Consider the following 66,182-nt stretch of genomic DNA (forward strand, 5'->3'; position numbering starts at 1 on the left):
GATGATGATGATGATGATGATGACTTGTATAAATATGAAAGGTGTAAATTTATTGTTCCACAATTTTCGTCAGCCAATCAGTGATATTTAAGAAAGTAAATGTTCAATGCATCTTATGATACGTAGGTATACTTATATATTAATATTTCTCAGTTATAATCCAGTGTTTTCGTGCATATTTTTGAATGAGAAAGATACTAGTTTTTTTAGTTTAGGTATCAAGTAGTGGTCGATAGGTACTACCTATCCACCATACTATCCACTATACTTGCATATTATACTTAATATGCAATTTCAACACTAAGCAATTGGTCCCGCCATTTTGACGCTAATCGCGTAAGCCCAAATAAATCTAACGCTGTGGTTATTATAAAACATAAGTACCTAAGTCAAACAAAACAAGTCACAAATATGATTTTACATAAAGACCGAAAAAACATAACAAGTAAAAACTGTGTAAGCCTTTGCTCCCGGCAACAATTGTAAGGTATAAAGCGAACAAAAGAAACTGGTCCTGCCTCTCCTTTTTTCACATTTTACGTTAGGTAGATCCAATGGGATATCGCAGGTTTGTCGTTCTAGATATATACTTAAATCATACCGATTTACCACAACATTTAGTACGAATTTCGAGAATTCCCTCGCTACTACAGAAGTAAAAATGCATCGCAAATAAACACTCAAACAATTTTTACCCCTAACACCAAGGTTGATTGTGTTAGCAATTCACCTCACAACCCACACGATAGAAGAAGAAGAATTTTTAATGGGTTCGCAGGCATAGTAGCGAATCCAATGCAATTGCGTAGTTTCCTAGGTCAAAATTATGAAATTCTGATTACTAAATAAAGACAGATCTAAAGGTGACAAAAAACGTTTTCTTTTTTCTATTTAACCTATTTATGAAATTTGATAAAGAAAAATGTAATAATGAGTGCGACATTTTGTCACGTTTTTCTATGACGTCACACAGGTCACTTTTTTATACAAATTCCATAGTAATTTCGTGTTTTGACGTTTAACCTCTCATCTGCCGGAACGCGGATCTCGACCAGACACAATGTAAAATCTATTGTGTCTGGTATCTCGGCAGATGAGAGGTTAATACTAAGTAACTGATTTGACTATACGAGCATACCTGATTTTCTTATACCATGCATGAAACCATCAGTTTTACGAGGGTTAAAATTTCGTGAGCGTTGTGGGGTACAAAATTGAAGACAACAGGCCTGAGAGTGCCCAATGGGGCGCGGATCTTGGCGCAGGGCGTCCGCGTCGTCTGAGGGGAACTGTCCTCTATTTGAAAAAAAATATCGACTCTAGTCGGCCGATAGCGAAGGAAGAACTATCAGCCGTAACAGAAGAATACTAAGTCTATGAGCGTTACGTCGTTAGCGTACGTTAGAGACATAATCTCATGTTTATATGTTCAAGAATTTATTATGGCGTTGACAGCAACTCCCCGAACGGTAATTCCCGCTACGGCGAGTCTTTACGGCGAATGGCTTGACGTGTCTGTCATTTGCTCGTCCAGTTCAAAACGAAATTTTAGTCTCGCTACATACAATATTGAACCAAAAATGAAATTATTTCAGTGGAAAAAAAATATTCTATGTAGCGTGATTAAAATTGTGTTTTGAACTGTACATGTAAATGACAGACGTAATGTCAAGCAGTCGCCGTTCCGGGAGTCGCTGTCAACGCTACAATTCTTGTAGCAATTTTGCAACAATTTGCCGTAAATAATGAAGTCTCGTTAGCCTCGACAGAGACAAGAACACCTTCATTATCTGGATGTATTTGTAGTCTTTCTGCTTTATTCGTATTTTCTTGTTATCCAAGATGAAGGAGCTGGACGCGTTCTATGTTTTTGATTCACTCACTAGATATAAAACTTATTTCTGAAATCTCAATCTCACTCTCAAGTTTATCCGGTCTGCCGGTCCTCGGGTGTAAACTTTCATAACCACAATATCTTATCCTGCTTTCCTACAATGTAACAAACTTTATGCTTCCTTCAAGGAAGCTTGCAACTTTTGAATTTTGCAGAATTTTATTTGAGCGGTTTAGGTAGGTAGTAAGTTGCTTTATAAATTCGACACTTAACTAAAATGTTGCATTTCAAACTAGTGCGCCTTAAAGCTGCAAATACAAAGAAGTCAGATATTTTTTATGGTACCTACCCTTAAAAATTTCTATGGAACTATCATAAGGGCGCTATAATTGTGATAGAAATGAAATAAGTAATAATAGAAAATAACATAACATACGCTCATGACTGGGGTAGTCAGAGGTACTTCTATCACAAGATGTAAAGTACAAACGCCTCAACGAGCTTTCTGCTAGACCAACGTGATTAGCCATGAGCCGACTGTAATGGTCGAGCTAACATTTTTAGTGAAAACTACACTAAAGATAAATTAATAACGAAACTTATGAAAAATAGTTTATATTTATTGTCTTTTTATTTCCCCCTCAGAATTCGTTACGGTGTCAAAACTCGTATGCCTACCTGTACGTAGTTGTACGTAGTGTAAGTGACATTTTAACGAATTCTTCATTATTCTGGGTTAATATCAAGTTCAATTTGTCATTGCAAAATTTAAAATAAATAATAAAAAAAAAACACAAAAAATTGCATGAATGTTGCGACGGAAAATTCCACTTGATATTAACTTAGAATCGTGAGCTGAATCATATCCCTCAGTATTCGTTACGATGTCACTAGCCTGTGTAATAAAATAAATGTTATTTTGCAGTAGGTATTATAAAGTTTCAGATTTTTAATGTTGATGTTCCAAATTCAAAAGTACGCGTAAGCCGGGTATAGTTTTGTTGTGCAAAATCTAAGAATAGGTTTTGTTGATGAGAAGTAGGTGAATTATATTATTTAGTTTTATTACAAACCCGTGCGACTTATTAAAAATCAAAGAAGCACACTTTGTCTCTTTCTCGCGTGACTTTTCCACGCAACAAACAAACGAGTTAGCATTTAAAGTACTTGGCTCTAAAAGGTTCATTCATTTCCCAAATAAATCGTTTTCAATTTTCTACCTCCCACTACGTTAACCCTAAATATCATTTTACGAACATTCTGTAAAATATCGACGTCATAAAACTCACTACGAGCTTTACTTACGTCATGACGCTATATTTAGATGAAATAGATGAAACGTTTATATGGGTTATAATATAAAAGGTGATATAAACCGTAGGTAACTTTGTAAACCTGAAATATGGGTAAATATAGGTTTATTTATTTATTTTTATGGTTCTCCAACAATGAATACAATAAACATTACAAAAAGAATATAATATATACAAAATACGAGTATATGCTTAAATACAGTTCCCTCATTACTAAGAGGAAAACACTGCATGCACAAAATGTAACATTTTATATAATTATAATTACTTTTAATAATTGAGGGGATGACCGGGTCAGAGGTTCGATTTCGAACCTTCTAATTTATCGACATTTGTTTCATGGCTGATGTTTTTTGCAAAAATATCATACACAATCTAATTTGATACCCTTATCGCGCCCGTGATCTCCACCTTGGTGGGCACAGCGAAAATTCAAACTACATAGTAATAACAAACATATTCTGAGATACCACGAAAAGATAAACTATGGACGCACAACTGGGGGCATGGGAGTGTCCCCGCCAAGACGAGCAAAGCGAAGCTAAACGGCAGGGCAAGCGCCCTTTAAACGGCCAAGCCCCATATTTTGCCTAACGTGTAGAGTTTGTGAACTTTGAGTTTGTATAGTTAGGGCGTGTGGAGTTAGAAGCTTGGCTCTACATGAGGTCTGAAACTTTTTGACATTGCGATCGATATGATATCGTCTTGGCAACATTTTACATGAAAATGTTTTTGTTGGGTTAGATATTAGACCCATAGAATACAAATTATAAAAGTTTTTGACACTTTTCAACTCCAATACTTCCTCATAAACTTGGTATCCATCAATCACAATATACTTCCTTAGACACAATCACGGAGGGATATGGTATAATTATAATATTTACTTAAATAACGAAACCAAAGATAGAAAACGAACGAATGACGGACGAACGGAACGAATGGATGAAACAAATTAAAAGAATAAAGAATTTTGAGTTGTTTTTTTGAGAAATATTATATTCTTCTATGCAATTCGAAAGAGTAGATATATAATAGAGAGCATAATATAATATAAGCTCAATGTTGAAGGGAGTACACAAATAGACATTGTGTACAGAAATATCGGTTATCAAATCATAGAAATATGATCCCAAATTGCTATAATAGGTACCTCTCTTCTAGGTAACCTAAAACTTGTTGAGATATCGAAGTCTACCTTGACCATTAGAAACAATAGGTATCTTGTTCTCAGAACCCAGATAATGACTCCGCCAGCATTGTCAACGAAGAAGCTATCGGCCTCTAGAGACGATTCATTCTTTCAAATATTATCCTCTCAGACGCCCTGAGCCCAGGTTCGCGCACAACTGGACACCCTCAGGTCTGTTGTCTGAGAACCCTCAGCCACACCCCGGACATTTCATACAAACAATCTCGTTTTACACAGACACCACACATTGACATTATCGTACAGGCGCATCTGTGTGTGTGTGACGTCTGACGCCATACGATTTAAGTCTAAACTCTGTCCGAGGGGGTGTGAGGTAAACCTACTCAGAGGCAGTGGGGAGCGGAGAGTTGCCGTTCTATACGTAGTATTATTCCTTATTCTATGCCTCAGCGCTCCCCATTTGGCCAGCTTAGTAGTTAAGTCACGTCAAAATCAAAAAGTTCTGGCCCTGTCTAGGCATAATTCCATTCGGAAGTATTCAAAGTTCAAGGGAAAATCATTTTTTTAGTCACAGGACCAACGGGCACGTTTAGATGATTACTGTTACTGGACATCAGAGGTAATTACCGTTCTGACTTGAATGCATAATACCCTCCTCATTGAGATTCTTTATCCTAACACATTTTTACAATAGGTACTATATCATATTTTATAGGCATAAGTACTTAAGTACATATTTATAGACGAAAGTCTGAAATAAATATGTTTTATTTATTATTAAAAGTACCTACATTTGTCATTCATAGCCCTTTAAGCTGGACTAACGATCGTTGAAACAATCGACGGCAAATGCTGACTCACTCCAAAACCTTTTTTAATAAGTTTTAAAAAATACTTTTGTCCTAACAAATATTTTTAGCACAAACATATCAAAATGGGCTAACAATAATTATGTTTAGCCAGTACTTATAACAATAATATTAATATTTATTCGAATATTGGGTTGAAAAATCGATTTCGAAGACGCTGAACTGTTTTTTTTTTCCAGTAAGAGCAAGTGTAAGTATATAAACATCTTAGTACTACTATCGTGTGGGTTATGAGCTGAAGTGCCAACCTCATCAACCTGGTGTCAGGGTTATTATTGGAGCATCATAGTAATAATAGTAAAACACTTTATTACAAACACATTAATAAAAACATTTACAGGAAAACTTTATACTAAGTTGAGCAAATGCGGCTTAAAGGCAGAGGTCGATGTATTTACTTACTTACATGTATAGACTGCGGTTTAACTAAGCTTTTGCGCAAATAAATAGATAGATCTCAAACTATCTTAATTGAATTATCTCTCTTATTCAAGTCTAGGGTAGATCACGCTTACCTAGCAAATGCACTCTAGCCTTGAAGACTCCCAGATTATATCGAGTTGGTAAAACAGACGACGTCAGACAGTTCCAACAGGGAATCGAATCGGGACCTTCAGATCGTGAGCCTAACGCTCTAACCACTAAACCACCGAGGCTGTGTGAGTTAAATCTCAAACTGTCTTAAGTGAATTTTCATTTATATAACTACCATGTTACCTGCTATGGACTAAAAGTTATACAGATAACGGGACCCTTTAATTCAGACTGTAGATTTATCACCTCAGAAACTTACATCTCATCAACCAATTACGATAATTCATCTGACAAACAGGGGTCTAATGGAGTTGTTCAATCAGATAGTACACGACATGTTACCATTGACGCGTGACTGTATATATGTAGATAATAGAGGGTGTTAGTGACATCGTAACGAGTACTAAGGGGGGTGATTCAGACCATGATGCCGAGTTGATATCAACTGGAATATTCCGTCGCATAATTAATGTTTTTTATTTTATTTATTTTTTTAATATTTTCATTTTTTTTTTTTTGCGGTCGAAAGTTTCGCTTGATATTAACTCAGAATAATGAGCTGAATCAGCCACCTCAGTATTTGTTACGATGTAACTTACACCCCTTACCAGTATAATAATATACAGGTAGCCGTACAAGTAGCTATGAGTGTTAGTGACACCGTAACGAATACTGAGGGGGATGATTCACACCACGACCCTCAGTTGATATTAAGTGGAATTTCATGTCGGAAAATTTACGAAAATTTTTGTGATTTTTTTAAATTATTTTCCATTCCATACTTTTGCGACGGAAAATTCCACTTAATATCAACTCAGAATCATGGTCTGAATCATCCCTCAAAGTTTTCGTTACGATGTCACTAATACCCCGTATATATTATATTATCCAATTACAGGTTAAGTTACATATCCCTGAATGTGGGCTTCCTCACGATGTATTCCTTCACCGCTGAGCGCGAGATAATAATTTATAATCCAAACATGAATGCGAAAACAAATTTCGACAATCATTGATTTATGGCCTGTGATGGATTCCGTTCTACACGCCCTATTTATGGAGTAATGGCTATTACTCCACCGACAAGAGCGCGGCTCTTAAATAAAGAGAGAGATGGATTCGAACCTGCGACCTCAAAGTGAGAGACGTTCTACCAAATGGACTACCACGGCTCCATCATTTACATTTCATAAATCGATTAAGGATTAGTATCCATTCCAACATAATGGGCGATGGGCGGTGGATGGGTTATCACAATTCGTTTAAGTATTTCATGACATAGCTGCAAGTTGCATTCTAAGTTCTTTAGATAAAGTAAGAAGTTGCATAGATTTAAAGTTCAAAACTCAATGTTCGTCTTAGCCTCCAAGTTGCATAGATTGGAAGTTGGGACCGCTTTATCGGCAGCTGTAGCAGTTGTTGACATGAGAACTTGTAATCTGTGCCGAACTATTTCAGTAACACTTGTCAAAACTTCTCGCCACAGATATTAGGGTCAAAGTCGTATTCAATCTTGACGGATCGGATTTAAACTTTGGCTGTCAGCAAACATCTGTTGAATATACCTAAAGGTTTTGTTGTGGTTAGGTTAGGTTAGATAACTTAACAAAGTTGTGTTGGGACATAACGTAGGGTCGTATTTGTATGATATTTATCCCTGAAGGGAGGCAGAGGAATATAGTACAGTCATGAGCAATATCATGTACCCACTTTAGAACCCTGTCGCATTATCAAACTTGACATTTAATGAGACTTACGGTTTCATTTGTCAAAAAAGTTATTGTGACATGGTTTCAAAGTGTTTAGTTTACATATTAGTACTCGTGACCGTACAACCCTTTTTCTTCTATTCAGTGAGTACAGCCATTCCTCGTGAGCTACAGTAAGGGCGAGCTCACATACATACATAAACTGACGCCTATTTCCCACCAGGGTAAGCAGAGACTATGGAATTCCATTTGCTTCGATCCTGACACACTTCTCTTGCTTCCTCCACATTCATCAATTGCTTCATACACGCACGCCGGTTCAGAGTAGATCGTACTAAACCTTTTCTAAGAACATCTCCAATTTAGTCATTGTAAGTCATTCTAGGTCTTCCTCTGCCAGCCCTACCATTAACTTTCGCTTTATATACCGCTTTCGTAATTCTATCATTGGGGACGAGCTTATTGTCATTAAAATAAAAAATACAACACACAAGATCACGACTCTATCCTATTTATAGGGATAGGCAGAGACTCATCAAATTTATTACTTACTATTATTGTTATAAAAGAAATAAATTTAAAAAACAAATAATAAAAATCATAATTTTTTCATAAATTTAAAATAAAAATCACATTTTATTATAACAAAGAATTTTATTTCAATAACAACAATTATAATCTAAAATCGAATATTACTACTTAATTTAATTATTTAAAACTTATGCAATAACATATTATTAGGAATGTTCACTTAATAATTATATTTTATAAAATTTTTGATTAGGTAGGCATATGAGTAGCATCGTATTTAACGGAAATAAATATTGCAAAACAACTAGTTTGAAAGACCGAATAGCCTGATTTATTCATTTATGGCGTTTATTTATATAATTTACCAATGAGATTTTAAGCTAAGTTAAGCTTTTAAAAACAAAATTATAAATTATGTTTTCATTTTAAATAAAGAACACATTTTGCTTAAATTCTACTTGTACTAATTATATTTTTGCGTGCATTTTTATTTTATGCCAGTACTTACCTATTTTCATTTATTTTTTAAGCTAGGAATTTAAAATTAAATACCTAAACTTGTCTACTTAATAAAGAATCTCTTTAGTTTGTACCAGAAACTGTTATGTTCTTTTTGTAGTCAGTTAAGAGGCAGGGTCTCATGCAGCCACTGTCGTTTGCCCTCATTGAACTCTGCAGCAGTGTGGTCTGTACCTTCGAGGATCCATTTGGTGGTAAGCAGACCTTCCACACCCACGGGTCCTGAGAAAATAAGTTCAATTAGTCATAAAAAATACTTGGTTAAACTGAGAGTAAACAAAAAACGCTATTATAATCACTGTGGCCCTGTGGTTCACCGGCCTACTTCTGAAACTGGGAGCGCCGGTTCGAGTCCCGGTGCCAGACTTGCACCAATGAGTTATTAATTTGTCTTAAGTGCAGTTTTCACTAAAACAGTTGGCTCGACCATTATAGACGGCGATACGGCTCTCCATCTATCACGTTGGTCTAACAGAAAGCTCGGTGAGGTGTGGGTTCTTAGTTCACCTTACCATGGAAGTACCTCTGACTTCCCCATTGGAATGTAGTAAGGTGCTTATGTGTGTGTGTGTGTGTGTGTGTGTATACCTCTGGCATGAATCCTTGCGGTAGAGATGCCGACTTCAGCGCCAAGACCGAAGCGGAATCCGTCGGCGAAGCGGGAAGACACGTTGTGGAACACGCATGCGCTGTCCACTGAGGTCAGGAACTTCTTCGCTGCACTTTCTATAATTAAAAAATATATATATACACCTAGTAACTGCCTCTGCGGTACAGTGGTTGAGCGTACGGATCCCGAGTCCCGAGTTTGAATATCGATGAAGACATATCACAAAATTTACTTGTGATCCCTAGTTTGGTTAGGATAGGACATTACAGGCTGATCACCTGATTGTCCGAAAGTAAGATGATCCGCGCTTCGGATGGCAGATTAAACCATTTGTTCCGGTTACGACTTACTGATGTAAAAAACCATAATATATGAGCCAACTTGGCAACTCAATAATTACCCTGACACCAGGGTTGATGGGGTTGGTAATCCACCTCACAACCCACACGTTAGAGAAGACTATTTCTGTATCTTTATTTCAAAAAACGAAAAAGTCATAGAGACGAAAGCATAAAATATTACTATCATTAGAGTAACAACCGACCCCTTCTGCAAATAGAAAAGTATTACTATTCCCAAAACCAATACGAATATGAAGCGAGATATCTTTGTCTACAGGCTGTTTCTGACACCATACCGATTACTGAGCGGGATGCTTCAGCTCATAATTCTTTCAATTCCTAGTTTCAGTTTCAGTTCATAGTTCTTTCAGATATTTTTTTAACGAAAAATTATACTTAATCTGCATCAACTCTTTCATTGCGGTGTCACTAACAGCCTGTAGAAAAAGAACTTTTATACTTAATCTCAGATTTGGAGTCCCCACAGAAAAATGTACGAAATTACTACTATTAGTCAAATCATAAATAATCTGAAATAAGCGAGTAGTGTTATATCGTTATTTGGACCATTCCATCTCTCTTTTAATCATGACTGGTCTAGACTCAAAGTCAATATCCACTTTAATATGTCTATCAAGGCCTTGGAAATTAAAGATAAATGAGAAAATTAAATAGAAACAAGTCATACGATTATGAGCTAACAATCGCAGGCCTAATATCACCCCACGTTTACCTTGAGACTTTATTACCTTATTATCTAAATTATCTTCCTCGTGTTTTCTTAACAATATATTTGTGTACTCACCGTTTTCTGTGACTATTACATCTGTGTGCGAACTCCCAAACTTGTGAATGTGGTCAACGGCTTCTTCAAGGTCTTTCACAACCTCAATACAACATTCCAATGCACCGTACTCGTGGCGCAAAGTTCTTGCCGGTGGAGGACCGAAAGTCAAGTGACTGGACAACCTAGGACCAGCATGAATAATCACGCCTTCCTTCTTCAACATACTGCAGAGTTCAGTAAAGAGAGAGCTAGACAAATGATCCTCGTGAATCAGCAGGGTCTCCATAGCGTTGCAAGCCGCCGGGTAGTCACACTTCGCATCGCGGACAATCTTCAAAGCCTTGTTTGGATCAGCATCTCTGTCCAAATACACGTGGCAAATGCCCTCTGCATGTCCCAAGACAGGAATATGTTGTGACTGCTTCTGAATATTCCTAACAAGGTCCGAAGAGCCTCGGGGAATAATCAGGTCAATATGTTTCTCCATAGAGAGGAGGTCGCTGATTTCTTCCCTAGTTGAAACTAGCGAGATAGCGTCGTCCGCTCCGACAGAACTTAGAGATTCTTTGACTAAATCCATTAGGGCTTTGTTTGAGTGAGCTGCTTCCTTACCACCTTTCAACAGGAGACCGTTAGCTGACGCCATGGCAAGAGCAGCAACTTGAGGCAGCGAATCGGGTCTCGATTCAAATATGACTAAGAGCACACCAATAGGTACTGTCACTTGTCGCAACACAAGGTTTTCGGCTAACTTTGTCCTTCTAAGTACTCTACCAACGTTCTCGTAACTTGAATCAGCAATCTGTTTCAAGCCGACAGCCAAAGTCTTCAACTTCGATGGACTTAAAGACAATCTGCTCAGAAGAGGTTTAGCTAGACCAGTCTTGGTGGCTTCTTCTAAATCCTTGTTGTTTGCTTCTAAAACTTGGTCTTGTTTTTCTACTAGAAGGTTGGCTAAGGAATGAATAGCAGATGCTCTGTCCGCTGGGGAAAGACTTTGAAGAGTTCTACTTCCAGAACGAGCTAAAACAGAAAAAATATATTTAGTAAAAAGTTTATCTCATCAATCCTTGCGATTTAGATAAGTAAGATTGTTAGAAGAATTTTTCAACACACGTTTGAAAGCCTATAAAAATCACGTCTTAAAAATAAGTCACATTTGAAATATTTTCATGTAACTGAAATAATTCAAGGCTGATCAACACGCTTTAGATGTGCTTTTGTGATAGTTTAAATCTTACCATTTTCAGCCAAAACATCGACAGAAGCAGATGTATTGATGACGTGGTCGGTAAAGAAAGTGCCCACTTTTCTTCCAGTGATGATCGTTTTGATTGCGTTCTCTTGCATGCCGTTGCAAATGACCACACTGACACCACGAGCCATTGCCCAGGTAGCTGCATTCACTTTAGAATCCATTCCTCCGGTACCCACCTAAGAAACGTAATCGGAATTGATATCGTCTTCATCATCATCAACATTACCATTATTTTGGTAATTCGGAAGGCACGGTGAGCCATTTCGGTTACTACTTTCTAATGCAAGCATGTAGTCGTTACATGAGCAATGTTAAGGACCTTCGGCGGGTCAATAATAACATTAATAATCCTTACAGCAGTGTTGACGGAATACCATTATTAAGGTTAATCATTGTATAAAGCCATAATCATAAATTTAGCAAATAAAGTGATTCTTCTCTTATTTTTTTATTTAGGTAAGTACATACATTTATCTCTATCGGTCACTTAAATTACGTCATAATAAACAACCTTCAAGTACCTACTAGGTCAATAATTACTTTCATTCGATTATGATTATGGTTACGTTTTCTTACTCGGTTGATGAAATCTCTTTGTTTGAACAGAAAAATGAAAAATCTCTGATTTAAAAAAAAAAGCATTTAAAATATCGAATTCAAACAATGCGTCTCAGATCACAATTAAAATTGTAAAGAGTTTTATTCAAAAGAATAAAAAATGGACCATCAATCGATAAAATCCAAAGGAAATTAAAAGTGGAAGCTAGAGGAAATTTACAACGGGACCACTTTATTTTTAAACTTGATATAAATGGAATTGAGGAACTATGGATATTGAAGAATATCTAATGAGATCGTCATCAGATCTCATATATCTTTTACTGATGATTTATACAGTGTCTAGGAGGAACTTTTTTTTCATGACTATAACCCAAAGCGAGGGCGGTAAGGTCTACCAAATATAACAACGAATTCTTTCATTATAGGAATAAGTCTTAATAATAAAATAATTAGGTATATGTATAAATATTTGCACACCTGCTTGCAGGTTGAATACATGCACTGTTTTACTTAGAATAAGATCTTTAACTTTGTGTTCTTGCAAATAAATGATTGATTGATTGATTGATATAACATAAATATTTTACATACGTCCCACAGCTGAGCACAAAGGCCTCCCTTCAATCAACCAGATGAGGTATGGAGAATATTTAACTCCATTGCGGGTTGGTGGGTTGAGGGAATCTCAAAACCAGGTCTTATCAAGACAACAAAGTACGCGAGTCCTTCAAGAGACCAAATCCCGTGTAAGTTTTATTAAAAAAATGTAAGTAAATAACATTCTGAGCAGATTGTATTATTTAAAACTAGATGACCAGCAGGGCTTACATGCGCAATATGATAAAATTATCGATCGATTCAATAAATTTTGTCGAAGTTAAGTTTGCTTTTTTCCCTAAAAAGCGTGCCACGTGATTTTGTTCGTATTTTGGCAGAACGACATGACTTATTTGGGTCCACATATTAGAACCAATCGACATAACGACATAATTATCGCCAGGATGACCGTGACAAAATTTTATCACGTTGCACATGTTAGCCCTACTGGTGAACTTCAATCAATCAATAATACTTTATTGCACAAGAACATATATAAAGGACATAAACATACGAATAAAACACACTCACTATTATCTTTTTCCATATGTTATTACCATTTCAATCGTCCCTAGACTTCCACGAATATTTGAAGACTAAAATTAACCATAATTAAAGCACATAATGGCCCCGATTCCTGGAGACACCGTCTAATTTTATTTTAAGTTATATCTGTCATTTTCATATCCGTCGAAAAAGAAAGGGACGGATGATTCACAGCTCTTAATTTTAGGAAGAATGAGTAAATGAACGTGTCGGGTTATTGACTGATGTAAAATTTTTAGACGGTTGGTTTAGATTTGTGCTTAAAATTGACGTGTGTTCCATAAATTTTATGCTTGTCGATTACCCGTCCCTTTCCTTTTCGGCGGATAAGAAAATGACAGATATAACTTAAAATAAAATTAGATGGTATTTACAGGAATTAGCACCAATAACGGGTTCTTACCGCGTTTAAATGGGCAACCCATTTAAACGCGGTAAGAACCCGTTATTATGTGCTTTAATTATGAAAATAACCGCGTAAACTTAAAACAATGTATAAAATTAACCAAATCCGTTCAGCCGTTCTCCAGTTTTAGGGAGACTAAGGAACAGCAATTCATTTTTATATACATTATACATTGGAATAGGGAAAGCATTGAGGAAATTCTATCAAAGTGCACAACGTGGGAAAACACTGGATAATGTATTCCCGGTGCGGCTCTTAGATGATTACAAAGCCTTCACGTCGTAATCTTAGCGTGTTGTTGCTCGAAAGGGATTTCCTGTCGTTTAGATTGGGTAGCAACTCGGAATCAACTGCATTAACCTGCTGAATATTCTATTATGGGCTTAAGCTTGCGAATACAGAGCCGAGAAAAAGGGACAAACATACCTATGCAACAAGTTTAAAAGTCGATAAGTAATAGAATATTTGGCACGTAACTGCTACTGCTACGAGTATTGGGCAGTGAACACCTGCTACTACCAAATAGATTATTTTTTTAAATTAATTTATTTATGTAAAGTAACACGGGACGCTGCGTTCAGATTGGCTCACATAAGAGCCTGAAATCCTAAACACGTCGAAAGGTGTAAACTACTTTATTTTCATAGTTTAAGTAAATAATTTTATTATTATGTATTCATTGAAGTTGTATTTGTGGGAGACACGGCTTTCGTACCTCACTTAGCAGGGTACACAGAATACCAGCGTCTTCTTTTATAAAGGACACCACCACCATCGTTGACCAGTTTATATACTCAAGTATTTGTATTTCTCGTGTAAGTTGTTTTTATTATATGTTTTGATTGTAAGTTATGTGTTACTCCGTGTTTTATATTATATATTTGTATTTGTTTTATATTTGTTACTATGGTGTCCCTATATAATAAACGTTTCTTTCTTTCTTTCTTTCTAGAAACCTTTCGAAGTTTTGTTTTTGTCGATGTCTACACTTGACTGCTAGACATTTGAAGGATGTTCAAAATGCACAGGATGTCAGATCATAGAAGGCTTTTGTCGCTATTTCAATAGTTTCGTTGAGGAGTGAATCTGTTTTTGGTAGCGCCCAAATGGGCACCCTATAGCCCGTTGTCTTAAACGTTGTACCGGGTGAGAGCCTTCAGCGCTCCCCATTTGTCCGGCTAAGTAGTTAATGCCATCTGCGGCAAATCTACAATAAGTCACGTCACAAAAAAAGAATCTGTTTTTGGGATTTGTAATAGCTAACTATTTAAACAGTGACAAAAACCTTCTTAATCTATCAAAGGTTAGCTACTACAAATCCAAAAACAGATAAACACCTCAATAGCGACAAAAACCTTCTATAATATGAAGAATGCATTATAAATCTCATTCGAAAGCGACAAATAGAGAGAAGATAAAATCTACGCACCTTAGACTTCTTGCCAAACTCAACCTGGTCTCTGTCTTTGGAGGTATAGGTGTGCATCATCTTGGCACCATCCTCCCATGGCGGCTTGTTGTAGATGCCGTCGACATCTGACATCATGATGAGAAGGTCTGACTGGATCTCCGCAGCGAGTAGAGCTGATAGACTGTCGTTGTCTTTTAGGCCGATACCCTGGGAAACAGGATGGTAGGTTAGTAAAGTTGCTTCGAATGTGAGTCAGTAGGAGAACCAAAGCTAATGTCAAATTGTTCTTCAGGTGAATTTATGAAAGTGTCCCCTTTAGTGATTTCGCTGGCGCAATTATTTCGAACGATAAAGTGACAGTTCTTTATTTGGAAATCGAATCAATTTGTCTCTGGTATCCTTATTAGTAGATACGAATTATTTTAGAAAGCACGCAAGAAATGCGCCACCGAAATTACGTAAAATTTTCAAAAAATCAACCGAATCATCATCTCCATAGCATTATCGCGTATTTTACAGGGTCCGCTTACGTAACCTGAAGATTTGACAGGTCCAGTTTTTTACAGAAGCGACTGCCGGTCTGACCTTCCAAACCGCGACGAGAAATCCAGCCAAATACAGGTTAGGTCACAAACCTCCGAAAATGCAATTCTCGGGAATGTGGGTTTCCTTACGATGTTTTCCTTTACCGCACGTGATAATAATTTATGATCCGAACATGAATTCGAAAACAAATTCGACAATCCCGTCAAAGGCCTGTGCTGGATTCGAACCTGCGACCTCTAAGTGAGAGACAAGCGTTCTACAAACTGGACTACCATGGCTACAAAAAAAAAATCCGAATATGAAGTAGAAAATAATATTGTGTAAAATAAGACTAGAAAGTTTAGTACTTGCTGCAGTCTGCACACAAAACCTATAATATGATAAGCTTAATATTTAACAAAACTGCACAGGATTTTTAATACAACTGCAAACAATATTCTGCATCCGGTGCATTTGTCCGGCTATGTGTGCAACAAGCTTGATATTTTTTACCCACTAACAACACTGAAATGACGCACTAGTGAAAACCACGTAAACGCCTTTTTAAAAAATTACATTCCAACGTGATTTTTGTTAACAAAACTTCAAGTTTCAAAATTATTATTACTATTGCGTATGGCAGACAAAAATAAAATATCCTGCGTGGAGCATATATCCAGCTTAAGCTCCCCTAGTCTCTGCCGCATCCGTCACACAATGCAGCCCGGCTATGCCACCTGGGAACCGGTGCAGAGGGCACTCGTTCACTATGTGAGATATGGTTTGATCCGGGTGACCACATTCACAGTATGGCGACTACTTTAAGCCCCATTTACGTAGGTGACAGTTTAAAAATACATAGTCCCTACACCATTAATAAAATTGTATTCAATATTTTTAGTTTTTTTTTTAATAAAACCGTCTAAGGCCTAGTGCCGAGGTTTTTCTTGGAGCTACTTTTCCTCGGCTATACAGATTGTGAGAAGCTGCATAGTTTTGGGTGGAGAAGACGTTCAAGAAAAAATAAGTATTGGTAGGTGTTATCACAGGTGTTATCTAAAAATTGTCGATTTAAAGTGTAACTACGATACCTAATGAATAAAGATAGTTTTGAGTTTTTCCTTTTCTCAATTTTTACTGGGAAAGAAAAATAATTGAAATAACTCGAGGTTCTGTTGAAGAAAATCACATCAGGGCGGTTTAAAAAGACCACATTTCGGGAGTGAAAGCGAGGTAAGCGCTTTTTTTTAAATCTTTCTGGGGAGTTAAAAAGGCAGCATCAAAGAAATTCATCTAAAAAACAATATTGCAATTTGACAGTCGCGCATATAAAAGTAAGTGCGCAATGCACACAAATGTCAACTTGCAATACTTATTGCTTTCTTAAATGAATTGCTTCGATGCGGCCTTTTTAACCCCCAGAATGTCATTTTTCAAAAAAAGCGCTTACGTCGCTTTCCCTATAAGGCGACGACATGCATTTAGTGTTAAACGTAGTTTGTTTGTTCCTACTAAATTGTATTTCGTGTCTACAAACAAGTACGAAATAAAACATGTTTGGTCCGAAAGCGTAAGTTTACATTTCAAACGGGAACATTTCAAATACGGTTTTTCATTTAAAAGTTACGGACAAACATTGTTTGTGTAACGTTGGTATGCGTGGAACTCCATTTCACATTTTAAACGGGTTCTGAATTTCCAATAACAGGAGTTGCTTATTCGAATTATATTCTCATTTGATAATCGGATACCTGTTACGCAAAAAAACTATACTTAAGGGGGGTTAAAATGGCCACATCGAAGCAATTCATCTGAGAAATCAATGTTGCGATTTGGCAAACAAATGTCAATAGCAATATTGCTTTCTTAGATGAATTGCTTCGATGTGGCGATTTTACCCCCAAGTACTAATTTACCTTTTTCCCGGTGCCAGGCACGATACTGTCATCTTGGATGTACATCGGCGGGCTGACGGCGTCATTGGTGTTGATGATGGGAACAATGTTGAGGGATATCAGCTCCGACAAAGTGCAGAACAGATTCTTCCGGGTCTCCTCGTTGTAGAAGTCCGGTTTCGTAACTAAGACCTGTTGATGACAAGTTACATAAGACGATTACATAAGATCACTAAATCTTTTAAGGGGCAATGTATACGTTTTTACAATAAGATTCCCATTGACATTCAGAATTTGCATTTCAACTGTTTTAAGACAGTAGTTAAACAAAAACTTTACAAAAAGGTTATTATAAAGTTAGTGATTATTTAGAAGATATGAATGCATGGGATTAACTGTCTGAGAACTGATATTAGGCAGCTAAATTACTCAATTGTATAAAAATATTTTATGTTTTTTTTTTAAACAAGGTCTAGGGCCCTGTGCTGAGGTTGCAGCTTCTTTTCCCCGGCTATACAGGTTGTGAGAAGCTGCAGTAGTTTTAGGCGGATGAGACGTTCGTTATGTAAAAATTGACGATTCAAAGTGTAACTATGTTACCTACTGAATAAAGATACATATTTTTGAGTTTGAGTTTGAGTTACAATTCATTGTCCATATACAATGACAAGATGCTATTCAGTAAAGCAAAATCGTTGTTCGCATCCAAGTTTTATGGCTGATTCCTGGTAGTGGTTGCCTGGAAGAAATTGCTTCAGAGCAATAAGGCCGCTAATTTGTACAGTTGCTAAATGTTTTAAAAATGTTTGTGTGCAAGAAAGTATATTTCATTTGATTTGTGGGAGACCCAGAGGGGGTGAGGTAAAACCAGCTCGGCGCCCGATACGAATTGGTGCGGGGCGGAGTTACCGCGGTAACCGCCGCGGTCTATATGCAGTATTATTCTTTGCCAAGAGGGTACCTACCGAGAACTATTTTTTATATTTTATAAACATTTTTGCAGCATGCAAACTTCCGCTCCTCAAAGAGTCTGTATCGTCTATGTGGTATACTATGATCTAAATATAATGTCAAAATACTGTTCTCCCATTTAGAGTCATTATTCCGACACCGTTTAAATAAAAGGGTTAGCCGTCAATTGAGTGGCGAATTAAGGTAATCGTCTGCAATATATGTCTGCTGTATCCATTGGTATTACAAGACATGTTTCTTTGGCAAAGAGATTCGAAGTCTAATTTGGAAGTTAGTCTATATAATTAACTCAATCAGAGGTTCCCAAAGTATGCGCGGCCTGTGGCCGTAACATCACAGCCCGGACACTCCATACAAAAATTACATTCTTACCATGTATGTGCCGCTTAACGCATAAGTGCGAGCGAGCCAGACAGCGCCTTCTCTATCTTACTCCTTAGCTGCTTACGGTCATATTGTGGCTGACTTTGCAAACTGACGTAACTGCAATTTTTTGCTAAAATAATTTGTGTCTTATTGACAATAGCAAAAGGTGCAAATCAGATTCGCCAAAAAATTCAGATACGTCAGTTACCGACGTCAGTAACGATTTATGACTAAGGTAACACCGAGAGATACGGAAGACTCAACCGTAACCCTCCTATAACGACATACTCAATTCGTCAGGCCAGCTTTACTGTGTGCCATGTGACCGGACCTTCAAGTCGAAATTCGGTTTCGCCAGCCACATCAGAGCCCACCACAACAACGACCCGGGGTAGATATTTAGGAGTCGCCGTTGCCGGACACGATATGGATGACATGATGAACACCCAGAAGGGGTGAGATTACCGTTATATACAAAGTATTTTTCTTAATTCCGTTGTAATACGACACTCGAATATTATAATATAGAGTGTTAGTGACATCGTAACGAAAACTTGGTTCTGAGTAGTTATCATGCGGAATTTTCCGTCGCAAAAGTATGGAACTGAAAATAATTGAAAAATACATTAAAAAGTTCATGAATTATTCGTTACGATGTTATTAACACCCTACGTGGTGCTTTATGAACCAGCTCTAATGGCTAGGCGATAAATAAACCGATACTATTGGTTCATTTACATCCATGTAGTATTGTGACTAGGGCGCCAAAAGCCTTTCATGTTTATTCTTCTACTGACACCAATGGACACTAAACTTAGATGTTCGTGAGTATTTATAATTATAAGGACCTATTTTTTTTGAGCCCACCGAGTATCGTTGTAATGAAAAAAAAAACTATAAGTTTTAAAAATTAAAACCCGACTAGGGAAAACTTACGCTCTAAAAAGTATGAAACAAGAAGATAGGTATATTTCTCAGAAAATCTTCCGAATAGTGATGTTTAGGTTATAGCCGTGGTCGTATGCGGTCAAACACATAACCCTCCTTTTCGCCGCAGTCGGGTAATATGGATTTCGATTAGCCGGGGTGTCGAGACAAAATATTAAACCAGTAAATGGGCCGTGGACTGAAAAAGTTTGAGAACCTATTAATTAAATAACAGTACTTACAACTATACTTTGACTTACAAAGGGTTGCCAGTAATCAACTATGAAACTGTTACCGCAGTTTCTCGCACTTTACTCGGAGTTTAGTTTGAAATTATTTGTGTAACAATGTTTATAATTAGAACAGCAACTCTCAACGTCATAATAACACGTTCTGAAGTGGTGGTAGACTATTTAATAGGATAGACTATAACGGCCTCTGTGGTGCAGTGGTTGATCATTAGGCTCACGATCCGGAGGTCCCTGGTTCGAATCCCGGTGGGGAAATATAAGAAAAATTACTTTGTGATCCCTAGTTTGGTTAGGATATTACAGGCTGATCACCTGATTGTCCGAAAGTAAGATGATCCGTGTTTCGGAAGGCACGTTAAGCCGTTGGTCCCCGGTTACTACTTACTGATGTAAGTAAGTAGTCGTTACATGAGCCATATCAGGGGCCTTTGGCGGCTCAATAGTAACGCTGACACTGGGGTTGATGAGGTTGGTAATCCACCTCACAACCCACACGAGAAAAGAATGCGCTGTCAGCGCTGCATTTTCAGTTTTGCATGGCATTATAATCACTATTACAGAACAGAAAAGGGCCTTAGCTAAGTTGCAAGTTGGCTAAGGCTCCGGTTGAGTTTTATTGTGTTGCATGTACGATTCAGAAAAATCCTAATGTGTTTTCAGGTTTAGAGGATCTCGGTTGGTTTGGTCAAGTCACTTTAATCACTTTTCTTCTTCTATCGTGTGGCTTGTGAGAAGAATTACCAACTTTATCAACTCTGGTGTCAGGGTTATTATTGAACTGCCAAACTACAATACGACAGGCGGTCTAATTGCTCTACAGCAATTTCTTTCAGGCGAGCAGTGGCAAATAGATTTTATGAAAACTCAGGGAACTACACAAGTATTATTAACTACCAGTATATTAATTGAGAGTATAATGTTTTACACAGATTGATGAAACGAAATATTAAAACCAAATGGTTAATCCCGCTGTGCGTAGAGCGCTCAAGGAATTCTCTATATGTGGAAACTGATCATTTGATATTAAATTCGCGGAATTACATTGCATACCGACATAACATACGTAGATATAGACGTGGGTATTCTACCACGACTTACCTTTCATTTAATTTCATTTATTTATTGCTTTTACATTTGTATATACATAGTATACCTACCACACCTACTACCATTTAGTTAGACGGTAGTACCACCACAAAAAAGTAAATTTACAATCATTAAACTAAGTAAGAACAAGTCTGTAGACAAATAGATATACTTAGAATGATTTTGTAAACCGACTTCAAAAAAAGTACGAGGTTCTATGTTTAATTGATAACAAGTTACTAGTTCACCTGTTCCCTTTTTAGGTCCAAACTTCTGGACCGATAAGGATGGAAATTGACACATATTAGATTATTAGAGATCAAACACCAAGGATGAAATAAAACAATTCCAAAGACGAACCACAGATTTGAAAGCCAATCGGGTCAGATAAGTAACAAGTAATCCATCATCATTAATGTATCTAATTTACCTAAGTACGTATCTATTCGCCATAATCAAATAATTAAAGAAGCTAAATAATGTACCGGCTAAGGAATTAGATACAAACCTAATTGCTTCGAAGATAAACCTTAAGTAAACAGACTCCAACTAGTTTCGGGCGGAATGAATAATTTATCACCGGGTTTAGAATTCTGGTCTCTTTCTCTGAGAAACAGACTTTCCAAACTTTATTAGTCAAATCGGATTTTTCTTAGGCCGCAAGATAGAAAAGATATTGAACTGCTGTTTAAAAGTTGGTCTTACTCTTCAGTTAAATAAATAGGTAAGTACTTTGTCATAGTCTGAACTAAAATCATGCTTTGAAAACATGCGCTAGGTATATAAAAAGAAAAGAAAAAATACGCTATATCGAATAATGTAATTGTTTCACAAAAAAGAAAAGAAACTGTACCCTGTTTTTGATAAAACGTAAAGAACAAACTCGTGCCCGTCCTAAAATATGCTAATTTTCACTTTTCATGGGTGAAGCGAGGACAAAAATATAATTTGGTTATGAAAGCAATGTCCAAACTGATTTGCATTTTGCACATGCCCTGTGCAAGTGCAGTTGAATTTAAATTTATGTAATTTTATATGTAAACCGACCACCGTGTAAAATTTGACGCGTGAAATAAAATTTTAGTCACACGGTTTGACTTTTAGGTGGCACTACACGACTTTTTAGTACTAAAAATATTTATGCAAGCAAAATAAATTTAAAAATCGTGACATGAATATGGAGTCTCGCAATAAAAAAACTATTACAGTACTTTATAACAAATATTTTGCTAAAACATACAGTGTCGGGTTGCACAGGTATTAACTTTCGATTAAACTAAACATAACCTCGTAACGTCCGGATTTCCAGACACAATAGTTAAACAATGGGATTTTACTTACTACCTACTACTACTTTACCTACTAACTAAATATTATAACTAACTAATCTTAACTATAGCTAACTAGATGTAGGTAATTAATTCTTTGTTGTAGTTATAATGTAGGTAACCTTGTCAATGCATGTTCGTTCGGGCTAATCTCGAAAACCTCAAAATGGAATTGCTTGCTGTTTTTATTATTGTCATGATCTTCATTTCTATGATATGATAAAAATAATAACTAGACTAAGTCAGGCCGAGAAGCGAGTTTTTTTTACAATCCACATTATATCATGTTTATCTAAGCCAAACATACCAAATGCATATTGAATAGGTACATGTGTTGACGAAATTAACCGCATGTGGTCTAATTGGCTAGGTGTGGTCTACGCTAGATTCCTATGCAAATTAGTCCAGATGCCTAACGAACTAAATAGTCCCAATATTCCCAATAACACCACAAACGTGTGGTAATCAGGAGGTAATTAACAAATGCAAATGGAAAATTAAGGCCACAGGATAGTCACGTAGATAAATTAGATATATTAATTTGACATTTTATTTTAACCTAATATTTGAATTAGTCGTTATATGAGTCATATCAGGAGTCTTTGGCGGCTGACAACAGGGTTGATGAGGTCGGTAATCCACCTTCCCACCCACACGAGAGAGAAAGAAGAAGAAAAATTATTAAAGTGACTTGATCAAACCAACCCAGGTCCTCTAAACCTGAAAGAACATTAGGATACTTCTGAATCTTATATGCAGCAAAACAAAACTCAACCGGAGCCTTAGCCAAATTGCAACTTAGCTAAGGCTTATCTGTTTCATGATATTGATTACAATTCCATACATAATTGAAAATGCTGACAGCGCATTTTCATTCGGCATTCCACCCGCGTTTACCATGCCAATGTATATGAGTCCTGTTTAGAAACAAATCTAAATCTAATTTAAGATTTATTACAAACCTGGGCAATCTTGACGTTGTATTGCGAGAACATGGCATCATACATGGACATAAGCTCGGACTGGCCGACGGCTGCAGCCGCGCGGGGATCAAGAATACTGCCGGCATCCTGTTGAATAAATTCACAAGTTAAAATACTATAAACTTGTACTGCTAGAATGCTGGCAATTCCTTATTTGCCGTTCTAAAACCAGATCTGTCCCATTCATTCACTTATCGTCTTAGAAGGACAGTATTAATTTTAGAGCTTTCATACTCAGTAAGAGATGTGCTAAAAAATAGATGTGTGCCTATTTTTTAAAATAGTTTCCTAATAAGTACCTGGAATCTAGTTTTAGATCTAAATCGCCTATATATTTGTTTCCACAAAAAGCATCACTTTAGTAACTATTTCTCTCACGATTATGAAGCCCGACGTTCGAAAGCACTTGACCGCATCTGCGGTAGAATTACAGAATTTACCGACTCTAGAATTTGAAATTGTTCTCGCATCCACTTAAATTTTGAGAGAGTTTATCTCCACATAGCTAAACTATTCAAACTTATATAGTTCAAATTCAGTACATATCACGGGGTTAGTTTGTGATTAATTAGTACATAAGCAACTGACTCTGATCATCGTCGTATAAAGCCGCGTATCCACATGAGCGGAATCAGAGTGAAAGAAGTGCAGAACTGCGTTTTTAGAATAAATAGTTAAATATACTAGACAGACAAATCTATGCTTTACGTAGATAATAACTCATAATAATTCGCAATTGACGACGACCTGTCGGTCTCGTTTGTCTATTTTGTGTGAAATCAACTTGTCTATGTGCACAATAAATTATTAAATAAATAAATAACGGTCTTTAATAAACAAATCACTAACCTCTCTAGTATGATCACTAGGTGAAAGCGTCTCCCTCATAGAGAGTGACATGAGCAACTCTTGAGTAAGCTTCTGACGTCCAAACGCCACCGCTCCACTGCTCACCATGATGCATTCTCGACCCTCGTGGTGACATTCCGCTACCTTAAGCAAACAAAAAAACAGTTCAATACACATAACTCATAAATATAACTATACACTGAACACTTAGAGGTAAAAAAATGCGTTACCACAAGGGTGCGTCTTAGGACCGCTCTTCTTTCTTTGATATTAGAAAGCGTTACTAGAGAAATACAAATAAACATCGCTAACATCGTTCAAATTCTTCCACACTATATCCTTGAGTATTCTTCTGTAGCCTACGGTGCCACTGCTCACCATAATGCACTCCCGACCCTCATGATGGCATTCTGCTACCTATGGGAAATTAACAATAAAAACATTTTGACTTCCAAATTAAAAATTGCATCTCTAGTAGATTTCGACTGGGCTTGTTTCTTACAAATTACGAAATGTTTTATACAGAATATGAAGTTAAGAAATACTGTCGCGAATTTAGAAAATTTTCTATATTATTTCTAACGATTGACAAACATTTTATAAACTTTGTACATATTGGACGAGGTTGTATAAAACGAAGGATCTTTTACAAGCTTCAATCTCGTGGAAATCTTGTTGTAGCAGTTACTTACTTGTAAAAATGAAAATATAATAAGGTAAGGTATTATTTTCCAATACCTAACTCATTTCAAGTAGAAGTAGGTAGTATTAGTAATTTTAAATCTTGAATATAAATAAATATTATGTAGTGTTTATGAAGAAACAAGCGGATATAGTACTTAATTTGGAATTTAAATTATGCAAATATTATCTTTGTTAAACTAAAATCGTTCTGAAACATGGCATTACCTAAACAACTTAATTAAATATAGATATTTTTATTACTTAAGACCAATGTACTTAAAAGATATTATATAATTTGTTCTGGTTCAGAGCTCATACTTCCTTCCTAGGAAACCGCAAAATAATTGAAGCGAACAAGGTCTTATTACAGTAAATATATAAGCTGTGGTATTATGTTCAAATATCCTGCCAATCTGACGGTTTAATAACTTTGCCACGTCAAATAATATCTTTGATCAGCATCAGCAATCTGTTCTGTTGATTGTTATTATGTACCTACCTATACAAACACCTTCTGGCTACAATCACAGCATTTTGGTGATATTTTCATAGGTTTAGCACTTAATGAGGGTGCGTTCCTCAAAATCAATATAGATGGCGCTGTATAGTTTTTTCTCCGTTTAACCTTCTAATTTCATGGATAACAGACATAATGCATTTTTTCTTTGTTTTTGGGTATAAATGATGACCATTTTTATTACATACACCCAGGCACAATTACTTGCTTCTGCCATTACATTGTATTTTGGAATAATTATGTACCCGAGTAATCAGAAAATAGGTAATTATCACGTTTAAACTAAACAATGCCATTTATTTTGTTTTGGTGAACATAGCGTGGAAAGTCCTTCATTGAGGAACCGCTTGGGTAAGTATGAGATTATCAACGAAAAATCTGACATTTGTACACGCTCCAGCAAAAGTTGACAAGCGTCAAAGCCAAAGACAAAATCTCGTTTCCACGATGACGTTGACAGATGTCAACTAATTCGTTGCGAACGTAGCGCGGAAGTTGCTTTTTTATTACTGACATGAATTGAGATCGTGAAATGTTCTGTTGCTGATTGACTTGAGTGGTCAGGATTGTAAATATAATATGTCACCGTTTATTGTATTGAAGTAGGAAAGACGTCACACTGCGATCGATTACCGTCACTCCGAGCATGATGACGTGTGTCGACTGCTTTAGACTCCGGCTAACATTAATACATACATACATAAGATCATGACTATTTCCCTTTAGGGTAGGCAGAAACCACGGAATTCCACTTACTACGATGCTGATACCCTGGCTTCCTCCGCTTTCATCAAACATGCTCACTCTTAACCTGACCTTTCTTTAAAACATCCTGGATCTGATCGCGGTATGTACAGTCATGAGCAATACAATGTGCGACAGAGTCCACTTTAGGACTCTGTCGCACTAACATATTTGACATTTAGTGAGACTTACACTTCAATTTGTCAAAAAAGTTAATGTGACATGGTACCAAAGTGTATACCTATTAATGCTCGTGACCGTACACCTGGCCTCTTCCAATTCTATCATTTACACCAGCATCATAAATCTAGCATTAATAATATCTTTTACCTGTTCAACGATAGAAGCGAGGCGACCTAAAGCCAACCCGTTGCCGTCCTCCCTGGTGATGACAGCACTGCCCAGCTTGACGACCAGCCGTCTCGCATACTTCAGCTGAGATCTGTCCGTGAAGGTCTCCTTCTTGCGCTCTGTGCTCACCAAGGTCCGTTTATCGAGGGTCAGGCCCTGAAATAAATATATATTCATTGCTAGCTTTTTTGGAGTAAAGCAGCAAAGTGTAACATAATGTACAGTCATGAGCAATATAATATACCCACTTTAGGACTCTGTCGCACTAACATATTTGACATTTAGTGAGACTTACAGTTCAATTTGTCAAAAAAGTTAATGTGATATGGTACCAAAGTGTAGGTATACATATTAATGCTCGTGACCGTACCATATCCAATTCGGTTGTTGACCTATCAGTGGCGGATTTACCAGTAGGCTGAGTAGGCTGAAGCCTAGGGCGGCAGATTTTAGGGGGCGGCAAATTTGGCCCAAAATTTTTTTTTGTCTTACAGAAATAAAAAAGACATTATTATATAAGTAAGTACATAAAGAAACAAGTGACAAGAATTTTAATATTTTAGTATAATGGACAGTGTACTGAACATTCTTACGTCTGTACGGGCTTCAACCGAACATATTTTGCTAACATTACGCCCTGCTTTTGGTAGCGCTGTGCACTCGATTATTATTAGTGTGAAACGCAGCGGCGGCGTAGCGTAGTGGAGGCGGCAGGGGCGGCCCGCCCCGGGCGGGTTTTTAGGGGGCGGCAAAATTTCACAATTTATAATCTATATAAAATTCTTCTTCTATCGTGTGGGTTGTGAGGTGGATTACCAACCTCATCAACCCAAAAAAAAACCCGTAAGTATATAAAAATGAAACCCGTTTTCCGTTGTCATGACATAACATAGAAACGGCTTGACCGATTCGGCAAATTTTTTTTTTGTAGTTTTCTAATAATCTGTACAAGGTTCTTACGGAAAAAAATATTAAGAAAAAATCTCAGAAGGATTGAAAAATATACATTTAATTTTTCATATTTTAAAAAACGCGCGTAACGAATATAGACATCATTAAATTTAAAACAAAAAATCTGTGGTCATTTGTAAATTGATATATGTAAATAAAAGGGCGGCAAAATTGTCTTCCGCCCCGGACGGCCGACACCCACGCTACGCCGCTGGTGAAACGGTCACTCAACGTAAACGATACGTACTAGCCACGAGCGCAAATAAAGAAATAAACCTACTTAAACGAATCTTTGAGTTAACGATCAAATCCTACAACTACAACTGAAGGTGGAGCGCTGAAGCCGAAACCCAGCATTGGCCCTTATAACGTTTGGTCCTTCGAGCTACTATAGTGGAATGTTGTGTTAGTGACTGTGATAGCGAATCGGTGCTTTTGGCCTGCCGCAAGCGGGTCTCACCAACTGCATTGAGAAAGCGCACATATCACTGTGTAACTAGCACGTTCTTGTTCCAGCGAAGCTTTAACAATTGACGCCACGATGGCAACTAACATAGATCAACTCCTCGAGAAACAGAAGGTGAACTACGATAACATCAAGCAAATCACCTCCAACTACGCCAAGGATACTGTTCAACGGAAGATTTTCAGTTATCTAGAAAAACGTCTAGAGGCTTTGGAGGCTCATTGGGCTGAGTTTAGCATGAATCACGGGAAACTTGCACCACTCGTGACGCCTGACATGGACTACGTCATTCAAGTAAACGGTAGCTTTATACGACAAAACACGACAGAAGATGTTCAAGGAAAACTATCTATATCTCTCATGTCACCACGCCCTACAACTGATGTCCAAATGAAAGATAACTAAACGGCAAGTTAATCTAAAGACAAGAATAAACTTAAGTGCTTTTCAAAAATCGGCTTCTAAAATTAACGTCGAGACACTAATCGCCAGAAAACATCGCCTAAAATTGATATACCCGAGTTTAACGGAAACTATAACAAGTGGGTGTCTTTTTGCGATTTTTATATGCTAACGAAGTCGTAAAAAGTACAGCTACTGAAATCCAAACTGAGAGGTGAACCAGAAAAGCTCGTACAGCATTTGAATATCAGCGCCGACAATTACGACTCATGCTGGGACATCTTTCGTAACCGGTATGAGAATGGACGACTCTTATGGTCATCATACATAAACACGGTTCTCAGTTTACCTGACATCCAAGCTGCATCGGCAATCAACTTATGCAGGACACTGTGAACGAGTGTATAAACGGCCTTAACACAGAAGTTTTGCGTCGTGCTGGTCTATCCGGGATAGAAGCGCTCATCATAAAGCATCGACTGAGATGGTGCGGTTACGTCTTGCGAATGGATGACAGCAGACTACCGAAAGCAGTTTTCTATTCCGAGCTCTCTAGCGGAAAGCGAAAACATGGTGGGCAATATCTGCGTTACAAAGACGTGCTTAAGCGCAATCTCGTGGCATGTGAGATACCAACAGTTAGTTGGGTGGATTGTGTTTGTCTTAGACCGGAATGACGCCGCGCCGTTCACAAGAGCGTCAATTTATTTGAAAAGAAGCGTTTACAAGATCTCGACGCAAAGCGCCAAATGTGGAAGACTCGATCAAAATCCACACACTCAATTCGTCAGCTTTATTGTGTGCCGTATGACCGGATCTTCAAGTCGAAGTTCGGTTTCGCCAGCCACATCAGAGCCCACCACAACATCGATCCAGGATAGATATTCAGGAGTCACCGTCGCCGGATACGGTTTGGACGACATGAATTATGATAATTAGTACTTACATGCTGCTGTTTTAGCTCAACAGTATACACTTCACTAAATCGACTGCTGTAAAAAAATCTAGAAACTGACACAACTTACTTCACAATCATATTAATAACGGGAAAAAGCCGATGTAATGAGGACGATAGAATACAAATCCGAAAGTTGCAATTTTATTAACAGAATAAAAGTACTAATAATTTGATTGTGAACTAAACTAGCGTATTGAATTTTAGAGGTCAGTAGGGGCGGCAAAAATTGAATAGCCTACTGGCGGCAAATTTGTAAATCCGCCACTGTTGATAGGAGATCTGTGCCCATCAACGTAACGTATACTTGTTAGCCGTTTTTATTTTTATTAGTTTAGGTCCTATTTACTTACTTTTAGATACGGACTGAAAGTAAAGAGTAGATCGAATGCATTTAAAGTTTTTCACTGTTAATGTCGTGGGAGTGAATTAGATGTTCTGATCACTCCAATTTATTGGATCAATATATATATATATATATTATGAGCATTGCACTTGCGTATCAGCACTTAGGACTTCGTATAAAAAGTGAGTGAAAGTTGACTTCTGATTACTAAGTCATGAGATACAAGAGCCAGTTTGAAGCGTCGAAAATAAATATTGTCAGAGACCCCTAGCCCACTTAAACACTCTGTGAAATTCCAATCCTGTTACAATTTTATAACTTCCTCTCGCAGTAAAAGTGCACCTAAGTTTCTTCTCCGCCGCTTGTCACAACTACAAACAATGTTACACGGACTGCTATTAAGAAATTAGAAAAGGACTGAAAATCTTCTTGAGAACTAAAAGCTTTTCCGAGATAACTAGTCAAAAGAGGAAAGTGTAGTGGCTCTGCACAGCAACTCCGCGGAAGCGAAAAATCAACCTCTCCTGTAAGTATGGAACCCTGTGGTATGGAACACACAGATGCGTGATGCATTCATGCACATACAATTTTATTTTAGTTTCACAGTTCTAAAATTAACCTAACTTGAAATAATCGTAAATAAAAACGCTATATTTTGAATGAAATTAAAATAGTCACTGCATTGGTTAGTGTGACAGTTATAAAAAATAGCTCTACCTTTATCTTTCTTGTACTTATTGCAAGTGAAAGATGGCAATAGTTTCAGAGCTGTCAAAACAAAAATATAATTAAATTTTGGCCGTCAAAATCAGCACCACTGCCAAAGTAATATCATACCCGCCACCGCACATTTATTGTAACAGACGCCGAAGGCAAAATGTTTCAACACTTTCAACTGAAATCACAGAACGCGTAGTGCAAAAGACTGGTATTGTAATATTCTACGGTCAGAACCGTAACTTTCGTAACAGATTTGACCCTCGTGCCATTTACACAGTGCCATTTTAAACAGTTCTTTTGCTGACCCAGCTTTAAGCTCTAAGCTGGAGCGAATATAGAGTAGTCGTTCAATTGCTTATTTTATCATAGATATCTTTGGTGAATTTTCACTTTGGTAACAACTATTAATTTAATATCCCGTAAATTCGTTATGCATATAGAAACTTGCCAAACTATCACCTTGCAATTTTTTTGGTAAGGCTTTATATTAATTGCGCAAAATATTGGTTTGTTGATCATGATAGAAATTATGGTTAACGTAGTAGAATTCGTGTCTGACACTCAACACACGCTGCCGCAGCTCGCTCGCTCGCTCCGCAATCAAAACATTTCGGGAAATGTTATTTGGGTAATGAAAATTTGCATTTGTTCGGCGAAAAGGCTGTAAGTACTTCCCTAAAAATATTTTCCTGACGTAACGGAACTTACATTTTATAAGATACATCATATTAGTGTTAGATCTTCTTTTCAGTGGCTACCAGTTGTTGCTTAATTACTTAAGTATGCTTCATCTCCCCCTTCTCCACCACGGATTTAATTTATATTATAAAAAATACGTTTTACATTATCTTTAAAAATATTTTTGAATATATAGTTTCTTAGAAATGCCTCTCACGCAAAAAACTTACTTAAAACTCAACACAGGGAAATGTTTGCCAATATTTTGTTAGTATTCTGAGAAGGCTTTAAAACAAAGTACCAAAGAAATCTTTTAATGCATTTTAAACAGGTGAGTTGACCAATCCGGCAATTTAAATAAATTAATAGGGTCGGTATTAAACAGGATACAGGGACTAATTTGGGACACTTTTTGACAACTTGTTAAGTAAGTATACGTTTACAGCTCTGTGCCGAGGTTTTATACAAGTTGTGAGAAGCTGCAACAGTTTTAGGCGGCTAAGACGTTCGTTATGTAAAAAAATGACCATTCAAAATATAACTGTGTTACCTACTGAATATACTGGGTGTTAGTGACATCGTAACGAATACTGAGGGGGATGATTCAGACCATGATTCTGAGTTAAAATCAAGTGGAATTTTCCGTCGCAAAATTCGTGATTTTTTTTAGTATTTTTTTAATTATTTTCAATTCTATACTTTTGCGTTCGAAAATTCCACTTGATATTAACTCAGAATAATGAGCTAAATCAGCCCCCTCAGTATTCGTTACGATGTCACTTACACCCCGTACCAGTACATACAGGTAGCCATACAAGTAGGTATGGGTGTTAGTGACACCGTAACGAATACTGAGGGGGATGATTCAGACCATGATTCTGAGCTGATATTAAGTGGAATTTTCTGTTTCATGAAATTTTTTGTGTTTTTTAAATTATTTTCCATTCCATACTTTTGCGACGAAAAATTCCACTTGATATCAACTCAGAATCATGGTCTGAATCAGCCCCCTCAGTATTCATTACGATGTCACTTACACCCCGTATAGGTTTACTTCAGACGATTTGTTCACTATTTTGCGGTAAGATTGAGAATCCTGAGGGTTCTTGGAGACAACTTGCTTGAGAATGGGAAGATGAGTGTTACTTGTTCCGATAGCTATAAGCATGATGCAGAGAAAAATTTGCATACTTGGTAATTAGGTCCAAAAATGGACACTGACGCTTACAGCCAGTTATTGGTAGTTGAAGGAACAGAATCCCTTACAGAATACGATATACTTGGTATGATAAGCATCTGAATACAACTTCTATATACGTAGGTAACATGTATGTTATACAAAATATCACGCCTATTTCCCGATATAGTAGACATATATCACGAAAAACCATTGTATCTAATACGCTACGCTGTCACACCACTTTCGCTTCTTTTAATCTCATCAAAGTCATCATTCATGAACGCAGGTTTAGAGCATCCTTGCCTTTCTTTAAAACATCCTGTATTTTTTTGTTTTTTTTTCTTCCAGGCCAGTAGCATGTACAGCTACTTCCGAAAAACCAAAAACGATCATGTACCCTTAATCCAGTCCTGCGAGGAAAATCTCGTAATAAGCAGTTTGTGTTCGAAGAGGGTGGATTAGAGTAGGCGGTGAGATGTTTGGAGATTATGTACCCTGAGCCAACGCAGGTGGCGCGTCCCACGGCTCTCATATCCCAATATGCAAATTCCAGAACGAATTTTCGCTTGTTCCTTCTTTCGATGCTTTTGTCGACGATGGACTTTGAATTTAGAACGTTCGAATTCGTAAATAGAATCGAAAATTTAAAAGATACGATTTGAATAAATTGATTGCGATTTGTCTGACACATTAGAATAAGTACATTCAAATTTATATCAGATTACTCTTTAGTCTATTCATTACTCCAGCGATTCCCAAACTGGGTTCCGCGGAGTCTAGAGGCTCCGTAGAAAAGTCATCAGATCTCATTTTCATTTTGTTCTATTTAAATTAGTGTGTCTTTGATTTGTAATCATTTGATATTTGGGGTTCCAAAAGTGAAGGGTATTTGGTGTTCCATTATTTTAAAAATTAGAATGAAAAAATATATTTTTTTTTTTATATTTTGGACGCCACAGTAAAAACAAACGAAGACACAAAGAAAAAAAACATAATAATAAACACAACCTTGGAGGAGGCCTATGCCCAGCAGTGGGCGTCGTACGGCTGATAATAATGAATAAACACAACAATAGAAAAAACACAGTTTGGGAAGTTTCAGAACCGGTGCAGTATACACTCGTTTATCTTAAACTCTCAACAACTCCTAGAGCTCGCAAGCCGCTTGTTATTCCACCTAACTCGAAACTTGTGCGCAACTAAACAAAAATCAAGCGTACTTGCTAACAAAAAGGCAAGTTCTTCGTTCTTGCTTACACCTTCGTTAAATGTTTTATAGTTGATCTTCTTTGTTTATCCACTAATGAGATCGCAGCAAAAGGAGCCAGCAAGTTTGTTGTAATGTTTGCAAGAAACTCAACGTACGTTGTAATATTATGTTTCGTTGTTTTAGTAAGTCCTCCACCACGTTTCTTTCGGCCAAGTAGTTTAATAAAATGTACAAAGCCGTAGTGGACGTGGGGGAATATGCTCTACTTAGGAAAATTTACAAAAATATGTAAGTATTTTAATAAGTTTTCTTTTTGATGTGACTAATTGTACATTTGCTTCAGTTGGCATAAATACGAGTAATTAGCCGGAATTATTTCTATTCACTACTTTAACTAGGAGAATTAAAGTTCTTTAAAACTCTGTTTTTGGCGTGATTTCTTGTAGATTTGCTGCAAATGGCGTTAACTACTTTTGCGGACAAAAAGAGAGCGCTGAGAGTTCTCACCCGGTACAAAATTTAAGACAACATGCCTGAGGGTTCCCAGTTGGGCGCGAACCTCGGTTCAGGGCCGTCATCTGAGAGGATTATATTATGAAGAATTAATAGACCCTAGTGGGTCAATAGCGATAACAGCTGAATGAGGGAAATCGTCTACCACGCCGCTAGTGTTTTTACTTCTCTCGCGTGGCAGAGATATCGAAGAGATTTTAAAAGTATGAATTCTAAAAGTACATTCGGTCTTACTCACGACTTTATAAGATACATAAGTCACAACAATTATACGCTACTAACTGAAGTATAGCAGGAGGTATCCTATTGGAAGTGATGCAACGAGCACGCATACAAAACAACTCCAAACTACACTTAGCAACTTAAATGGCTGTTTAAGTTCAGCAAGATGAATCACAGCACTTTACGATGATAAGTCTCGTTAAAACTTAAAGTAGATTATGGCATGCAAATCATGCTACGGATTAAACTTGATGTGGAACAACAACTTATGTAGACTTGTATGGAAATAGGGCTTTAAGTGTTCATGAACCGAAATGTAGTTAAAAGCAGAATTTAGTGATGATTTTCATATCTAAACTCTTATTGAATATACTAATGAGGGACTTTCCAATCGAACGTACTACATACGTTCCATGAAACACACGATAGATGGCGTTGTTCACTTTTAAAGTAATAATTAGGTATCTGTTCGTCGTACGGCTGATAATGATGATAAGTCGAGCCGTGGTAGCCTAGTTGCTAGAACGCTAGCCTCTCTCGAATCCAATGATTGTCGAATTTGTTTTCGAATTCATGTTTGGATCATAAATGATTATCACGTACTCAGCGGTGAAGGAAATCATCGTGAGGAATCCCACATGCCCGAGAAATGCATTTTCGAAGGTATGTGACCTAACCTGTATTGGGATGGCTTTCCCTTCGCGGGTTGAAAGGTCAGACAGACAGTCGCTTCTATAAACCAGACCTGTCAAATATTCAGGTTAGGTAAGCGGACCCTGTGAAAAACAGGATAATGCTAGGGAGATGATGAATTGTACTGAACTACTTAGTCGCTCTGTCTAATAATAAGTACGTATTTTACATCTTACTGTTAGCAAATATTTGAAACCAAAGACAGCTCTTGAAGCTTAAAACTCACAGAGCAGTAGGTTCAGGGAGCGTACTCGAGGGATTTTTGTAATGTTTGAGTTCGTATGCATAGAATAAACAATATTATTATTCTACGTACTGGGACACTATATATGAGGAGCTCGGTGGCGCAGCGGTAAACGCGCTTGGTCTGGGATTGCAAAGGCCGGTCATAGGATGGGTGACCACAAAAAAAAGTTTTCATCTCGAGCTCCTCCGTGCTTCGGTAGGCACGTTAAGACGTTGGTCCCGGCTGCATTAGCAGTCGTTAATAACGATCAATCCGCACTGGACCCGCGTGATGGTTTAAGGCCCGATCTCCCTATCCATCCGTAGAGAAGGCCCGTGCCCCAACAGTGGGGACGTTAATGGGCTGATGATGATGACTGGGACACTATATATTTATATTTGGACACTTTATATTGGGATACTATAATACCAGCGTCATGGTTCACGCCGCGACTTGTGCTGAGTGAGGCTCTTTTATCTCAGGCCGCCCACCACCACCTTACGATCATTCTAATGAACATCGTCTTTGCTTTTTGTACCTAATTGTTTTGTGAATTTTTTTTAAGAATTGTTTTGTCTTTTTTTGTGTGTGGCGTGGCGTACACACAAAAAAAGACAAAAGAATTTTTATAATAAACGTTTTCTAATGTATTCTATATACACTACGCGTCGCACCCAAACAAGCTTGGAACGAGCTTGGTTTATCTGCCCCGAGTTCTACTTTTATCCACGGCTTTTAATTTAACATTTTATAAATATTAACCAAGAAATAAGTTATTCTAATTTTCTTTCTTTATGCTTATTTGAAAAGGTTGGAAATTCTCATTAACACGCGAAAGGGTTCGCCTTAAATCAAAGGCACATTTTCATGACACGTCATAAAGAAATTGCGCTTACGACGGTTTACCCAAAGGCTATTTATACATAATAAAAAAAATGTACTTAGTTTAAAATAAAATGTCTAGTTCAGTATCATTATATTATATACATTTCATTATACGTAAGTGAGGAGCTCAGTGGCGCAGCGGTAAACGCGCTCGGTCTGCGATTGTTAAAGTTAAGCAACTTTCGCAAAGGCCGGTCATAGGATGGGTGACCACAAAAAATAGTTTTCATCTCGAGCTCCTCCGTGCTTCGGAAGGCACGTTAAGACGTTGGTCCCAGCTGCATTAGCAGTCGTTAATAACCATCAATCCACTGGGCCCGCGTGATGGTTTAAGGCCCGATCTCCCTATCCATCCATAGGGAAGGCCCGTGCCCCAGCAGTGGGGACGTTAATGGGCGTTATGGGATACTTAAGTAAAAAAACAAGTTCAAAAATAAACTAGACTTACAATAATAATCCGCGCTACGAAAGAAGTCGACGGATTTTTATGGAACTAATTGACAAGTTATAATAATTCTATGTAAAATCTGCGACGGTGGCGTCGCGGCCGCGGTACGTCTTTCGTGATGCGCACTACATTTTTTAAATCTTTTCATTTTGTAATAACAGCTTTAATAGCTTCTTTAGCTTATTTGAATTTTGAATTTGAATTTAGATCTGTCAAAGTACAGAAGCCAGTGTTGTGACTTCCATTAGCATAGTGACATATCAATCGAAATTACTTAGTTTATTAATACCATAGAAGTAGGTAGGTATGGTGCTAGATATAATCATCATAATTTCCGAATACATCAAACAACCTGATGATAAGTAGTTTGTACTCGTAATCGGAAATGCGATGGTTGCTGAAAGACATTATGAAAATAAAAGCACTGGGGGGAGGGGGTTAAAAAGGCCACATCAATTCAATTCACCTAAAAAGCAATATTGCTATTTGACGTTTGTTGACATTGACCTACAAATCTCAAATTGCAATATTGCTTTTTGGATGAATGAGGGGCTTTCCAGGCTACGTTCCTCTAAAACAATATACAGGGTGTTAGTGACGGCGTAACGAAAACTTTGAGGGATGATTCAGGCTATGATTCCGAGTTGATATCAAGTGGATTTTTCCGTCGCAAAAGTATGGAACGGAAAACAAATTAAACAAACACTAAAATTTTAATGACTTTTCTGACAGGAAATTCCACTTGATATCAACTCAGAATCATGGTCTGAATCATCCCCCTTAGTATTCGTTACGGTGTCACTAACACCCATACCTACTTGTATGGCTACCTGTATCTACTTGCATGGGGTGTAAGTGATATCGTAACAAATACTGAGAGGGATAGTTCAGCTCATTATTCTGAGCTAATATCAAGTAGAATTTGTCATCACAAAAGCATAGAATTTAAAATATTTTAAAAAAATCTATAAAAAAATCATGAATTTTGCGACGGAAATTTCCACTTGATATTAACTCAGAATCGTGGTCTGAATCATCCCTTTTAGTATTCGTTACGATGTCACTAACACCCTGTACATATTACATTGTATTTTAGAATAATTATGTACACGAGTAATGAGAAAATAGCTAATTAATCATCATGTTAAAGCTGTACCTACAACACCATCTATGTACCTGGTTTGCTTTGGCAGCCCAGGTAGGACTCATATTCTATACTGAGTGTTAGTGACATCGTAACGAAAACTTTGAGGGATGACTGAGACCATGATTATGAGATGATATCAAGTGGAATTTTCCGTCGCAAAAGTATGGAACAGAAAATAACTTAAAAAAAACAAAAATGTTCATGAATTTTCCGACTGAAAATTCCACTTGATTTCAACTCAGAATCATGGTCTGAATCATCCCCCTCAGTATTCGTTACGGTGTCACTAACATCCATACCTACTTGTATGGCTACAGTATGTACTTGTGCGGGGTGTAAGTGTCATCGTAACGAATACTGAGGGGGCTGATTTAGCTCATTATTCTGAGTTAATATCAAGTGGAATTTTCGATCGCAAAAGTATAGAATTGAAAATAATTAAAAAAATACTAAAAAAAAATCATGAATTTTGCGACGGAAAATTCCACTTGATTTTAACTCAGAATCATGGTCTGAATCATCCCCCTCAGTATTCGTTACGATGTCACTAACACCCTGTATACGCAAGGAACCGAATCTCGACCTCTCGAACCTTTAGATTCCGAAACCAGGCGTGTTCATTTAGAAACGCTTGGTCCCCAGACGTTGACGAGACCATCACGCGTTTTAAATTTCTCGTCCCGCCATATCTTTTTGGTGTTTTTGGTGAACGTAGTGAAGGACGTAATATACGATCCCGACGACCCGATTACTCTAGCCATAGAGGCAGCCAATCAGCTCGCGACACTAAACACTTCAGGACCCCGATACCGACCCCGCCGGCGTGGTCGACGATTTCCCTCATTCAGCGCTTATCGCTATCGACCCACTAGGGTCGATTAATTCTTTCAAATATTCTTCCTCTCAGACGACGCCCTGAGCCGAGGTTCGCGCCCAACTGGGCACCCTCAGGCCTGTTGTCTTAAACGTTGTACCGGGTGAGAACCTTCAGCGCTCCCCATTTGTCCGGCCAAGTAGTTAATGCCATCTGCGGCAAATCTACAATAAGTCACGTCAAAATAAAAAAAAAAGATGAACGTAGCCTAGAAAGTCCTTCATTGCTCCGATTTTAACCCCCAGTAAAATTTGAACACCCTTCCCTTTTTAAATTAGTTACTTAATACCTATTTCAACTCATTACAAGTTATTCTTTTATGAAAATATTCAAAACTAACCTAATCTAATCTAACAAATAATTGAATTTTGAAAGTACTTACCCACTTACAAGTTAAATAATTTTACCTTTACATTGCCAAATGAAACTTTTAAAATTCCAGTCTTACTTTGAACAAAAGATAATTGGATTGCTTTTGAAACTTAGTCTGGTACTTAATTAAGTAGACATGTTCCAAATTGCCTTGATTGATAAATTAGGTACTAAGGAAACTTTTCAAAGAGATTGCAAATAAAATCAAAGATTCTTTATTTATAAATAGGTAGATAATCCTCATTGCGAAGAAGAGAGAATAAACAAGGAGAAAGTAGTGAGGCGAGGTACTGACACTGTAATCGATATATTAAAATTCAAAAATGAATTTATTCAGTAGGTAACATTGTTACACTTTGAATCGTCATTCTTTTCATTTCAAATAACGAACTTCTCATCCGCCTAAAACTACTGCATTCACACATACTTTCTCCCCTAGCATATTCTTCGGGCTATTAAATAATATATCTTAAATCTACTTTTTAAAGAAAATGAGAATTTAAAAAAAAGAAAATAAAATTCGTTAAAAATAAAATAAAATTTGGTACCTACTATGTATCTATTTTTCTTCTAGTTAAAAGCAATAAACTAATAACAAGCTCAATTATTAAGTTATCGCAACACATAAACTATTTTTAGCCTTGTAACATCACAATCACAAGTTACCCGGAAAATACATCCATACGGAAGTACTCCAAAGTATGTTTACTATTAAGTACAAGTACTTTGCTCATTAAAGATAAATAATTTATTAATATTACAAAAAGATAAGACATTGTATTGTGACATAATGTTCTAAGTTTAACAAGCCCCTCTAAAGATAAGCAATGTAATGAATAGTGGAGTCAATGAAGGGTTTCACTTCTATCTTACCAGGGACAGGCCCGATTTTTTCTTTTGTAAAGGTATTTTTTATATAATTTAAAATCAGAAGCATCTTGAGTGGCGCAAATAAAAATTTCGATCAAATAAAAAGAAAACTTGTTTTTTTTTTTATTCGACCCATGATCTCTGTCCGTGAAAGGGTTAATACAGTATACAGTGGATGATATATGAACTCCATTCACGGTCAAGATACAAGGACTATTTGTATCAATTATGCTCGTTTAATGCCCGTGCAGTGTGCAATATATTATGTACCTACTGCTATCAGCTGTGACTCAGCTTTCGGACTTTTGAACAATCAGGTGATCAGCCTGAAACGTCCTAACCACATTAGGGATCACGAAGTCATTTTTGTGATATGTCCTCCCGGGACCTTCATCCACTAACAAATAAGGTGATTAATTAGGATATAGTCGTGAGCTGCACTAGATGACTTAAATGAAACGTAGTACACATAATACCCTTCCTATACCTAACAGCCTCCGTGGTCTAGTGGTTGTAGAGTTAGGCTCACGATCTGGAGGTCCGGGTTCGATTCCCGATAGGGACATTGTCAAAATGACTTTTCAGGCTTGAATCACCTGATTGTCCGAAAAAGTAAGATGATTCCGTGCTTCGGGGGGCACATTAAGCCGTTGATCCCGGCTATTGTACACCTCCACCAACCCGCAGTGAAGCAGCGTGGTGGAGTATGCTCCATACCCCCTCCGGTTGATTGAGGGGAGACCTGTGCCCAGCAGTGGGACGTATAAAAGCTGTTTATGATTAAGTATGATTTATGATACCTATTTTGCAATTTTTAAATACATTTCCTAAGTTAACGCATTAATATCTACGCTTTGTTTAACGAGTACCGTAATAGCTAATTAACATTAAAATTAGTTGAAGATAATCCCTTACGAGGTAGGCAGGGTATGGAGCCCCAATTTTTGATACGCCGCACTGCCAACGCCGCACTTAATTTTATTTTAATGACATTTTAATGTAATAAGGATTTGAAAATCTAAAAAGGCCGCATTAAAGCAATTCATTTAAAAAACGCAATATCGCAATTTAAAAGTGCTCAATGTCAACAAATGTCAAATAGCAATATTGCTATTTAAATGAATTGCTTCAATGTGGCCTTTATAGACACCAATAAAAGGTATAGATCTATACGTGGATACTTATTAATTTGTGTATTAATACAAAATTAAAAGTCATATTTTTGTTATTCTTGAAGGTAAAAAAGTCATATATGTTCACATAATAAGTATGTAGCACTGACTCAAGCTTTTGACAAATGGAATATTCCTCAAGATATTTGTCCAGACTAGTAGATGTCGTCCAACCACAATCTACAAATTAATTCAAAAAACAGACCGCCTCAAGATGTTTTCTCCTCCTAATAACTCGTATAGCAACTTTTACAAGGTTTTACCTAAAGTCTCAAGAATTATAATTCCTGTATGAATAATCTCATTCATTATCTCGAAAATTATTTTAGGTTAAATGAAATTACTTTTAACAAGTATAATTAATAGAAAAGAAATGTTGTAGACAACTAATTAACACGTTTTATCCTTGAAGTGTAACAAATAAATTTATTATAAATATTTAAATATAGTGAAAATTAATGATTAATTTAAACATTTAACACGTGTTTATGAAATATTAAATACAAGCAACTCCAAAAACGGCAAATTCAAATCAAATCACAAACAAGTTGACTTTAATTCAAACATTATGAACGGACTAATTTCGGACAAGTCCTCTTGACCTATTTCAAAATATTTTGATGAAATAATTTAAATATATAAACATTAGCCCTATAGATATATTTGTCATAAATAAGCCGACACGTTTGTCTATTTCAATGATTTTGTTTGTGTTATGAGACGTATAAGGTTTAGAATTTATTAAATAAGTATATATTATATTATTTTTTGTACTTAAATATAATTTATTTAAATTTTAAATTTTAAATAATACTCCATGGAAGCGATATTAAAAAATAAATTGTTTCAGAATAAAGTCATAAATTTATAAATTTATTTGATTATAAACTTACCGTAGATGCGGCCTTGGCTGCTGCCCTTGCAATCTTATCCCAACCAAGGACAGTATAAGGCCTGGACCCCACATTCCTCAAACCTCCAACACGAGCACTTAGATACAACATGGTGGCACAACTAATAGAAAATAATATTTTACTTTATCACGACACTACATTCCACAACGTATGTATATGACCAACTAAATCGTTATGATAAACTGTAAAAGAGACATTTGTCAATGTTATCACCGCTCAATGTAAATAAGACTTTAGATTATATTTTAATTTGGTTACATTTTTTTCCGTTGTGGCCGTTACTCAATTACTATTAACACGAATTATTTATTAAAATTACATACTTAACAATTATAAACGTAAACAACTTAAACTGCCTACCACATGCTAGGATTAATAAAAAAAACATTCAGGGTTTTTTCCGTTTCAACATTATTTGTTATTATTTACTACATTTTTACGAAAAGTTCGAACGCGTGTCACGACGCGGCGTACGCGCTTAATAGATCGGTATTTCGCCCTAACTAAATATTCGACAACTCTCATCAAGAATAAATGAGTAAAGAGATGTTTCATAACAATTATCTCAAAAAATAAACTTGATTATGTGAAATCGAATCGACAGACACCTTTAGAATGACACTTCGGGCTAAATTCATTTTGCACGGACTACTTAGGTGCTCGTAATGCACAAGTGCATATTGCCTTATTAGCGAGTAGAAAATGAACCTTGATCCATAAACCTATGTGGTCAAGTACTGTTGGCAAATGAAATTTAAACTTGTGAATAGAATAGCCATTTTCCTGCAATGAATCAATTTGTATTTACACATATGTAATAAAAAATCGAATAACCTACACCTGCACTCTTTATGGACTTTAAAACTGGGGGGGCAAGCCATTTTTATTGACGTGTCTTATTTTAGATTTTCCGCAAATGGCATTAAATACTAAGCCGAAAAGCGATAGTAACTGTGATAAAATATTAAAATACATATATGGCCTTTTTAGATCCTCATTTTAATGAGGATAAATACTGTCTATTTCTCCCATCAGGTGTCGCTACTGTTGAGTGTTCTTTAATTCATGGCACAATAAAGCGAGGTATGCTCACTCCTATGAAAAGCCGCCGAATTACTGACTAACGTACTTAATTACTATCAGTTGTCACATAATTATATAAAAAACATTAAAACAGTAAGTAAAACTTTTACTAAAATTTCGAAATTGCCTTTCAAAGTAATTTAAAAGCATTAGACGCGTGGGTAATTTGTTTTTTACATGGCAACGGAGGGTGAGATGTTGTCAACGCGGCTAACCTTGAAATGTTAGCTGTCACTTTTGAGCATAAGTACCTTGTTTCATAATCATAATCATATCATGTTTAATTGTACCATGCTAAATTTTGTCAGTTCCCCATACTATTTGAGTAAACAAACATAATTGTTTTGGTTATATTTTTACACTTTAGACCATTGCTCGGAGTTTAACTGCAAAATCATAGTATTTATTGTCATATTTATTCCCTAAAGATAGGAAATAATAAAACTTAAAAAACTTGTTTTCAATCAAAACCGGCTTCTTCCAACTGACTGCTATTCTTTTTCGTAACTCATCCTTCAGACGGGATACACTCCACGTTGCTCCACACTTTATAGCACTTTATCACGAATTTTAGCTGGACAGTATGGAGAACTGTCAAAATTCAGGAACACTCAACAGTGCTGCCGCCTATATTTATTTAAGCTTCTAGTTTTTATTGTCATTAGCGGCCAGCTGAAAATAGCCGCGCTAACCCTTTTTTTAGTTTTAAATCTTACAATTTCTTTAATGAGTTCTAAAAACTTAGTCTAACAATTTTCTATGCCAACGACGGCACATACGAGTAAACACTAAATAGGGACATCAAGACTACATTTTATGTGTTCAACTTGAATCCTGCTTAGTACACACCAACTGTTCAAATATTATTCCACGTATTTTCTTCTCAATTATAATGTTATACTACCTATCATAAGAATGGATACACGTAATATCATTCCCATATGCCTATTTATGCATACTTAGTAACTACAATAACTACATATTTTTTACACTGGTGCTAATTCCTGTAAATACCATCTAATTTTATTTTAAGTTATATCTGTCATTTTCTTATCCGCCGAAAAGGAAAGGGACGGGTAATCGACAAGCATAAAATTTATGGAACACACGTCAATTTTAAGCACAAATCTAAACCAACCGTCTAAAAATTTTACGTCCGTCAATAACCCGACACAGTTAAGTAGACAGCACGTGAAACGGATTGCATACCAGAGACGTACCTTTTGATTCGCCCGGGTTATTCATTCATTTACTCATTCTTCCTAAAATTAAGAGCTGTGAATCATCCGTCCCTTTCCTTTTCGACGGATATGAAAATGACGGATATAACTTAAAATAAAATTAGGCGGTGTCTGCAGGAATCGGGGCCACTGTTTAGATAAAATTAAACAAGCTAGTGACCTATATAGTGACACTGGTCACCATTACATACATTCATGCTCATTATCTGACCGGAGCAAAGACACCAGGAAATAATTACGCGTTATGTCATACTTTACCCTCATTGAACCAGATCTGAGAGAAATAGGCCACATTAAAGCAATTCATCCAAAAACAATAGGTGTTACAGTTTGATATTCGCTCATAAAGTAAAGTGCGCAGTATCAACAATGTCAAATAGCAATAATGGCCCCGATTCCTGCAGACATCTCTTAATTTTACTTTAAGTTATACCTGTTATTTTCTTATCCGCCGAAAAGGAAAGGGACGGATGATTGACAGCTCTTAATTTTAGGAAGAATGAGTAAATAAATGAATAACCCGGGCGAATTTTTAGACGGTTGTTTTAGATTTGTGCTTAAAATTGACGTGTGTTCCATAAATTTTATGCTTGTCGATTACCCGTCCCTTTCCTTTTCGGCGGATAAGAAAATGACAGATATAACCTAAAATAAAATTAGATGGTATTTACAGGAATTAGCACCATTGCTTATTAAATGAATTGCTCCAATGTGGCCTGTTATGGTCATGTCAGAGTCCAGAAATCCTCTTTCGGGACAGTGAGTACCAACAATATTATTCTTCTTCTATCGTGTGGGTTGTGAGATGGATTACCAAACCTATCAACCCTGGTTATTATTGAGCCGCCATAGGCCCCTAACATGACTTATGTAACGACTACATACTTACATCAGTAAGTAATAACCGGGACCAACGGTTTAACGTGCCTTCCGAAGCACGGATCATCTTACTTTTGGACAATTGTTCCACCGCATAACCCACAGGATAAGGAGAAGAAACGAGAGAGTTGATGGGGAGTAATCATTGTAACCACCCGTGACCTTGATGCATCTAGCCCGATGGACAGGGTAATTTAATAACCGTTTAAGGTATCAGCAGATTACATACAAGTCAATGCGACCGTGCCGACCGCTTCACTGCCAACCGCATCGGTTTGCGGTGCCTTATAAGAATCGCATTAGAGCCATGTTTCATTCATACATACAAAAACAGCCTATATACGTCCCACTGCTCGGCACAGGCCTCCCCTCAATCAACCGGAGGGGGTATGGAGCATACTCCACGCTGCTCCAATGCGGGTTGGTGAAGATGTTTTTACGGCTAATAGCCGGGGCCAACGGCCCTCCGAAGCACGGAATCATCTTACTTTTTCGGACAATCAGGTGATTCAAGCCTGAAAAGTCCTTACCATTCTCACAAAGTGATTTCGATAATGTCCCCATCGGGAATCGAACCCAGAACTCCAGATCGTGAGCTTAACACCGTCGTGAGCATATTTCATTCACAACTTAAAAAAGTATTGGAGATATCAGAGCGTTTTTGATTGGATTTTAATCAATGAAGGATTTATCAAAGTTACCTAAGTAGGTAAGTATATCTCTAGGTCATACCATCAAATAAGTAGCTATCCACGTTACATATTGCAACTGTTAATTTAAAATTTTATCTACTTCATTATCGTCTAGTCTATTAGAAAGATAAGTACTTAATCTTTGATAACGCCTATGTTTGAGTTGACTAATGAACTAATGTGTAAATAAAAGATAGGGAATAAGTAGATATCATATTCAATAAGTGCTGTTTGAACTGCTACTTAATGGTGTAGTGTTATGCCATTAATAATGTTTAACACAAAATATGAAAAGAAGAACTTAAAATACTTGTTTTTTTATTGTAGAGGTGAATGTGGTATGTAGCTTACCCACATATCCGAGGAAAAAAAATGAAAATAAAATACTAAAAAATTAGTTACTTATGTTTCTTTTTACTCGCTTTATTAAATATGTTTTCGGAGGTGCCTGTAAGTAATTGATCCGGTTTTTGCTACGGGTTAGAAGGTCAGACAGCCAGCATGGTCTATCGAAAGCCGGAACTGTCAATTCTTCTCTAACTCAAAAGAGATGATGACACATGAAATGGGGTAGAGTAATTCGTCGTTACTGAGTTTTTTTATAGTTTATTCACAGTAGACTACACAGGACAAGTATGATAACGGCCTCCGTGGTCAAGTGGTTTGAGCGTTCGGCTCACGATCTGGAGGTCCCGGGTTCAAATCCCGGTGGGGACATATCACGAAAATCACTTTGTCATCCCTAGTTTGGTTAGGACATTACAGGCTGACTACCTGATTGTCCAAAAACAAAATGATTCGTGCTTCGGAAGGCGCGTGAAGCCGTTGCGCGTTGGTCCGGTTACTATTTACTGATGCAATTTAGTAGTCGTTACATGAGCCATGTCAGGGGCCTTTGGCAGTTCAATAGTAACTCTGACAACACCAGCGTTGATGGGGTTAGTAATCCACCTCACAACCCACACGATAGAAGAAGAAGACGGGACAAAACATGTAGAAAATTAAATAGATCAAACATAAGACAGGACGGTAGGTTACCTACCTTAATGACAAAAACCTGAACTGTTACCCTAGAATTCTTGGAATTTCAATATCAAGAGTAGCCAGTGACAGCCAACAGAGAGCCGCGGGACATTAGCGATTAGTAGAGACTAGTGCATGTTTAAGGATGGTATCATGTTTACCTATTCGGATAGGTAGCCGAAGGGTCGGTAATTTCCCCGATTTTCTTTCGAGGGGCGGGGCGGGGGGGATTCTTATCGCAGTTTTAAAAGATATACATTTGTTTCACTGCACCTTGGCATGCTGTAGTGACGTGTCGCTCTCCCCGAAAAGATTAACCATAGTAACATTTTATACATCAATGCTCTACCCACCCTATCACATCACCCTATTTGTGATGACTGACGTAAGCAGAGGTATTTTGTTTATATTATGATAAAAAACACGTTCAGCATTTTGTTCCGTTTATAATTTTATGATTACAATACAAAGTTCATTGCCGATCATTGGTTATCGTACCCTAATTAAAGTTCACATTTTGTGATAGATAATATGTTTATTATATTAACTTATCCATTTGTAATTGTTATGATTATTTATTTTATTGTTTTAAAGTTAAGAATGTGATATAAACGTGATATGGTGAAGGGCGTGGATGATACGATAAGAATTGCATACCTAAATGTTTCGAAAACGAGACTGTTTATCATAATGTTGCCACTTTGGGAACGTTCTCAGCAATAAAAAGGCGGTAAAGTTATGTAAAAATAGCTTTATTAGGCTACCTTTAGGCAAATAAGATCGGAGTGCAAGTTTTAAACAGAAAAGCAGCCAGTATCCTTATTGTTAAAGGGTTTTTACAACGGGAACATTTCCGTGAACAGCAATTCACTGGTTACTGGTGGAACTTGCAAACTTCCTGTAAGGAAGTGATAAAAGAAATGCACATCTACTCTAAATCTAGCAGCTATTTTAGTAAAGAGACGGATAAAAAAGCAGCACAAAAGGTAGAGACAGCGCCTCGAAAGAAGTCCCGCGGCCGCGGCGCTGTCGTCCGAGTACGTGCATAGAATTATTACGACTTGTCATTTAGTTCCATTGAAATCCGCGGGACTTGGCGCGTACTCTATTTCCGCAACTAAAAGCACGCTCAGTGGAGCTTAACAAGAGACGGATTTTAGTCCATAAGCTATCGGCGATAGATTCGAACTTGCCTTACTTATACGGTAGACCAGAGTCTAGTGATATGCATGAACATTTCCCTCCCAAAAAAGGAACAAATTCAAAAATGGAAACCTCAACAAAAATAACATTTATTTCAGTGGATTTACTTCAAAAAACATTTGTCTGTTCGACTAAACTTTGTTTGTTTGTTCCCAGCTCCAAAGACCGAGTTTTATATTTGAATGAAGTAGGTAGTAGGTTTATCATTTATTCTGTGTCGGAAGTGAAAAAAAGCTATTTCCGTTTGAAAGTTTACTATTGAGATTTTTTATTTATTTACGATAGATTCAAATCACGCTTCTCTTTGAATACTATACTTCACATAGGTACGCAATAGTTTAATAGTTACTTGGTTAATTTCTGTGCAATAAAGTGCATTTGATTTGATTTGAATAGTTTTACGGTTGACCACAAATCACTATCATACCTTACCACGACCTAAGCTGAATTATGCTTAAATGAGAAGACCAAGTATCACCTAAACCGCCTCGTCGTCACCAGCCCATTAACGTCCCCACTGTTGGGGCACGGGCCTTCCCTATGGATGGATAGGGAGATCGGGCCTTAAATCCTCACGCGGGCCCTGTGCGGATTGATGGTTATTAACGACTGCTAATGCAGCCGGGACCAACGGCTTAACGTGCCTTCCGAAGCACGGAGGAGCTCGAGATGAAAACTTTTTTTTTTTGTGGTCACTCATCCTATGACCGGCCTCTGCGAAAGTTGCTTTACTTCAACAATCGCAGACCAAGCGCGTTAACCACTGCGCCACCGAGCTCCTCAAGGCAAGGCATAAATGTAATAGGTACTTTATCTTGGTGGCCAGTGATGTGATGTTCCCGGGTAAGTTCCCACTTTGGGAACAGTAAAAAGCACAAAACTTACGCAAAAAGAACTTTTTTACCTAACCTTAGGCAGAAAAGACCAAAGTACAATAAAAAACAATTCTTATCTTATCTTATCTTATTTAGCCTATACGATCCCACTGCTGGGCAAAGGCCAATTATGTAAAAGAAAAGCAGCCTCCTTCTTCCATCCTTACTATCAAAGAGTTTTTACTTAAAGTCCTGTCAGTACTGACGAGTAGGGACCATAGTCTTACGAACCTAGCCTGTCTTAAATCGTGGTTGACTTTGCTAACTGACGTATCTGTATTTTTTCCGTAATGACTTGTGTCTGATTGACAATTGCAAAAGGTGCAAATCTATTTGGTCAAAAATTGCAGATACCTGACGTATCTGCGTAACGAGACATCAGCGATGAAATGCTCAAAAAGAAAAAAACTCCTGTCAGTTTTAAAGGGGTAAAGCTATAGTCACAAAACACCTTGCAGTCTCTAGAATACTTATCAATTGTTATAACGGCCTCCGTGGTTCAGTGGTTGAGCGTTGGGCTCACGATCCGGAGGTCCTGGGTTCGAATCCCGGTGGGGACATATCATAAAAATCACTTTGTGATCCCTAGTTTGGTTAGGACATTACAGGCTGACCACCTGATTGTCCAAAAAGTAACATGATCCGTGCTTCGGAAGGCACGTTAAGCCGTTGGTCCCGGTTACTACTTACTGATGTAGGTAAGTAGTCGTTACATAAGCCATGTCAGGGGCCTCTGGCGGCTCAATAGTAACCCTGACACCAGGGTTGATGAGGTTGGTACTCCACCTCACATCCCACACGATAGAAGAAGAAGAATTGTTTATAAAAAGTAATAATGTTATATCTGATTGAGAAAGCTACGCTTTATCTGATTAATGATATGTTTTTAATCTTTACAACTGTTAAGTAGGTATACCAGTGAGTGCTTCTAAATTCAAAGTCTAATTCGGAATTCGTCCATGAAATTAGAAGGTTAAGCGACGGCAAATCTGTACAGCGCCATCTGCATTTTTTAATGGGAACGTAGCCTGGAATGTCCCTCATTGATGGACCCATGTTCATTATCATGTGTATCAGAATCTCAGCCCTGCTTTCGGGAATGTTCGTATTTCCGAATGCTAATTCATGGAAAATAGATTTCTGTACACGCCATCAAATTTTATTTTAAGTTACGCCTGTCATTTTCATATCCGCTGAAAAAGAAAGAGACGGGTAATCGACAGGCAAATTTACGTAACACACGTCAACTTTAGGCAGAAAACGAAAAAACCCTTCCAAAAATCCGACAGAATTAAGTTGACAGCACACGTCAAACGGGTTGCAAATGAGCCTATTTTATTCGCCCGGGTTTATTATTCATTCATTTTCAATTCAACAGTTCTGAACGATGCAGCCACAAACAAAGAAAATAGAATAGAATAGAATTCAACAGTTGCCAATCATCCATCCCTTTCCTTTTCGGCGGATAAGAAAATGACAGGTATAACTTATAATAAAATTACGATGTGTCAACAGGAATCGGGGCCATTAAGTGCACTTTTCACTAACACTTTGGTCTAATAAAAAGCTCGGCGAGGCGTGGGTACTTAGTATCTTATAATGGAAGTACCTCTGACTACCCGAATTGGGATATAGTCTGAGCTTATGTATGTAATATGTTCGTAATCGCATTGATACATGTAAAATAGAGCACCATTTTTGGCATTAACTATTTGGCCGGACAAATGGGGAGCGCTGAGAGCTCTCTCCCGGTAAACTATAGAAGCTGCATTGGTATGTAAAGTCTACGTAGGTACATAATTATGTAAATATCATACACGTTTATAGATAAAAAAAAAAAAAAAAAAATCTTTATTCGTTTTAGACAATATTTTCTTTTAAATGCTAGTTGACCCAAGCCCCCCTTTAAACTGGGAAAGTCTGTGTTAGGAGGCTTGGCTCTTCCTTATCTTAACTTACTTAATTAGTGACTTATTATGCCAAATATGTATGTATTATATCTATGTCTTTCCTTAATGTATATTTTTATCATTGTTTTATATTTTTATTTCTGTACTTAGGAGTGCAGATGGATGTGTGTGTGTGTGCGTGTGTGCGCATGTAGGCAATGTGTGCAGTGCATGCATACGTGTGCGCGCTTATGTATATTTACAATAAAATTAAATAGAATTCATTAACAAATAATACTAATTATTGACCGACGATCTGGTGAAGGTCGCGGGTAGCCGCTGGATGCGGGCAGCGCAGGACCGATCGTAGTGGAGATCCTTGGGGGAGGCCTATGCCCAACAGTGGGCGTCGTACGGCTGATGATGATGATGTATATATATATATATATATGCATGCATGTACATGTACACACCTGCACCCATACATATATATACATAAGTACAAGCGCACACATACACACACACACACACCCACACTACTCCAAAACAGAAACTAGTGTAACCAATGTATGACTGAAACATTTTATGCTTGGCATTGTAAAATCTTTTCAGTTTCATCATAGTTTTTCGATTTTAGTAGTTTAGTAGTTAGTATTTTACATTCCCGGTGTATCATTGAGTATATAGGTATGGACGAGTTTATTCCATTGTATATAAAAGCCGATAGCCAGTTGTACTGATGTCTAGCAAAAGTTGTGCGTACAATGGGTACATCTGCTACCAAATTAATTCGCCTCTTCTTTGTTTTATTGGGGTCGTATTCTAAGGTTGAGTGTTTTCTTAGTACAGAATTTAAAATATATAGTTGACGTACAGTAAGTAGGTTACATTCTGAATACAGTTGTTCAGTAGGGTACCTTTTATTTTTAAAATACATGAGCTTTATCAAAGCACGTTGAGTTCGCTCTAGGTGAAGAAACTGGGTTTTAGCAGCCCCACCCCACGCGGGGATGCAATACGTTAGTATGGATTGCGCCAGAGCAAAGTAGATTTCATTAAGAAGATTTCTTGTAGAGTTATGGTCACCCAAGGCCCGTCGGGGCACCACATACCTAAGCGATTTAAAAATGTAAGTTATTTTTCGAAGCCTGTTAATGACATGATCGATATGCGGGTACCAGGACAGACGTTGGTCGACCAGAACTCCCAGGTATTTCATCACACTAACTTTTTGAATCACAGGGCAGTTACAGTTATCAAGTTGACAGAATTTGTGTATTTTAATGTTAAAATCAATTGATGGCTGAGCATTTGCATATGTACTAAAACAGACGTAATTCGATTTAGTGGTATTTAAAGTAAGGAGATTGTAATCTAGCCATTGTGCCACAAGTGATAATCCATGTTCAGTATTTGACTTAACATCGTTCCAGGTTTTACCAGTGAACACTACAGCGGTGTCATCGGCGTACGCAAAGATGTTGGAGTTTGGTATATTGAGATTACACAGGTCGTTGATATATATTAAAAACAGAGTAGGCCCCAACACACTGCCCTGGGGAACTCCGTATGTCACCACTGACTCATCACTAACAATATCCCCAAGTTTCACTCGTTGTTTCCTATGAGATAGGTAATCTGTAAACAAGGATAAAGCCCTTTCCCTTATGCCAATCTTCTCTAATTTACGCATAAGGATAGGAACAGACACAGTGTCAAAAGCTTTTTTAAGGTCAAGGAAAGCTGCCAAACATTTATTAGACTTATCTATTTGGTCCACTACCACAGAAGTTAGAGCTAGTACCGCATCTTCTGTAGACCTACCCTGTCTAAAACCAAATTGTGACTGTGACAATATATTAAACCTAAAATTATAGGATGTCATCCATAATAATTACGAGTATGTGTTATAAGGGTGGCTATGAACGAGTAGTTGTATGTGAAAGGTAAAACGGATGATCCTAATGTAAAGTTAGTGTTTGTATGGGTGAACGCTTTGTAGTCGAAAACGCGTAACCGACGCGTTTGGCATGGCGGATAGTACCTTTTGGGCGCGGCGTTATACAGTGCGATATCGGAGGCGGCGTAAATTTGAATAATTGGAATTGAAGGTGGCTTAAAATCAACTTCGCAGTAATGTTGATGGATTATTAAGTATGTTGCATATTTGTGAGTATTAAAGTTAGTATGTAAAACAAAGGTGGATAATAAACAAATAATTCGTATATATAGGTAATAGGAGGTGTAAATATTATATTGAGTGTGTGTTGAATTGTGTGTAGAAGCTATATTTGCAAGTATATTGTGTGTCCCGTGTAAAGATATACAATCATCCATTTTAACTTCTTGTTTATACAGCCTTAAGTACGCACAAACGAATGAATAACGAACTATTGTGTAATATAAACTCGAGGGAACATATTTTTCTAACATTTTGGTAGTTAAGCGAATACAGAATGCCATAAAATAATAAAGGTTAACAATACATAACGATCCAGGTAGTCAATTTTCCATAAGTAGGTGATGCACCTGATCAGCGTTCTTTATCATAATAATAGGGGTTTGCTCAGTCTTTCTGACATACACCTTTCCATATGCTGTCCAGCAGAAGCGGTAGTTTTTAGACTTAGCCAAATCACGGGCCAAAAAGTGCAAACGGGCTCCTCTTACTGTCAGATTTTCTGACAGAAAAACAGGGGTGTCTTCGTTTGTTTTCATACCCAGATGCTTAGCACATAGTTTGGTCTTGTTTTTTATGTTGTATGATTTGGCCATCCTTAGAAAGTCAGTCTTGAGGAGACCAGAGTTTGTTTCCACAATAATTGGCGTGTTTTTGTGATCAGGTTTTTTCCCTCTAACACGATAAATATCTTTGATATCCTTTATGGACATCTTGCAGTCGATAGTTTCGGAGAGGTGAGTAACCATCTCAATAAGGTCGTTTTTTGTCTCGTTATCTTTTTTAGGAACATTCTTAATCTCAAAGTTTGTCTTGCGGATTCCCAACTGCACATCCTCAAGTTTATCCTCAAGGTACGTTATGTATTCCCGATCTTCCCTAATTTTATTCTCCAGGTCCACTATTCTTTTATTAAATTCTTCATTTTGGGCCGCCAGGTTAGAAATTGAGGCGATTATACTTTGATTGGATTGGACGACATCCTTAAGTGTGGCTTTCAGTTCTTTAAGTTCACTCTTATGCGAATTGGAAATATAGGTCATGTATTTCCTCATTTCTTCCTTGAAGCTTTCGAATTCACCAGATTGCTGGGTCCCGTTGTCAGGGTTCTCATGCATGCCTCGTCGTCTAGTCGTAACAAAGCTTGGATTTGGAGGCGTATCATCATCACCTGCAGAGAGGCAGATTGACATTTCCGGGTCTGGTGAATTTCCGCCCAACATCGTGTCTCGTAACGTAAGACAGTGGAACCAGTTACACAGCTATACGGAACAAATGTAGGTATGCCTTGTGACTTGCGCGTGCTTACTCAAAGCTACTCGGCGTGCATAAGCGTAGTACCCACCAAAGATTTGAAGTACTTGAGTGTGCGTGAAAACTGCTACACAGGATGTGTACGATGTGCTCACAGTCGAAGATTGAAGACACGCACTTCTTTAACTTATGCACTCCTAATTTTTAAGTTGATTTTTTGACAAATAATTGAATTTAAATGGTTTAAAAATACAGTGACGCGGATTCAGACACGTTTACTCGCAAGCGAGGTCCGAAGCGAAGAGGATAAGACTCCGTAGTGGGACTGTTGCTTTGAGAGTCGGTTTTGTGTTCAAATCGTTCAAATAGGCTAGTTTCCAACTATAGTCAAATCAGTTACTTTTTACTAAACGCCAAAACACGAAATTACTATGGAATTTGTATGAAAAAGCAACCTGTGACGTCATAGAAAAACGTGACAAAATTTCGCACTTATTATTACATTTTTTTTTTAAAAAAACAGAAACAAGAAAACGTTTTTTGTCACATTTAGATCTGTCTTTATTTATTAATCAGAATTTCATAATTTATCTTTGACCAAGGACGACGTGACTTATTGTAGATTTGCCGCAGATGGCATTAACTACTTGGCCGGACAAATGGGGAGCGCTGAAAGCTCTCATCCGGTGCAAGGACTCTACCCAAGTCTTCTATTATCATAGATTCAATTTATGTGGTAGTTCACAGTCGACTTTACGACATGTCCGTGATAATAAACAGCTAAACGGGTTCTTAGTTTTTACTTCTACTTCAAGAAATGGATAAACAACTAAAAATACTATTATAATATAACAAAACAGCTCTAACAGGCACTTGATCGACTATTAATTTATAAATGTTTCACTGCAGCACACAGACATCACATCAAATCTAAATTTCGAATAATGATAGTGTATTATAGACACATTGGTGCTAATTCCTGTAAATACCATCTAATTTTATTTTAAGTTATATCTGTCATTTTCTTATCCGCCGAAAAGGAAAGGGACGGGTAATCGACAAGCATAAAATTTATGGAACACACGTCAATTTTAAGCACAAATCTAAACCAACCGTCTAAAAATTTTACATCAGTCAATAACCCGACACATTCATTTACTCATTCTTCCTAAAATTAAGAGCTGTGAATCATCCGTCCCTTTCCTTTTCGACGGATATGAAAATGACGGATATAACTTAAAATAAAATTAGGCGGTGCCTGCAGGAATCGGGGCCATTGTAATAATTAATAATTGTAAGTAAGTACTTATACTCACATCAATCCCTTTAATGGCAAAATTTCTTGCCAAGTTTATCCTGTACGAAGTCCCATAAAGTTTATTCCGCACTCCACTGCTCCTCAAAGTACGCAAAATAGTATTATAACACATTTTTATTTTATTATTTTTATCACTTATTTATTTTAAAAGCAAACTGGCTGGATGCTAAAAAATAAAATTTAATTAAGTATTAATTTTCGTTTTTCATTTAAACATTATTTTCTTAAATTCGGGTATTTTATAATGTATATTTTTAATTTTATTTAAATTATGATGTTTATGAGTAATAAAAGAGATACATCTAAGTCGATATCGTGCCAGTAACTGCGATTGGAACATGACATTGGACTTGTGTTTCAATAATATTCTCGCTATGACGCTCTTGATAATGTACTAGAGTTATAATTATACATGTTGTTTTATTTACCCGACAATATTTAATATATAAACACCACAACTTTGCTCAGTGCTCTTCTGCTCAAGATCAGTGATATGTCGTTCCCGGAAATGTTTCCACTTCAGGAACGTTCCCGCCAGTAAACAGGCGCAAAACTTATCTAAAAAGAGCTTTATTACCTCACCATTGGGCAGATAAGACCAGAGTACAAGAAAGAACAAATTCAAAAAGAAAAGCAGCCAATGTATGTACTACTGAAGAGTTTTTATAACGGGAACATTCCTACTCAAGATAAACAAATGCTGTAGATACTTACCGGCTAGGGAGGATTTCGGAGGGAAAAACAGGAGTTTGTATGAAACCTCACTGCAATTCATCTGAAAAAGCAATATTGCTATTTGACATTTATTGTTTGCATTGCGCACTTACTTTTATATGCGCAAATGTTTCGATGTGGCCTTTTCAACCCCCCAGTTCCTTCAAATGTTGATGTGGGTTTCTATTTAAACGACCAGCACCTACACCCCAGCCTGTATAATGACAAAATAAATAAAGTACCTATCTAATTCAAGGCATGTTAGTACAGTGTTATCACTATTAATAACAAACCACTAGGATTTTAACTGTTATCAGTAATTTTGTTTTACAATTTTATTGTTGTTACGTAGAGTTACACAAGTGTAATTTAAGACCTTGATACATAATATAGTCGAACTTAATTCTTCCTAAGTTATTTTATCTACTTATTTGTTATTTTTCCGTACTATAGTTTGTAGAAATTCGACGGTAAAGCCGTACAATAAGGAATAATACCACGTATAGCTCCTTCCCCCCCCCCAGCGGCTGAGCTTCTTTTACCTCACCCCCTCGGATATAGTTTAGACTTGAATCGTAAGGGCTGTGCAGAGACCGTGTACAATTCGAATTTTGAAATTGGATGCCGACGTTCTTTCGTCTGATTTCAATATGTCAGAGTGATTGCCCGAGCCGGCCTGCGTGGCGTCTATAAATATTTATTTTTTATGGTGATTGTTCATCAAAGCATGCTAATAATTTGCAATACAATTCAACCTAGGCTAAGTGCTTTAATGTAAAAATAATGTAAATGCAATTAATTAGTTCAGAGAATTTTTAAGTCGTTAATTTTTAAATTAAGTGTTATACTTGGCAGCCCTCAGACGTCACACACACAGCTGCGCGTATACTTACGATTATGTCAATGTGTAGTATCTGTGTAAAACGAGGTAGTTTGTATGAGGTGTCCGGGGTGTGGTATAGCCTAATAACATAACCGACCTACTCACTTGTAATATTTTACTTTCAATGGTGTTTGCCATTAAATGTACCTATTCTATTATTCGTAACTATAAAATTAGTAATCAGTAAATATAGGTATAAAGTAATAGAATGGGCACAGGTATAAGAATCAGTACCTATATGTGTGTGTGTGTGTGTGTATGTGTGTGTGTGTGTGTGTGTGTGTGTGTGTGTGTGTGAGGGGGGCGGAAGGCAAGAGGGAAACCACTGCCCTATTTTTCCCTAAAAAGTAGCATGCAGAATGCTGCACGGACAAGAGGCTCGTAGTGGATCTTAAATTAGTGATGATAACATTATGTTACCATAGACCAAAATATAATTTACAATATGTGCTGCTTATCGGCTACGCTCTGTTAAATATAATTTAATCAACTTGACAGCTGTCAGAAGAATATATTTTCCTGATATGTCTCTTTTGCACTACGCTGTAGTATCTTACTGTCGTTCTGTCAATTTAATCAAGCTGCCACCAAAACAAGTAAACATCGGACATAGGGTCTTTATCGGAGGTCATAGAGTAACCTTCGGCGGACTGTAGGGGAGTAGCCATAGTATTATTTCTCGATATAATAATCTTATCTGAGAATTATTGAGGGCAGAAGAAGCAAGATGATTGGACACCTAATAAGACACGACGAATTTATTAAAAACATCATAGAAAGAAAGAGAGGAAGGGGAAGACCAAGAAGAGCTTACATGGAACAGATCAAAGTCTTATGATTAAAGTCTGTCTTATAGGGAAGTCAAGGAACTGGCTTTTGATAGATTGGAATGGAAAATGCTACACCGACAAGAGCGTGGCTCTTAAATCATCATTAGATGATGAATATCTTCTACCAGTTTTGACGGGTGGGGAGGGGAATGGAGGGGTGGGAGGGGGCTTTCTGTGACACTTCACTTTATACTTATGCGAACCACATGACTAAGCTTTAGTGTGTGTGAAGTTAGAGCTAGTAGAGTTAGGGCGTGTAGAGTTAGAAACTTGGCTCTACATGAGTATGTATGTTGTGGAAAACACGACAGCCTCCGTGGCCTCCGTGGTCTAGTGGTTAGAGCGTTAGGCTCACGATCTGGAGGTCCGGGTTCGATTCCCGATGGGGACATTGTCGAAATCACTTTGTGAGACTGTCCTTTGTTTGGTAAGGATTTTTCAGGCTTGAATCACCTGATTGTCCGAAAAAGTAAGATGATTCCATGCTTCGGAGGGCACGTTAAGCCGTTGGTCCCGGCTATTAGCCGTAAAAACACCTCCACCAATCCGCATTGGAGCAGCGTGGTGGAGTATGCTCCATACCCCCTCCGGTTGATTGAGGGGAGGCCTGTGCCCAGCAGTGGGACGTATATAGGCAGTTTATGTATGTATGTTTTTGTTGGGATAAATAGATAAGTACTACAAGGAGTAAGAAATAGCCACAAGGACCAGTTAGGAACAGTTAGGTACTTATATATTGCAATAAACATGTTGCGTTACATAAACAGCGCCAATTAACAGATCACGGGCGTCGGCGCATACTTGCATGGTAAACGCTGTTTTATTAACGCCACTGCATAGAGTAAATTATGTAGATATGCAGTTAGGTACTTACTTAAATTATAAGAGACTCTGCCTATATGTTATCATCATCATGAGTTTAAGAGCCACGCTCTTGTCGGTGTAACATTTACCATTCTCGTCTATTTAAGGCCAATTCTTTGACTTCTTTATTATTATTTTTTTGACATAACTTTTTTGCCGCACGCAAATAAGTAGCATTAACTACTTGGCCGGAATCTTCTTTATAAGACACGACATTCGCCTTCTCTTTAATTTATCTTCTCTACTTGGTCTTCTTTGCGCAATACCCACGTAAGTACGTGCTTCTTAACTTCTCCAAAAAAAGCTCCTTCCCCAAAAAATTTAGTGTGAAACTAGCCTAAAAGCAACTTCTGTCTATAATTTCTTTGTGTTCCAACCCCAAGAGAAAATCAGCCCAATACAAGTTAGGTCACATAGGTACCTCCGAAACGCATTTGTCGGGAATGTGGGTTTCCTCACGATGTTTTCCTTACCTGTGATGTAATCTTATGATCCAAACATGATTTCGAAAACAACTTCAAGAATCATTTGGTTTCCCGTGCTGGATTCGAATCTGCGACCTCACAGTGTGTCTGGGAGAGTCAAACGTTCCTCCAACTGGGCTAACGCGGCTGTATCTAAAGTAAAGAGTCATTTTAAACAAGTTCATAAAATAAATGAAATTATTTAAAGACGGAAAATCAGCCTTGACATCGATTAGTAAAATGATAATCGATTGAGTATTTCCACACATTTGTAAATTATTCAAATAACGAACGCCTAGTTTTACTTGTTTTATTAATGTGTTTATTATTCAACTGTTATTCTATGCCCAACCTACAAACAAGGAAGTGATCTTTGTCCTACAGCGCATGCGTTATCTTTACGCGCGTGCATTTATATTTGCCTACTTTATAATACAAATAACGAGGATCAACTATTGTTTAAATAACATTAAATACACGCCTACTATCTGTGTCGGGGTAGGCAGAGACAAAAGTCGACCAGATATGCCTGCACACTAGTTCATGATACTTTAAGTACTTTATCAGACGATTGAATACATAGATACTAACCTACTCATTTTGTTCAATACTTACTATGTGTATAAGTAATACCTATAGGTAGGTAATACAGTAATGAGTCATGTGCCCATTTAGAACCCTGTTGCACTAATATATTTGTCGTTTAATGAGACTAACTGTGCAATATTATAAAAAATCTTAATGTGACATGGTACGATAGTGTTAGGTAATTACAATATTATGCACGTAATAGTACGTCTAGGGCTCTGTGCCGAGGTTTTTCTTGCAACTTCTTTTCCCCGACTACACAGGTTGTGAGAAGCTGCAGTAGTTTTAGGCGGATGAGACGTTCGTTATTTAAAAATTGTCGATTCACAGTGTTACTATGGTACCTATTGAATAAAGATATTTTTGAATTTAGTATTTGAGTACCTATATACTTATAGCAAAAGTTTCTTAGTAGACCAAAATAATCTCTGGGAGTAATGAAGTATATAAAAATTATATTTTACATACATACATACAAGAGCAAGCTTATGTTAATTCAAATTATTAGAATTATTAAAAATAAACTGGCTATGATGTAATGTTTGGCATTTCTGAGTTATTTACAAGATAATTTATGGATTTATCTGTATGTTATGACTGCTTTTAGGTACGTGATATGATGTCGTAAAATATATTGTTAGATAAGAGGTAATTTGGGCACGTGTGATAAAAAAGGTCCTATTTATATGCGTACCTATAATTTAATAATTCATAATTATGTATAAATAATACTACTTCAGCAGGCCGGGTGGGTGAGTTCGGATAGGGACCCAGACCTATGGGGTATAACGTGGAACCCTTGCCCAGGGATACGGGTGAAGACCTCAACAGTTGCAGAGGCGGAGATGGGCGTCATCGGTACGGCAATTCAGGACGGAAGGAGCAAGTCACAGGGATTGTAACCTGATAGAGGGCAGCAGCAACTGTCAGTACTATTCAGAGGCGGAGAACAGGAAATAGACATTCTGGTCAGTTAGCCGTAAAACACCTCCGCCAATCCGCAGTGGAGCAGCGCTCCACACCGGTTCACTGAGGGGAGACCTATGCCCTGCAGTGGGACGTATGTAATGGTCGCGACGCATGTCGTGAAGGCCTACTTTGTTACACGTTGTTAGTTATTGTAGTCCAAGGATCAAATAGAATACAGCTGGCTAGTTTCCTAGGTAAAACATAAATTATGAAATGCTGATTACTAAATAAAGACAGATCTACTTATAATAAGTGCGATCATTTGTCACGTTTTTCTATGCCGTCACATGTTGCTTTTTCATACAAATTCCATAGAAATTTCGTGTTTTGACGTTTAGTAAAAAGTAGGTAACTGATTTGACTAGTTGGAAACTACCCTTTTATTATCTATAGCAATGGAGTCAACTAAATACAGAGATGGTCTGATCCGGTCTGCATTCCAGTTGGTACACCCAAATTTATACTTACCTACCGAGATTCATATACCAAGAGTTGCATACCGCTGCATTCGCTGAAGAGAGATTTATGAGAATCGTGGATGCGGTAATTGCAAAAAATACTTCGCGAAATTGATACATTGGTAACTCTGCAAGTTTGTCCAATAACTAACAACTCTGTCACCAGGTTGGTGTTGTCGATATAAGAAGATGAAGATAATGAACCGATGCATCTCATTAGAAAGGGCACAATCCATCAATTGGGTCCTACTAGGTTCAAAATAAATTATGAAATTCTAATTACTAAATAAAGACAGATCTAGGTAAAACTAAGTAAAACATTTTCTTTTTTTCTATTTCATTTATTTATGAATTTTAATGAATCAAAACGTAATAAGTGCGACATTTTATCACGTTTTTCTACGACGTCATAGTGTACTTTTTCATACAAATTCCATAGTAATTTCGTGTATTGACGTTTAGTAAAAAGTAACTGATTTGACTAGTTGGAAACCCTATTAAAGTCTATGTCTGCAACAGTGTTCGATTCGCTCGAATCTCAAGCTCCCAGTACAGTATAGAGCTATGAATAACCAAATAGACTTCTCCAATGTAGTTCCTTCGTTACTCCTTATAGAAATGAGAACCGTCTGCGCAGTCACTGGGCAAATTAATCCGTCGGAACCGCAGTTTGTAGGTGTCCCAGCTTCGAGCGGAATTAATTGATACAATTGTTGAAACCAGGGACACGATTGCATCTACCCAATCTGCTTCTATCGTGTGGGTTGTGAGGTGGATTACTAACTTTATCAACCCTGGTGTCAGGGTTACTATTGAGCCGCCAAAAGCCTCTGACATGACCCATGTAAAGACTACATACATCAGTAAGTAGTAACCGGGACCAACGGCTTAACGTGCCTTCCGCAATCAGGGATCATCTTACTTTTGGGCAATCAGATGATCAGCCTGTAATGTCGTAACCAAACTACGGAACACAAAGTGATTTTTGTGATTTATTCCCCCCGGGATTCGAACCCGGAACCTCCGGATCGTGAGCACAACGCTCAACCACGGAGGCCGTTCTACCCAATGACATACCTATACAGTTGTATCTATTGTATGTAAGTACCTAATAATACTCGCCTCAGTGGTCCAGTGGTTGAGTGATGGGCTCACGATCAGGAGGTCCCGGGTTCGAATCCCGGTGGGGACATATCACAAAAATCACTTTGTGATCCCTAGTTTGGTTAGGACATTACAGGCTGATCACCTGATTGTCCAAAAAGTAAGATGATCCGTGCTTCGGAAGGCACGTTAAGCCGTTGGTCCCGGTTATTACTTACTGATGTAAATAAGTAGTCATTACATGAGCCATGCCAGGGGCCTTTGGCAGCTCAATAATAACCCTGACACCAGGGTTGATGAGGTTGGTAATTCACGTCACAACCCACACGATAGAAGAACCTAATAATACTTATTATAACGTACTTATTTATTACCTACTTATACAGTGCATAAGCGTAAGCGTTGGCATAACAGAAAGCTAGCTCAATCAGGCGGGTACTGAGTTCATCTTGCGATAGATTTACCTCCGAGTCCTCAGCTTATGTTAGGTATATTATTATTAGCTACTCCAAAATCGCTGTTACCACCCTGTTGTTCAGTTTCAAACAAAGTTCTAATTCAGAAAATAACTCGTACGCCTAAGCTACGTACACGCTGAAATGCTCCAGGCTACCTAGCTAAACTACAGACAGTGTAGGTATCCATAATGTCAGACATTCGGGGATACACTCGTAACTCATGTCCGGGATTAAAATAAAACAGAACTAAGTTCTGTTTTCTAAGTTCCTGTGACACGTGAATCGAACATTTCAAACTTAGGTGTTCTATTAATTTGTTAGGGTTTCGTTTGCTTAAAGTTTCCAAAATTAGGCCGGAAGATATAATAACGATATGGAACGAATAGTTATATACATTATTTATACTTTAGCATACCAAAACACACTACTTTACACATTATACTTCACTACACTAACTATACACTATTCGTCACTATACTTTATGCCTTGCACTCATTACACTAGAATGTAGCTCATTACCTATTCTTATTAATAAACACAATATTGTAAATATTTTTTCTAGGTAATGTATTTTCGAAGGTATATGACCTAACCTGTATTGGGATGGTTTTCCCTTCACGGGTTGGAAGATCAGACAGGCAGTCGCTTCTGTAAAAAACTGGACCTGTCAAATTTTCAGGTTAGGTAAGCGGACCCTATAAAAATGAATAATGTTAGGGAGATGATGAGGTACCAAAGCCAACGATTACCTAACCATTATATAATTACATTATCAATCGAAAAGAAAGAAGAAACGCTGATCATCTTATTTGTTGATGATTCTTCCCTGTTGATTTCGACTACAAGGTGGACTGGGATCGCATATAGGTATAGAAAAGCTAGTTCAATACGTTCCCGCCGGCCGAGATGAACTGGATATAATTTTCAAGCCATACGGTGCCTTTCCACCAGATATGTGAAGATGTATAAGCTGCGCTACGAAACTATGTGACCCTTTCCACCAATACTAAGCTATGTAGCTGTGCGAGGAAGATGCACTGCGAAGATGCGCCTCCGCAAAGTAGCTGTGTGGGCATACTGAGGTACTCTGCTCGGAACATAGCTAAAGTACGCATCCACAACACGCATCGATAGCACGCATCCATAGCACACATCTATAGCACGCATCCTTCCATATAAAAAACATATAGCACCATTTCTTAAATCAGGAAAAATATTAGAGAAACCGCAAAAACCTCCTGTGTGTCGCGCTGTCCGGTAGTTGCGTGTGACGCGCGGGGTGAAGCTGATGCAGCGAACTAGTTTTTGTGTACTTTGCTTGCAAGTGTATAAATTCCTACCTACGTGTTCTTTATTTACTATTTGTTCGAGCATGATATTATATTGCAAATTGGAAGCGACGGTGGTGAATGTCGGTGTACGGACAAACCAAAGTTGGTTTTTGTTGCACCGTCAATTGTAAACAAATGTATTAAGTACTGTACTTATTTTTAATAAAATAAATAATAAATAAATATCTTTGTTGAATCCGTTTCCACCGATGCTATGCTATGTGCACCAATGAATATGATTGGTAGATATCAAACGCATCCGTAGCATCGTAGTATATCACCTTAAATGCCCTTAAACCCAATTCCATTGCATCCCAGACGGGGACGAACTGGAGTAGGATTTCCAGGTAAATATGCGTTCAAACGTGCTAGCTAGAAACTCTCTTTTTTCGTCAACGATCCGTGGTCAGTGTTGCTCTATGACTAGGGTGGACTCATTGAGGAATATAGTCTTATTTAATAAATCTATGGAAAGATGAAAACCACGAAGATGATCTTTAACAAAGTGGCAACAACAGACACGAACTGACAACTTCACAATGACGTTAGAATGGCGCATCATTAACCCTACACCACTTTTAAAATTGAAGTGTATTTCACGCCAATAATGATTTAAAATTAAGTATGACACCAAATGATTGGTAAACCAGTCAATTACAATACATTCAGGATACAGTCCTGCCTACCAGGAGCAGATTGTTTTCCATTTCGCAAGAATGAGAAAAAAACAAAGTAAATACTCAGTTTGTTTTTAAAGTCCTAAGATTTCGTGTGTATTGTCTGTGTAGTGTATTTATTAAGTGTTGACTTTGCACTAATGAATTTAATACGTATCCCCAAATATAAGAAGTACAATGACGACTTAAAACCAGTCCGTTTAGCTTCTGTGCCGCCTAAAAAAATAATTAAACAAAGGTAAACTTTGTAAGTTTCTAAGATGCATTTACTCCCTTTATAATATCTCCTTGAGATATTTGTACAATCATGTCACTAACAGAAATAAAATCTAATAAAGACAAAACGAAACTCACTTTGAAATTTGTCAACAGATACCAGCCTCGCGGAGGCAACCCAATAGTAGTCCCGGTAAAGATCGACCCATATAAGGCAAGCAGACATGTAAAAATAAAAGACTCTCTTACTAGTTGGTATTCAAAAAGCATCAAAAACACTCAAACAAAACCAGTCAAGCAGTCAAAGTTCAAAAAATTGTTTAAAAAAGACGAGGATACATATCGATGCAAACTGTCACAATGGTATTTTCGAAAGAAAGCTGCAAGAGCGTTAAAACTAGAACACAGAAAGGAACTGAAACAGTTAAAAAATTTGGAAAAATGGAAGAAACACGACCAGGACTTGATTCACAAAGCGCAGATGGACAAACTCCAAGCAGAGAGAGAAGCCGAGGTAGCAATGCAACTGTGGGAGATAGAGAAGGAACGAGCGAGGCTCGCCAGCAATGCTCTCAAAACACATTATCCGTACAAAGTTGAAAAGAAAACCGCACAAACCGATGACACCTACCAAAGGTACTACAACACAGATTACGATAAGAAACACGAAGACACGCAGAAATATTACGAGAAATATTACCAAAAGTACGACGATGTAACCCCAGCTTACACGGCATACCAAAATGATATTTACGAAGAGGAACCCAAAAAAAATAAAAAAGAGAAACCATTTAAACTGAAGAGAGAGAAGCCCGTTAAATTTAAGAAAGAGAAGGAACCCAAGATTAAAAAAGAAAAGCCCATCAAATTCAAAAAGCCAAAGCCCATCAAAATCAAAAAGGAAAAGCCCCCCAAAGTGAAGAAAGTAAAACCTCCAAAGGTAAAGAAGGAGAAACCACCGAAAATCAAAAGACAAAAAGGTAAAAAACGTAAGGATTACGACGAATACGACGAACAGTTTTATTATCAACCTATGAAGGAAAAGAAGAGAAAAAGAGAGAAGAGACATAAAGCTGCAAAATACAAAGAAGTCACTATACTTGAACGGTAAGCCTACACCTATTTCATAATCTATTTATAACGAATTTCAATTCTGTTTTCACATTTGTGGCTATCTTGGAACTATAATGTAAAACGTATAGTTCTTGATATTTGTCAACTACCGTATTGCCAATGTATTTTTAGCTTTTCTTCGTATCATGTATTTTTAGATATTCTTATTAATTTAA

At 37.3% G+C, this 66,182-nt stretch overlaps 1 protein-coding gene across 2 annotated transcripts; it reads right to left on the bottom strand.

Moving 5' to 3' along the window:
- Positions 1-8,046: 8,046 nt before the first annotated feature.
- LOC126371211 (delta-1-pyrroline-5-carboxylate synthase) lies at positions 8,047-55,679 on the bottom strand. Of its 2 annotated transcripts, none has more exons than XM_050016469.1 (10): positions 55,336-55,679; positions 26,437-26,613; positions 24,162-24,305; positions 23,292-23,399; positions 17,421-17,591; positions 14,998-15,186; positions 11,442-11,634; positions 10,219-11,223; positions 9,051-9,188; positions 8,047-8,684 (listed from the first exon to the last, which is right to left on the bottom strand). In XM_050016469.1, exons 1-10 carry the CDS (start codon positions 55,447-55,449, stop codon positions 8,563-8,565), a joined length of 2,361 nt encoding a protein of 786 aa, XP_049872426.1. In that variant the 5' UTR covers positions 55,450-55,679; the 3' UTR covers positions 8,047-8,562. The 2 variants fall into 2 exon arrangements, with proteins under 2 accessions (XP_049872426.1, XP_049872427.1); XM_050016470.1 differs by lacking the exon at positions 55,336-55,679 and adding an exon at positions 41,681-42,008.
- Positions 55,680-66,182: the final 10,503 nt, after the last annotated feature.

Source organism: Pectinophora gossypiella, chromosome 12 (assembly GCF_024362695.1).
Source record: "Pectinophora gossypiella chromosome 12, ilPecGoss1.1, whole genome shotgun sequence".
Taxonomy (NCBI): Eukaryota; Metazoa; Arthropoda; class Insecta; order Lepidoptera; family Gelechiidae; genus Pectinophora; species Pectinophora gossypiella.

What these genes read in the sequence shown, in the direction of transcription:
- LOC126371211 (XM_050016469.1), bottom strand. Translation starts at nt 55,449, where the DNA reads ATGTGTTATAATACTATTTTGCGTACTTTGAGGAGCAGTGGAGTGCGG. An exon ending in TTGCCATTAAAGGGATTGAT is followed by an intron (nt 26,614 to 55,335) that starts GTGAGTATAAGT and finishes TATTTATTTCAG; the next exon opens with GGCCTGACCCTCGATAAACG. An exon ending in AGTTTGGCAAGAAGTCTAAG is followed by an intron (nt 11,635 to 14,997) that starts GTGCGTAGATTT and finishes TACGTTTCTTAG; the next exon opens with GTGGGTACCGGAGGAATGGA.